The sequence below is a fragment of the Cornus florida genome, unplaced genomic scaffold, assembly GCF_030987335.1.
Source record: "Cornus florida cultivar Cherokee Brave unplaced genomic scaffold, ASM3098733v1 CherokeeBrave_3.0.0_Hap2_Chr11, whole genome shotgun sequence".
NCBI classification, from domain to species: Eukaryota; Viridiplantae; Streptophyta; class Magnoliopsida; order Cornales; family Cornaceae; genus Cornus; species Cornus florida.
In genome coordinates, this window is record NW_026775581.1 from 135368273 (window position 1) to 135440361 (window position 72089).

At 35.4% G+C, this 72089-nt stretch overlaps 4 protein-coding genes and 1 non-coding gene across 6 annotated transcripts; 1 reads left to right on the top strand and 4 right to left on the bottom strand.

The window, feature by feature from the left end:
* Window positions 1-15972: 15972 nt before the first annotated feature.
* Window positions 15973-20272, top strand: LOC132285233 (uncharacterized). 2 transcript variants are annotated; one of them, XM_059787403.1, is made up of 6 exons: window positions 15973-16232; window positions 16317-16599; window positions 16695-18010; window positions 18833-19252; window positions 19502-19728; window positions 19832-20272. In XM_059787403.1, exons 2-6 carry the CDS (start codon window positions 16490-16492, stop codon window positions 20084-20086), a joined length of 2328 nt encoding a protein of 775 aa, XP_059643386.1. In that variant the 5' UTR covers window positions 15973-16232; window positions 16317-16489; the 3' UTR covers window positions 20087-20272. The 2 variants fall into 2 exon arrangements, with proteins under 2 accessions (XP_059643386.1, XP_059643387.1); XM_059787404.1 differs by having other exon boundaries at window positions 15973-16171.
* Window positions 20273-20962: 690 nt separating this feature from the next.
* Window positions 20963-21043, bottom strand: TRNAL-CAG (transfer RNA leucine (anticodon CAG)). Its single transcript has one exon. It is a non-coding gene; the product is annotated as a tRNA-Leu (tRNA).
* Window positions 21044-24982: 3939 nt separating this feature from the next.
* Window positions 24983-27340, bottom strand: LOC132285074 (protein FEZ-like). Its single transcript, XM_059787240.1, has 3 exons — window positions 26810-27340; window positions 26023-26324; window positions 24983-25917 (listed from the first exon to the last, which is right to left on the bottom strand). Exons 1-3 carry the CDS (start codon window positions 26988-26990, stop codon window positions 25213-25215), a joined length of 1188 nt encoding a protein of 395 aa, XP_059643223.1. The 5' UTR covers window positions 26991-27340; the 3' UTR covers window positions 24983-25212.
* Window positions 27341-34661: 7321 nt separating this feature from the next.
* On the bottom strand, window positions 34662-41036 carry LOC132282501 (cullin-3A-like). Its single transcript, XM_059784206.1, has 2 exons — window positions 40503-41036; window positions 34662-36802 (listed from the first exon to the last, which is right to left on the bottom strand). The coding sequence occupies exons 1-2, from the start codon at window positions 40661-40663 to the stop codon at window positions 34762-34764; spliced, it is 2202 nt and encodes a 733-aa protein (XP_059640189.1). The 5' UTR covers window positions 40664-41036; the 3' UTR covers window positions 34662-34761.
* Window positions 41037-59694: 18658 nt separating this feature from the next.
* On the bottom strand, window positions 59695-63168 carry LOC132282209 (structural maintenance of chromosomes protein 1-like). The gene is made up of 5 exons (XM_059783820.1): window positions 63028-63168; window positions 62389-62475; window positions 61722-61943; window positions 61151-61345; window positions 59695-60045 (listed from the first exon to the last, which is right to left on the bottom strand). Exons 1-5 carry the CDS (start codon window positions 63166-63168, stop codon window positions 59752-59754), a joined length of 939 nt encoding a protein of 312 aa, XP_059639803.1. The 3' UTR covers window positions 59695-59751.
* Window positions 63169-72089: the final 8921 nt, after the last annotated feature.

Sequence of the window (72089 nt, forward strand, 5' to 3'; positions counted from 1 at the left end):
GTTGGTTGTGGCGACTCCATCAAGGAAACCAACAATATCTCCCTTTTTTATTATTATCTCCGTTCCAGTATAATTGTTCACTTCGTAATTTATGACTCATTGTATTATTATTATTTTGAAAGAAACATTTTTCTTATTTCATAAATGCACTCCATTTCTTATTTTTTTTTCATTTTTAGTCTCTTTATTAGACCAAATGACGAGTGGTCCTCTATGCAGATTCTTTAACCTGTGAAGTTAGGAAGATTATGTCATTTCAACAAGAAGAATGTGCTCAGGATTGAAAAACTCATATCTCTGGTAAGAACCTAATGCAAATAGAAGCGTTTACTGGTTGAGACATAGTTCCTATTATAATTTTCAGAAGAAAAAAAGTTACATGCGATGAGGATATTTTGATCATAAGCTCGCACTGATATGACCCTTGTGCTAAACACTTTCTTTATTGAAACACGTTGTAATGGGTTAGGGATTTGATTTGTCTGATCGGTTGGTCAATTAAACATCAACCTTCGCAATAGCACGAATCATTGTAAAATAGGGCTATTGGTCGGGTAAGTCGAACCACTGGGACTGCGCTAGTCTAAGGCAACCTAAGTGTCTAGAGTCATTCTTAGGATGATGAAGGGGTATAGAGTGTTTGTTTGTCACTAAAGATAGGAATGTAAAGATGCATAAATTAAGAACTTGCAAGAATTTAAAAGAGATAAAATGTGGGTAAAAGAGACTAGGGAAGTAACTTCACCACCTACAATATAAACATGCTAGAATATGATTCATTCGGGGAAAAACAACATAAATATGTGGCTATGATAAGTAGTTACTCATGGTTACTACATTACCTTCAAAGGATTTATGGAATCAATAGGCAAGAACAATTTATCAAAGATTTTACATGCTCAATTACCTAAACTAAAGTGTAATTTAAGACATGTTCACTAAGCTAGAAATTGTCAAACCATCAATCACATGATAAGAGCACATGAAGCTAAGAATTAAGAATAAGCCATCAAAGGAAGAACCTAAGCTATGGCCTATCAAATCTCTCAGCAACATGCCATTAAAACCATTCCAAAAATCTCATCTTCATTGTCACCATGAAAATGTAAACCATACAACCATGAAAACATACATTCTAAGACAAGAAAGTACGTCCAACATGATCATTAAATCAAAATCAATTCATTACATCAAGTAAGAATTCTAGATTATGGAATCACCACAAAAATACATTATTTTTCCCAAACTAGAATCAAAAGTAAAGCATGCTTACAATAAGGGGTTCCATTACCTCCCTAGAGGAGGAGTTAGTTACATATGGGAGCCTTAGAATGAAGAAGAACCATGGATCCTCCTTCCATTTTCGAGCTCCCCTTTCTTGCTCCAAGAACTCTCCTTTTTTTGCTCTATCCTCCTCCCCTATCTTCTCAAAATGAAGCTTAATAATGTGTGGCCTCCCTTCTCTTCTTTTGTATAGGTAAGGCCTCTCTCTCACTTCCAAAAACATCCACAACCACCTCATAAAGAAGTAAGTAGAAATGAGGAAACCAATGCTCAAGTGGCTGCCAAACTGAGAATTCCCGAAGCAATTCTGCCTGAATTTCGAGCACTCGAAGCAAGGCCTCGAGCACTCGAAATTGGAGCAGATTGCTTCATGCTTGCTTTGCTTCGCTCGGACCTACTTTGGTAAAATGGCTATAACTTTGTACTCCGAACTCCGAATGAAAAACCGTTTGAAGATTTGGAAAGCTGATTCAGAGCTCTAAAAACTTTATGTTTTGGTGGAGATCCAATTCTCAAGTCTGGTTGGTCGAAATTGAAGAACAAGGCAGACTTTCATTGCTGCCAGGCAGTTCTGAGCACCTCTAATAAGAAGATCATAACTCTCTGCTCCAAACTCCGAATGATGAACCGCTTGAAGATTTGGAAAGCTGATTTAGAGCTCTAAATCTTTCATGTTATGAGGGAAGTCCAGTTCTCGAGTTTGGTAGGTCAAAATGGCGAACAAAGTTCGGGCTTCACTGCTGCCAGAATTTCAGAATTGGCACCTTGATATTCAAAAACTCTGCAAAACACCCTTCTTACTCCTTTATTGCAATTGAACCTGAAAATGCACAAAAACATACAAATGAAAGTAATCTACATAATTAAACGAACAATGGACTTAACTAATGCAATTAAGGGCGCTTGAATATGCAATATTCGGCGCTTATCATTGTCCCATCCATTTTTGCGGGTGATTCATATCAATATGTGTTGTAACTTTATAATCATTTATCATTTTCTTGGATCAATTTTGATGCAACTTTTAACTCTCAATCCAAGAAGTGCAGAGGAGGAATAGTGATCCGTAACTCATAGGGGTGTTTGCTTCGTATCTCCTGTGTCTTTCATCAACATGTATGTTCTCTACTCACTTCTCAATGGGATCGATCTTCACAATGTCATAATCAAAGGTGACTCTGATTACTAATTCATCTCATTACTTCGGAACAAGCCTATGCTTGTTTTTATGCATTCCTACAGAGATATCTTCCTCAGCTGGGTTCCTCAAAATTGCAATTCAGCAACTTATGAAAGGAGCAAGTTAGTTTTATCTTCCAAAGCTCCAAACATGGAATGGAGAGATGTTCTTTCCTTGTTATGAATGCTCTAGTGTTGACTCATTTTCTTCTCTTTGTTTCTTCTTTTCCTTTGTTATGTTAAATGTTAAGGGTGAAATCCTCGCGGTCCGATATGACACCGTTTTCCTGCAAGAAAGAAAGGAGAAGATCGATGAACCACCACACCAAGAGCTCTCCGACGATCAAATTAGTCACCGGAGGTCTAAAAGGAAGACAGGATTTAATAATAGTTTTTTCGTCGTACCTTATTTCCGAGTCGTCTTCCTATTTATCGTTACTTCCCTTATTCTTGATTAGGGAATATCATAATCCTTATCCCATGGAAATCTTATCCTTAATAAGATTTGTCATTATCCCATGGAATTTATCCAATGGAAATCGTTATCCTTGATAACGAAATATTATCTTTCGAAAGTAGAAGAGATTTGAGGGTTGGTCAACACTTAGTTGCCTCTATTGTTAGGTCAAGATATGTTAGGTTTATTTTTTCTTATCAATTGCCCCCATTCCCAAGCTTGCTCGTCTAGCTTTGCGAATGTGTGTGTGTGTATGTGTGTGTGTGTGTGTGTGTGTGTATATATATATATATATATATATATATATATATTTTACCCCCAACACTATTCCCAAGGGAACAGTGTCCGCGGGTACTGTTCATTGAACAGTAACAATTATTATTATTATTATTTTGCCCCCCACACTGTTCCCGAGGAACAGTGCCTGCGGGTATTGTTCATTAAACAGTAAAGTTTTTTTTTTTTTTCACCCCTGGCACTGTTCATTAAATTGTAAATTATTTATTTATTTATTTGCCCCCGGCACTGTTCCCTCAGGTACTATTCATTGAACAATAGATTTTTTATTTTTTATTTTTTTTCCCACCATTGGGTAATCTTCCCTTGGGTACTATTTTTAGTATCTTTGGGTAATCTTTTTAGTATCCTTGGGTACTCTTCCCTTGGGTACTATTTTTAGTACCCTTGGATACTCTTTCCATGGTACTATTTTTGGTACCCTTGGGTAATCTTCCCTTGGTAAGGGAATAAATTGTACGAGCTTCACTCAAGTCGTCACTCCTTCAATAAATGAATTAAATTTTACGAGCTTTACTCAACTCGTCCTTTTAGTAAGAAATTTTTATTTACTATCCCTTATAGTAAGGGAATAGTGATTATGGGATTCATTCAACCTGGATCCTTATAATACATGACACTCATTTACTATCCCTTATAGTATGGGGATCTGGATTACGGGATTCACTCAGTCCGGGTCTTTATAATACAGTACACTTATTTATTATCCCTTATAGTACGGGGATATAGATTACGAAATTCACTCAACCCGAGTCCTTGTAATACAGGACACTCATTTACTATCCCTTATAGTACGGGGATATGGATTACGAGATTCATTCAGCCCGGGTCCTTGTAATACAGGATATTTATTTACTATCCCTTATAGTACGGGGATATGGATTACGGGATTTACTCAGCCCGAGTGTAATACCCCTAATTTTAAAAAAGACTTAATTGGAATTTAATTATTGTATTTTAGGTGCTTATGTGGATATGTGTTTATGTGAGTTCATATTGTTTGTTTAATTGTTAATTGTTTAAATTGGTAATTGATTTCTTTGTGGTTATTGAATTATATGCTTATGTGGATCTTCGTTAATGGGTCAAATTAATTTGTTTGTTTAACTGGCATTGTCTGTTTAATTGAAATTATAAAATAGGTGACTTAAATTGAATGGTTAAATAGATTTACTCAATTAAGATGCTTAATTTATTAAGGATGGGATTAGATGGTATGGAGTAAATGGGTACGGTTAATACCCATGGATGTGTATATATGTATATATGGGTATATATGTATATGTGAATTAATAATAATTATTAACAAGTGAATTATATTTTTATTCATTATATAGGGTGTAATATAATTCTAGGGTTTTGTATATGCTCATGGGTTAGCCGACTTAGGGTAGCTTTATTTTATTTTTCTTTTCCGTCTTCCCTAATAATTGAAATTAGGTTTTCTTTAAGCCTATATAAATATTACATTAGACGTCAGGATTACTATCCCTTATAGTACGGGGATCTGGATTTCGGGATTCATTCAGCCCGGGTTCTTGTAATACAGGACACTTATTTACTATCCCTTATAGTACGGGGATATTGCATGAATAAAGATAATTGACCAAGAATCAAGGCAACTGAAAGAATTTCATTAAAGACCACCATTGCCTCAAGGCTTATTGAAAACAAGATAACATGTGAGGGAGCTACTTTCCATTTAAAATGATTAACTGAGATATCCCCAGTCTTTATTGTGAATGACTTGATAAGCCTAATTCCAGCTATGAGACAATTTTTAGTCGGTATACTCATCTGAGTCCTTCTCATGATATGTGCTATCTCTTTGGCTGAAGAACGATCTCTTATATCTGGTATCATTTTCGTCCCTGGCGAGAGGGGCTGGCCTCTTTTTGTCCTCTCATTCCTTCCGTGCACTCATGGTGTCTTTAGCGTTGATGTGTTTTTGCGCTTTGATCAACACCTCTACCATGCTAGTGGGAGGCTCTTTTGATAAGGAGAACAAGAATCTGGAGGTTTGGAGTCCTCCTATTAAAGCAGTCAGAGCTACCTTGTCGTTCACCTCTTCTACCTGTAACATCTCTGTGTTGAATCGGGTGATGTATTCTCGGATCGACTCTTCATTTTGTTGCTCCACGGTAAACAGGTAGGTAGCTAGCCTCCTATGCCTTTGAACTGCAATGAAGTGGCTCACAAACTGCTTACTCAGTTCTTCGAAGGTGTTGATGGTTCCCGACTTCAGCTTGTTGAACCAAACTCTTGCTGATCCCTTAAGTGTAGTGGGAAAAACTCGGCACGTGATTTCATCTGGCACAGCGTGTAAATGCATAAGAGCTTAAAAGGTTTCCAGGTGATCGAGGGGATCTTTGGTCCCATCGAAGCTTTCGAACGAGGGGCATCCTGAACTTGCTAGGCAGTGTGCATTTCATAACGGCGGGGCTGAACGGTAAGTTGGTCCTTTGTATCAGGTCATCTATGGCGACAGGACCTTTCTCTTTCATAGCCTGCATTACATCTTCCATTTTTCCCTTGAGATCCTCGATCTGCATGTCGAAATAGGTAACTTTCTTTGTCTTTTCCTTAAGACAGAAAGCTGTGCCTTCAAGAGGTCGGGAATTCCGTGGGAGAGATAGGTGGACCACCTCTCTATGTCAATTTCCCACCTGGCTTTGTTCCACTTCGATCTCATTTTGGGGAGGATGATTATCCTGTTATTCAAGATTCCCATTACCTCTGTTTGGATTTGAGAGATCTTGTCGTGGCAAACTTTGTTGAACCGGTGGAACAAGATGTTGTAGGAGCGTTGCATTTTGCTGGATCAACTGGTCCATTCCCTAACTCAGAGTTTGGACCTGTAGTTCCAACGCTGCAAGCCGTTCTTGGTCGTTTGGGACGTCTAGGTTCTCACCCAACTCTTCCCCTTGACCAGATCATTGCAACGGTATTCCTTCGGTAACCATACCGGACCGCAAACGTATATACCCAACTGAACAATATATAAGGAAATCGTAGTTTCCCACAGACAGCGCCAACTGTTGAGGGTGAAATCCACGCGGTCCAATACAACACCATTTTCCTGCAAGAAAGAGAGGAGAAGATCGATGAACCTTGACGACACTAGTGTGGTGCCTGCCAAAAGCTTTCCGACGATCAAGTTAGTTACCAGAGGTCTAAAAGGAAGACATGGATTTAATAATAGTTTTTTTATCGTACCTTATTCCCGAGTCGTCTTCCTATTTATCATCACTTCCCTTATTCTTGATAAGGGAATATCATAATCCTTATCCCATGGAAATCTTATCTTTGATAAGATTTGTCATTATCCCATGAAATTTATCTAATGGAAATCGTTATCCTTGATAACGAAATATTATCTTTCGAAAGTAAAAGAGATTTGTTTCGAAAGTAAAAGAGATTTGGCGGCTGGTCAATACTTAGGTGCCTTTATCGTTAGGTCAAGATAGGTTAGGTTTATTTTTTCCTATTATTAAAAATTAAATAATAATGATAATAATAGTAAGTATCGATCTTGCCTCTAAAAGGAGAGACATTGCATTGCTGTTTAATTCTTATTGTTCCTTTGTTTTTTTGAATTTAAAATAACATAATTGTTTTTAAAAACCATTTATTCCATAATGTTTCAAAAACTAATGAATTTGTTATACGAGGGCTCAAGGGTCAATCACTAAGGTTTGTGATACACATGTATAGAAGTAACACCCTCGAGAAGCAAATATGTACCAAAGCATTGATTCACTTCACCCATTGTGGTTAGTAAATTTGCCTAATAATAATCAAATGATTCACCTATACATGTTAGTAGAAGCAATTTATTTTTTCTCATTCTCTCGCTTATTTCACTTCCTCGCATCTCAAACTTCCAATTCACAATTTTTAAAGTTGTTGTTACAAATGTGACTCTTATCCCTCTCTTCTTTATATAAGTTACTTATATGATTGAACATATTATAATCAATGGTTAAAATTTAGTCACTGGAATTCTTCAATTAAATATATAAAGTATCTACTCTTCTAGTATTTTCTCAAATCTACCAATTTCTAAAAACTATTCCTCTTATTTAATCTAAAATAAGAACAGAAAAATACAATATGTATGGTTGAATTTTTAATGAGGAATTTTTTTTAAATATATATATATATATATACACCGAAACATATTCAAATCGATTTTTGTTTTATATGCTGAATTTGTAACGTTGTTTAAACAAAAAAGATAAAAAAGAAAAACCCAATTATATCCGTATATTTAAGAACAAGTATTTTTCCATCATATATTAGTATCGTTTATTTAGGGATGATACACCGTATGTTAGTTTTTAATAACTTTATTACAAGAGCTGAGAACATTATTCAGTAAATTTGTATTTAATTTGTACTTATCAGAGTTGGTATTTAATAACTTTAATACAAGAGCTAGGAACATTATACAGTAAATTTGTATTTAATTTGTACTTACTAGAGTCAAATTAAATTACATTCATATACTCCAATTTAGTATAAATAAGGCCAAAAAGGAACCAATGACAAATATATTCTCGGGAAAAAATTGAATCTGCTTTACAGATTGAGTAGTTAATGATAGAGGGCAATTAAATGTGAAGAACAATACCTCAGATTAATGCTCACGGACATTATATATTTTTACTGGGATTTTTATTATTTTTTTTATCATTATTTTTTATGGGTTTATTCTTTATTTTACTAAAGTGATTAATCCGATTTTCTTTGTATTAATTTGATTCTCCGTTCTTTATTGGTCGACTTTGGTCAAATGATGAGAGGAAATCAGGTGGGACCCACCCGTTCAGGCTATAGATTTATCCTCAAATTAAAAGAAAATTAATAGAGATATAGTATATAATATTATTTAACTTGAGAAAAAATTTATAACGTGTACAGATGGTGGGATTCACCAGTACAAAATGACCAGTCCTGTCAATTAAGTCAATGAATAATAATTATTGATAGTAAGGGTTAAAAAGAGAACTCATGTGGTTTTCTACAACAGCAGCAATGCTATCGTGCTGATCTGCTATGAATTTCAGGCCCAAGCAAATTGTAACATGGTCCGATTTCTAAAGACGTAGATGATACTTCTAAGATGTGGTCCAAAGTTGTAGATGTGGTCTATAATAGTTGTGTTGGAGTCTATTCTTTGGTTTAGAGTTTAGGGTCAGTTTGGTGCAATAGAAAAGGGAGAAAACTGAAGGAAAGGTGATGGAGGGGGATTAAAAATTTGTAGGAAAGAGAAAGGTTTGGATGGTTAATACAAGGCTTGAACAGTGTTTTGCTTATCCTCCCAAAAATGAAAGGAAAGTGAATGGGAGGTTGATATATTATCTGTGATACCAACTTTACCTTCAAGATTACATATACATATAAGTTAGCAGTTACAGAGAGAGTGAGAGACGGCGGGCAAGCGACTAAAGCTTGCAATGGCAAACCCGAATTGGAACAGCGGTAATGGAAACTGAAAGATATGGGTTTTGATTTTCTGAACAATCTGAAATGATATACCAATACGGGTTTTGAACTTTTGATTCTTGCAGACAGATAGATAAACTGAAATATATGGGTTTTGAACTTCTGATTCTTGTAGTGCAAAGAAATAGAGAGAGAGAGAGGGGGCAAGTAGAATGAGATAAGAGATGGAGGCGAGATTGGGGAGGCTGAAATGATTTGCCCTATTTTTTTTTAATTTAATTTTTTTTCTTGTGGCCCATCATCTATGGGCCTGGTATAGGAAACAATATATATATATATATATCTTTTAAAATATAAAAGGGTATAATAGTCAATTTTTTAAAATAATTCTCTTTTCTTTCTTTCCCTTTCTTTTTCCAAACATGATTATTATCCTTCCTTTTCTTTTCCTTCATTCATTAACCAAACACAATAAGAGGTTAAAATTATCCTTCCATTTCCTCTCTTTCATAATTAATGTTATCCTTTCCCTTCAAACCTACCATACCAAACATAACCTTAGACAATGTGTGATCAAAAGTACAAAGTCTGATTTCTAATGGGCTGTATTTCACTAATACAGTTCATAGCAGGACTGCAGGAGTTTACCCTAAAAGTTGACCAAAGCCCAAGGCATGATTTTTTGGGTTGGGCTTAAACTGGTAATGGTCTAATCTAAAAATACTTTTCGTATTCACTGCTATTTCATAAATACACACTACTTTATTTATTTTTATTTTATTTTTGCATTTTTATTAGACCATATGACAAGAGTGTCCTCCATGCCTATCCTCTTATAGTTACGAATGATAATGTTTTCATTTAAAATTTGAGCCACAAAGTAGAATGTAGATATTGTCTCTTTATTGAAAGAGTTGTGACAAAGCTGAGTTGTATTTTCTTCTTTTTTTTATAACACGTGTATCAGTTTCACAATACATGTATTATTAAATCATGAATGCGGTTTAAAAGCGAAATTTCAAGAACTTACCTTCCGAATCCTTGCCAACGTTGTGCTATGCCTTTGAAAACATTTGAATGCCATATCATTCTAAAAATAATCTGTAACATCTGCATATATCTTAGTATTGTTGAATATTAGGATATGGCCTTGAGAGGGAAATGAAACTAAGATGGATGCATCAATAGGAATGTTAGAATCAAACCCTAACAGAAGCGTCTATTCCCTTTTAATTTTCAGGAAAAAAAAGTTACATGTGTAGGCTCTGTTTGTTTAGATGTAAAATATTTTTCGAAAACTAATTTTATATTTTCTATCGTAAAATAGTTACCAAGAAAAAAAATATTAAAACTTAACAAAAATAATTTATCTTTCAAATTTCAACAAGTTATTTTACGCATTCAATCTGATGAACTTAACTTCAACCTCGACCTATACCTTTGCCGAGCACCGAATAAGTAAAAATATATATATATTTACTTGGAAAGAAAATCTTTTTTGAATAAAATATTTTACGTGAAAACAAAAGTAGCCGTAATGAGGGTTTTTTGTTTTATTTATTTATATATATATATATTTTTATCTCAAATGCATGTATTCAATTATTAAATAAAAGAAATGATATGATTAATTTAGGGTAATTTACACAGACCTCCTTTATGGTTTGCCCTAATTATAGGGACCACCCTTACTGTTTCGAAAATTACGTGGACCTCCCCTAAAAATGAAAATAATCTACATGGATCTCTCTTATGTGTGACGGATCGTTAAATACACTAACGGACCTGTCAAAATTATTGAAATACCCTCTCCTTGACATCTAAAATTATTAAATTACCCATAAGTTATTGAGTAAGCATGGCATTAGTTTGTCTTCTCCAAAAACGCGGCACTAGCAAGCCCTTCTCAAAGTTAGGGTTTACATATAAATCCAAGAAACTATAAATTAATAAACCAAATCAAAGTTACCAAAATCACAATTACCAAAATCAAAATCACAAATCCAAGAAACTTGAAATTAATAACTCAAATCAAAGTTACCAAAATCACAATTACCAAAATCAAAATCAAAATCATCACCAAAACCAGTGCCTTCCAACGGAAAATTTTGATAATTAAATCAAAATTACCAAAATTAAAATCAAAATCATCACCAAAACCAGTGTTTTCCAAAGGAAAATTCTGATAATTCTAATCAGAAGCCAAGAAACTGGACGACGGCATTACCATTTGATTTGCAGCCGCTTGATTCATGATCAAATTATTTGCTTCCATTGCCATCTGATCCGCAGTAGCTTGATTCATGATATAATTATTATTCATCTGATCCGCCGTCGCTTGTCTTCTCCAGAAGACTCGGCGCCTCCGCCAGAGATCGGTGTCGACTCTGCAAGTTTCGAGTTGGATTCGGCTACGAAGTCGAAATCGTTCGTCGGGACGGAGGGCTATGTGGCACCGGAGATCATACTAGGGAAGGGCCACGACTTCGCCGTGGACTGATGAAGTCGCCGGAGCTCACCACCGTTGAAGGACTTGAACGGTTATATATGTATATTATATATATATATATATATATATAGACAAGGGTGTTTTACGAATTTTAGAAAAAATAGTAGATGATGTCATTAATTTTCGTTGTTGACTGGCGTTGACTGTAACGAAAGGGAGGTCCGTGTAGGATATTTTTAAAAGTAGAGGAGGTCCGCGTAATTTCTGAAATAGTAAGGGTGGTCCTTGTAATTATGACAAACTATAAGGGCTAGTTTGGTATGATAGAATGGAATAAAAAAAAAAAAATAGAATGAATTTTTTTCCATTCTCGTGTTTGGTGCCAATTTTAAAGTTAGAATCATCATTCCCCACTATTATTGGAGAATGACTATTCCATCAAAATCATTTCATCTTTCAACAAAAGGAAAGACTATTTTATTCCATTCCCCACCTCCATTCTAATTTCATTTCAATTCATTACATCACATCAAACTAATAGTAAAAAAAGTTTGTGTAAATTACTCATTAATTTATAATATTGATTCAAGGTTCAGTGTACAAGCTCACCCCTTTTATCAGCAGACACTTGCAATCCTCAACAGATTCTCAAACTCAAAAGGTCAGATGGCTTTAAGAAAATTCAAAAATTTAAAGTTTTATTTGCAATGAATAAAATATATTCCCAAACACAATGTCCCAATTACAACCTTCCCCCTCCCATTTGAGGGCCAAGGCCCAGAGGTTGGGATATAGTTTTATGGTAGTATTCGGCGAGAAACTCCTCTACTCGCAAAGTTTGTTAAAGTATTCGTTCAAATTGGCTTGTTTCTTTTAAAGGAAAAAATGACTTAATTAGTCTTTAAAATCATTTACTCCATAATATCTCAAAACGTAATCTCACATCCCAGTTTTTAAAAAATATTTATGTCATTTATTTTATTAGAAAAGTCAAGTTGAATAATGCTCGAATACTTTTATAAAATATCACACATAAACACATGTTTGTATATATACATGTATATGTATGCAGGTATGTTTTTAGTATTGATTATTGGGGGCAATGATGGGCTTAAGGAATGGTCTCACTTTGGAACGATCGTAAGTCAAGTTTCTACATTATGATTTTTCCATGGAAGCCTCTAAAAGAGTCGTTCATGGCTTGCTTTATCTCTAGACTTTTTTTTTTTTCGGAATTTAAAGAATAGACTTTGGGGTTGGTTGTCTTGTAACCAAAAGGTCAATAACTTTTACCTACGTTCATATATATATATATATATACACACACACAATACACACTATATAAAAATAATATTGAATCAAAATGGTAGCACGGGCCTTATGTCCACATCTCATCATGTAACAAAATATGGTTAAAAAAGCAAGAGACATTGAGAGCCACAAGAAAACTCCAAACGCAAAAACTCTCATAAAACGCGTGGACCTCTCCCATTACTTAGTCACCACCTATTTTACTGCCAACCACGGGAATCTTGTCGTGTGTATTTAATAGGTTAATGAAGTTTGAAAGTGAGACTAAAGACTAATTTGGTGTGTTAAAATGAATTGGAATGAAATAAGAATAAAGGTAGAAATAAAATGAGAATAAGATGGAATGGTCATTTCTTTTGTTTGAAGGTCGAATGATTTTGATGGAATGACTATTCTCTAAAAATAGTAAAAAATAATTATTTTAACTTTAAAATTGACATAAAACACGAGAATTGAAAAAAAAAAAAATTATCCCATTCTACTTTTTTTTATTCAATTCTACTGCACCAAACTAATCTTAAGAACTTATCTTCCAAATTCCTTCTAACGCGCTTTGTCCTGACGGCTTCTCTCTCCATAATAGATAGCCTTTTGGGACTAGAAATTTTTCGGGGTATATTTAATTAATGCATTATTTTTTAAAAAAAAATTTGTAATAATATACATATAATTAAGTTTAAATTTTTTAAAACTTCAAAGGCAACCAGAGCATCATAAAATATTTTGTTTGAATTTTGTAAGTAAACAAGTATTTTAAGGCAACTGAATAAAGATGTACAACTATTATTTTGAATTTAGTGAGTGGAAAATATTTTGGAACAATTCAAAAAGAAAAGATGGACAACTAAATTAGAACGGAGAGAGTATTAATTTTGGTAGATGATACTAGCGCTCCTACCGTAACTCCACTTTCATTATCTCTTAAAAATAATTCGAAAAAAAATCCCAAAATTCATAATTGTTAATTCCTACATTTCTCAATACCACTATTACCCTTCACTAAGTTAGCAGTCCTCTTGAAATTCACGTTCCTTAATCAAATTCTCTCTCTCTCATTCTCTATCTAAATCTACGAATCAATGACCCCAACAAATATGAATCATTCTCTTACAATATTGAGATTATATGTAAATTATTTTAGTACTTGATACAAATTAATGATAATCTTCTTATTGCCCCCAACAACTAATTTTATAAATTCTTAATTTGGGGAGAGAAATCACACTTACACAATACTTGACAGAGAAAAAAAGAGATCTCAACTACAGCACAATTTGAGAATAAATTATAGATATTTTTCTTTCTTTTGTTTTCTTACTCTTCTTCTCTTTTTCTTTTTTCTTTTATGAAGTCGGAAATTCTTCAATAATGCTTTTTATAAATTGATGTTGGGGATGGAAATAGATGCTTTAGAGCACATTATCTCAATTTTTTTGTAAGACAATTTCTAACCCCAATTCTGATTCCATTTGAATTCTTAGAACGACCTAATCTAAAACATATCTAATACTTGTTAGGTCTTTTTTTCTTTTTAGCTTTTTTGTAATGTGATAAACTTGGTAAAACCAATCAATTTGGGTAATTGATTTCAGGTATGTAGAGAATGCGAGTGAGAAGTTAAGGTAACGTGAGAGAATATAATGAAATAAAGTTCAATAAAACTCCTAACCATAATAAAGAAGGGTAATAATGGCATTAAAAATGTGCTTTAATTTTTCTTATTTATAGCCTGCCATATTATTTCATAAACTTGGGCCACATATTCAATAAATTTTTAAATACTTTGTAAAAATATAATTAATAAGTATGTAATATTAAAATACAATAAATAAAAAGAAAAGCTTAAGGGATACAAATGGTATGAGCACTAATGGTTGTTCCTTAGCTGTTTTCATATATCGTATTGGGATGAAACAGTCGGTATGAGCACTAATGGGAACTTGTATCATATTCGAGTTTCATAAGTTGATAGCGATAGGATTAATGTGACCCCAAATATATTCCACGAATCTATTTGTTTGAAATCCACGTCGTATATAATAAATTCTCTGATCTCAATTTACTTCCGTTACCTTTCTACGAATATTAATATTCTTTTTCATCATCTTTTAAAACTAAAACAAATTTTATTTCTCAAATTATAGATATACTGGCCTTCAAGTCATGCAAAATAAGTTATCAAAAGTGTTTTTTTATTTTTATTTTTTGATATTCAAAACATAATTTCAACGCTGCATCATTTTTCTTATGCTACCTAACACAGGTAGTAGAAAGCCAGGGAAGGTAAAATTGCACCTTGAAGACATTAATATGTGTGTGTGTGTATATATATATAGGTTATGTTCAAACATTTTGTCAGGTTTAATTTTTATTTGCTACACTTTTCACAAACTAACAACTAATTAAAATATTAAATTTTAATTACCGAAAAATAAAACGACTAAATGAATTTCATATCTTGTGTGGTTTAAAAAAGGCTTAATTAATTTATGGATGAGATCTAGTAGTCATCAACACTAAGGTTTACAACTTTACATTAACAGGAATAACAAGTTTGCTTAGCTTTCGGGGATAAAAACAATAACTAGTTTCCTTTTAGGAGTGAATATATATATCTACTTTCTTTTTTTGGAAAGTAGATTTATGCAATTTACTTTCAAAATCCCAACAAATCTCAGAATTAGACATGACGTATTAAATTTCATTACTCCCAGTCCCACCACAAATAAATTTATAAGCGTGCAAGATCATCCATCTCTTTGTAATATTAACTATCATCATGACTTTTGCAACAAAACAATGTAATAATAATAATAACTCCAGTAATCATACCAAAAAACAACTTCCTTTTCTCTCTGGGAAGTTTACCAAAAAAGGAACTTGTTTACTCACTACCTTATTTTTTAATTTTATTTTTTTATTGTTGTAATGATGCCAGACACCAATTTTTTATTTTTTATCTCGTAGTAATAAGGTTACTAAAATAAAATAAAATAATAATAATACATTATCGTTTAATTGAAATTATGTTCATATTTAATGATATCTATTTTATTCATAACAGTCAATCGTCATTGTATTTTCATTGTTCGTCAAATTTTTAGACTCTAAATAAATAATTTATTTATTTTTTAATTAGAAAAACTCAAATATGCTTAAGAATTTATATTCATCCAAATTTTAAAAGACTTAAAATCTTTATTATAAAAATTAAAAATTACATATTCCCTTTCTCCCAAATTTTTTTTTTTTTCACTATGAATCTCACTATGATTCAACGGTGCCACAGTGAAAAGAATAGGCCATTTAGAGGTTGTAATGAATGCCAAAACGAGCCGACATTATATCGGCTCGGTCCCACTGTTCTATGTCCAAACCAGTCGTACCTGAAAATTCCCACAACCAATAAAATATCAAACCGACTGAAACTTTCTTACTTGAGGGGCAAAATTGAAAAATAAAATAAAAACTGACGTAAAACGGTAAAAGTACAATATATTTAGCCCCCAAGAAAGACGTAAACTTTCAATTTAACACCCTTCTCATTTTCTCTCTCTCTCTCCACAAAATTGTGCAGAGACAGCAATAACAGACCCCTCAACTGATAATTTTTTTCAAGCCCGTGTGGAAACATGTGTGTGTTTTTGTGTGTGTGATATATATAAATATATACTATACATAACAGACCTGAGAAAACCATGGTTCTAAGCAACCAAAAGATTAGCTCAAAGCCTAGTTGCTGACCGGTAACTATCTGCCCTTAAATCTTGCTTTCAAATCTCATACCCTGAACGTCTTTCCGATTAGGTCAGATTTCAAAATCTTCTGAATCGGATTTCCTTGCAAAATCTATGGACGTTTGACATCAATTTTTTTCGTTCTTGTTTACAGGTGCGTTGTCCCATTCTTCCTCTGGAAAAATTCAAAGCAGATTTGAGTTCTCTGAACCGCTTCCCTCTCCGCTTCCTCTGTTTTTGCTTCAAACAGACTTTTTCAGAGTGATTAAATTGATGGGTTCACCAAAGAAGTTGTTAATGTTCATGCCCTGTTTGGATTTCTGAATAATGGGTTCTGCCAACCACTTTCTCTACCAAAAATTGCTTCTCTTTTTCACAACTTTCTGCTTCTCTGTCTTGCTTCCTCTGTTTGGTTTCATCACAACATATATCTTTAGGTATTGAATGTTTTCTCTTTTGTTCATTCTTTTTGAATTTCTTTTTATTTGTTTATTTATTTTTAATTGATTGATTTTATTTTGTTTGATTATAGATTCAAAAGAAAAGACATTTGTGTAAAGACCAATTCAAACTATTCGCTGGTTACTTCAGAAGTGGACAATCAAGATGGTTCTAATTGTACTTTTCCAGAGACAGAGTCGTCCAAACCAGAGTTGGAAGCCAAACGAGACGTGCTTGATTTTTCGGATTCAGAGACCGATGGATTTGTCGAAAAAGAGAAACCCAATTTCTCTTTCAGCTTCAAATTTCCCACTTTCGAAGAATTTAGCAGAAACAATGGAGGAAATTTATCTTCTCTTATCTCCGAAGAAGAAGTCCCCACCACCAGTACTAATAAGTACGAGTTCATGTCTGTGAAGGGTTTTAGCGGAGTAATTAAAGAACCAGAGATTTTAAGCTTTACGGTAAAAGAACTCAATACTGGTACTAATGGTGGTTTTTTGGGTGATAAAGATAGTGTTCATGATGGGGATTTTTCGGTGAACGATTTTACTCAACTTAATTCTGATGCAGAAGGTGTTCATGAAGAATTACCTCGGAATTCAATTAATGGTGTATGTAGCGAAGAGAAAATTGAGGCAATGACAGTGAAAGAAGAGAAGGAAGAAGAGTTAAATGCAGAGAGCGAGTTGCAGGGTGATGATGATCTTTCCGATGAACTTCAGTTTCACTCTGAAAAGAATTCAATTGCTACGAATTCTGACTCAGACTCAGTAGGTTTGAATCATTTGCATTTGATTATGAGTCGTTTTGTTGATTCATGTAGTGATGGGTTTTTATCAGATGGAGATTTTGGAGGAGAATTTGAACTTGATGATTTGATGGGCATGGATGGTGAGAAGTTAGAATCACATGAAGAATTCTCAGCGAGTTCACGACACGAATCAGATGACTCTGATGAAGAAGATAGTGATATACGGGAAGAGCTAAGGCAATTAGAAGAGGCTAATTTGGAATATTCAGAGAAATTTAACTCCGAATTTCTGTCTGAGAAAGATTTTCATGAAGACTTGGACAAATCCAAAAATGAAAAATCTGAAGAGCCCAATTCAAAGAGTTTATCAGCCTTGGATTCTGAGGATTCAAACAAGTTAGAAACACTGTGGGAACATCAAGAATTGATTGAGCAGTTAAAGATGGAGCTTAAAAAGGTCAGAGCCACAGGGCTTCCCACAATCCTAGAAGAATCCGAGTCTCCGAAAATAATGGAAGATCTAAAGCCATGGAAGATTGATGAGAAGTTTCAGCATGAAGATCCTATGGACGAGCTTCACAAGTTCTACAAGAGCTACAGAGAGAGGATGCGGAAATTTGATATCTTGAATTATCAGAAAATGTATGCAATAGGTCAGTTACTTGATTTTTCCCCTTCCATTACTATTATTATTTTTAATTTAGATATCTTCAAGAATAATTTTGAACATCATTGTTTTTTGTAACCTTTTTTAATCAGTAGACATGAATAACACAACCTACCTTTCATAATTGTGATGTTAGGGAAAGGGACCACTAAATCTGGTTAGTTGGGTTTAGCACAAACACAAAAAACATGAACATGTTCAGTTCCTAAGCATTAGAATGATGGTAAAGTATTTGTGAATGAGAGCGTGAAAAGACTTCTTCATAGAGAGCGCGCGCGCGCACACACACACATGACAAACTCTAATGTGTGGTCTTTTTCATGCTGGTTTGCTTTTCTACAATTATGCAATCAACATAATACAGTAATGAGAAAAATGTTTCCCTCTTCCCTAATTTTAAAATTCTAGTATTTTGTAGGTTCACATCCATTACAAATAATGCCATCCAGCCTAAACTCTTTTACTTCTTTATCCACCCTTACATTGAAACATTATTATATTAATGAATGGCTTTACCTAACTACTATAATTGTTTTCTTGTCTGAAAACAATCTACCGTAGATTAAGTGGCCCACACAATCCTTTTTGGTCAATGGACGACTCTCGTGTACAATGTTTCATTAAGAATAGTAGTATAGCACACAATTTGACCAAATTCATACCATATTTTTCAAGCATTTAATATCAATCCATTCTGTATGACTTTTGGGATATGATTAAGGTATAAATGGCCTATATGATTATATTTAATTTAATTTTTTTAATTTATTTGACCCTCTTGTGTAACGTGTTTCATGACCATCCATAGGTTTTCTGCAGCTGAAAGATCCACTTCAATCAATTTCAAGGGAGAAATCTGCAGCCTCATCAATCACATTGACAACGCTTTTCTCACAAAATTCTAGTCAGTGCAAACGCAAGAAGTCTGAAACCGACCCTACAACGAACTTCATTAGAGAATTGCGGAGTGATTTGGAAGTGGTATATGTTGGGCAGATGTGCCTTTCTTGGGAAATCCTACACTGGCAATATGGGAAGGCCTTGGAGCTATGGGAATCCGACCCGCGTGGAATACGTTTATATAATGAAGTTGCTGGAGAGTTTCAACAGTATCAGGTGCTAACACAAAGATTCATTGAGGATGAACCTTTTCAAGGGCCTAGAGTCCAAAATTATGTCAAGAGTCGATGCGTTCTTCGTAATCTTCTTCAAGTTCCTGTTATAAGAGGTGAGTGTCTCTAAAACCCAAAAAAGGGATGAAAAACGGAATCCTCTTTTTTACTTATTCAGGGATAATCATGAGTCCATGGCCTACAATTGGGTGCTTGTTAACTTGCACAATCATCTTTGAGCTTGGTAGGCCATACACACTAAGACCAACCACTGTTGCTTTTCTTAAGTTTCTTTTTCATTTTTACTTTTAATGCTAATTTGTTCATATCTAAGACAAGAAGACTAAAGCCTAATCTGTCTGCAGAGGACTCTTCGAAAGATAGAAAGAAGGCAAGAAGAAGAGAAGGAGGTGAATATGCCATTACAAATGACTTGCTATTGGAGATCATGGAAGAATCAATACGAATATTTTGGCGCTTTGTTAAAGCTGATAAGGATTGCACAAATGTGATTCGAAGAGCAGTTGAGGTTGAACTTCAAGACCCTGCAGACACTGAGATTTTGATGGAGGTCCGAAAAAATCTTCAAAAGGTTAGCTTTTAACACTTGATAGATAGGATTATAAGTTTTCCGTTTGATGAAAGCATGGTATGCTCATTTTTTTCTTTCTTTTTATTGACTTGGATGAATGCAGAAGGAGAAGAAGCTTAAAGACCTTTTAAGGAGTGGAAATTGCATATTAAGGAAGTTCCGAAAGTGTCAAGAAGACGAATCAGATCACGTTCTCTATTTCTTCTCTCAAGTGGATATGAAATTAGTGACAAGGGTACTAAACATGTCTAGAATAACAACAGAACAACTAGTTTGGTGTCGCAATAAATTAAACAAGATTAGTTTTGTAAGTAGGAAGATTCAGGTAGAACCCTCATTTTTGCTCTTTCCATGTTAATATAATGTAGTATCGCTGTGTCACTGTTGTATCATGTCATTGAACACATTGATAATGTTATATGAGTAGAGAAAATAGATCCATTTTAGAAAAATTCCAAGTCTTTTGTGTGCCTCTCAATTTGATATATAATTTAGCAGCTGATTTACATGGTTCAGACTTCAGATTCAAGTCAATTTGATATTTACAAGCAAGGGGCAATATGAAAGAAATTTTACATTGGCATTATAGCATAAAATGCAAGTCACAAGCAATTTCTACATAATTGCTTTGAATATTAGTTTTGTAATTAAGCATTGATTTATGAAAATATATTTGTGGATGGACTAGTGATGCATTGGGAAGTCCAATCTTTGAATTTTGAGGCCCCACAACGACCTTCCAGATACTCGTTTTCGGGTTCGTGTTTCTTCTCCGGAGTTAATATTATTGGTTGTTGACTTGTGTGACATCCTAATGGCAAACACACTATTTCCACATTAGTATCTATTTCTTTATTATCATCAGTATTATAATTTTTATGAAAAATGATAGCTATAGAAGTTGGATCTAAACCCTAAACCCTATTTCGAAGATGGTTTCTCCCCGAAGTATATTATATCATGCGTAGTCCACGAAGTCACCTTTTTTTAATAAAATAATTTTATAATTTAGATAAAATAATGAAAATTTGTTAAGAATGGGTTAATAATAAAATTGGTTTCCATGTGTAGTCCCCGAAGTCACCTTTTTTTAAAAAAATAAAATAATTAAAAAAATTAGATAAAATAATAAAAATTTGTCAAGAATGGGTTAATAATAATTAAAAATAAAATAAAAAATTGTCAAGAGTGGGTTAATAATAATTTTTTAAAAATTAGAAAAATAATAAAATTTTGTCAAGAATGGGATTCGAACCCATGCCCTTTCGGACCAGTACCTGAAACTGGCGCCTTAGACCAACTCGGCCATCTTGACATTTTTGGCTTTTTTTACTGTTCTTTTTAATTATATATCAAAATATGACCCATTCGTTTGTTTATTCACAAACCATGCGCGAGCTTTAAGAAAAAATGAAAATTTGTTACTTACATCATCATGCATTCACCTCTTGAAGTCCTATTTTTTATTTTTTACCCACATCTACTTTTAATTTTAAGAGGGCTTGAAACCTCCATACCTTGTATCATCTTAAGATGTAAAGAAGTATTACTAAACTACCTTCATTGATTTCAAATTAGAATGATGTGCGCTTAATTTCATAGAGTACTCACACTTATTCTACCAAAATAATAATAAAATAGGTCAACATTTCATTTCAACCTTTATTTTATCATTATTATTTCTGTTTATTTAAGCCTTTGGAATAGTTTTTGAAAATTATATTTGTTGTGAAATTTAGAGCCCCCTTGTAGAGTTCACCATAAGTGATGATGTGTCACAATCCGATGATGTGTCATAATAGTCCGCTGCGAACTCCGCCAAAAGTAATATGTCACAGTAAAGTCCATCATAAAAGTAATATGTCACGGTAAGGTCCATCATAAGTGATAATGTGTCACAACCCCTCAAGTATTGCAATAGTCACATGTTACAATAAATGCAGTATTCAACAAATTTTGTCCAATTTAAATTAGGTAAATTTCACTTACCTCCTATTAGATTTGTCAACATCCCACATTTACCCTTCATGTTTCATAATTTTACTTACCTCCCTTATATTTCCATTTACCTCCCTATCAGTGGCCATAAGGTCAATTTTGCCCTTCTAGTGCCTGAAATTATAAACATTTTATGGGTAAAATGGTAAAATAATACACTATAAGGGTTGTAAATGAAATTATAAAATATGGAGGGATTTATGTGAAATATTGACAAACTTTATGGAAGGTAAGTGAAATTTATACATTAAAATAACACACTATAAAAGCATCCCCAACGCCTTCCTTCCAATTCATTATACACTTTAACTAAAGTGTAGAGCCACGTCTACACTTATTTTGGAGACTTAGAAGTTATTATTGTGCACTCATTTTTTCATTCTACACTTTATTATATTATTATTTAAAAATAAAAAAAAATTTTTTTTTTTTCCCAACGGTTTTATTCTCAACAACTATAATGCTAACGATTATAGCTGTTTGCTTCGATTATATTACATATATAAAAGAAAAGTGTATTACATAACTTTCTACAAATAAAATAAAACAATATAACTCAGGAAAAAAAGAAAAAAAATAATAAATTAATACGTCCGCACGTGTGATAATACAATGGGGTATTACCTATATGATGATATTTATCCCAAGTGGCCAACTTTGATTTAGACCATTCCGCACCAAACAACTAGCAAAGAGAAATTGTTTGCTAAAAAATAAGAAGCTGTTGGGAAAGATGTTGAACAAGCGTTTGGCGTGTTGCAGATCATGTGGGCTATAACGTAAGGACCTGTGCATTATTGGGATAAAGAAAATCTAAACAAGATAATGAGAACAATATCATATTGCATAATATAATATGATCATTGAAGTTGAGCGCAGACACATTTTGCAATGGACACCTTCGCCGGATGAGCCAATATCTCTCCCACAATACATTCGAAACTCGACAATGTTGGCGGCACACATTTCCAGTCGCTTTAGAAGAATTCCCAATAGAACGGATAATGCCGATCTCTGGAAACATCTAATGGAACATTTGCGAAATCAATTTGGTGATGAAGATGTTTAAATTTGGTATAATCGAATAAAATGTAATTTTTATATTATTATGCAAATTAATTAAATCATTATTGAAGATACATGAAGTTCTCCCTCTCAAATTAGAAAGAACAATTCCACACTTCAAAACTTTTCTCCTCCATTTTTCCCTCTGTTTTTAGTTTATTTATAAACTCTTACAGACCTTCTAGATATTTTCCAACTAACTTCTTGAACTGGGCTGTTCTATTGGGCCTTCCTTCATTATGGGCTCAGTTGCTTCCGTTCAGAACTAGGCTTTTTTCTTAATTTTATCACCCTGGGCTCAATTAGTAAAGACTCGGTTCATAACAATGGTCTTTGTCCGGCCCGCTCATAACCTCCTGGATCATACCCGGCCTAAGTCATTTTCGGCATCCTCAATTACATGATGAAAATGTTTAAAGAAAAAAAAAAAAAAGATATTTAAATTTATTGTAATCGAATAAAATATATTTTTAATATTATTATGCAAATTAATTAAATTATTATGTAATTAATTAATTAATTAATTAAATTGATAAGTCAAAAAGTAGGAATCTTTTATTTAAATAATTAATTAAATATTTATGCAAATTAAATGACTCTTTTTATTTATTTAGGAAAAATAACTCTTTTTTAATTAATTAAATTATGACTCTTTTTACATTAATTATTAATACAATACACATAAAAAAAACATAAGCAATATTTAAATAAATACATACAACAATTATTCTACACACCATCATATAATATAATTTTTGCATTTTATATTATTAATCACACACAAAGACCGACATTGTCAGGCGTACTCAATTCTCCATATGTGTAGTATCAAGTGTATAATATGTAGTGGGGCTCTAAGAGTGTGGAATGTGCACACCAAATACTTTGCTTCTCCACAACACCAGATATTATCCAAAGATGATTTGTACTGAGATGCTCTAAGAATAGTAAATAAAATTATAAAACATAGAAACATCCAAGTGAAATATTAATTAATTTCAGAGAAGATAAGTAAAATTTATCCATTTAAACTGTAAATCAATCCTCAAAGATTGTCAATATCCCACATTATGAATTCCATACTAATATAGTTTAAATTATATGTATATGCTAGTAGGGTTTCCTTCTTTCAAATAAAGAATATAATTCTTATTCCAATTTTCCAACCTATTTGTAATCTATAACTTCTCCGCAATGGCTCGAGACTCGGAGAGTTCAAAACCTCCCCCACCCCGACCCCAAAAAAAATAAAATTGTACTCCAATATTTAACCTAACCAATATATATATATATTCCCAACTTCATAATTACAACCCAAAAGCCAGCAATCAAAGAAATTATGTTATTGACATTCAGATCATCATCACTTCAACTAAATCTTTATGAATACTCTACCTTTTTTATGTTTATCCACCCCGCATAACGCAGCGCACTTATTGCGTTCGACAAAATTACTCAATGGAATGTGGTCACACTTGTTTAAAACAAAGCTCTTCCATTAATGGAAATTGCCATATGGCTATATTATTCCATTTGAGTCAGTTGCTGACTTTCATACTGACCAAACAACAAAAGGGTTTGACTACATTTATAGATGTCCTTCACATTGGAGGTGGGTTTGGATCATTTGGCTTGCTTTGGTCAGCCATTTATATAGTTTGTCTGAGTTGTTAAGCAAGGCTGCAAGGGTGGTGGTATATACTACCTATATTCTTGGGAAGTTATGAGAAATGACGTGTAATAGAAAAGATTGGAGAGAGAGAGAATTCATGTAGCCGACTCCCAAGAATGATGATGATTGTGTAGATTCATTATCAATATCTATCCAAGTAAATTTTATTTTGACATTTAATTTTTTTTAATTCAGTAGATTGCTGGTCCAGGCTTGGCTTTGCAAAATGTATCTTTGTGAAAGTTTTTGTGTATGGTATTTCATTTTCACCAAAATATTTATTCACTTGTAAGTTGTAGAAGTGTGATTACTTTTTCTGCCTCTTGTCTGATTTGGATTGTATTATTTGTCTTATTTGTAGTTTTAATCTTAATTCATCGAATTTAAACTTCATCAAAGCAGAATGAATTATCAAAATTCTTAGACTTCTGGTTTGGTATCTGTTTATTGCAAATATGGAAGATGACCCCCTCCCTCGAAAGAAAAAAAAAAGGGGGGGGGGGGGGGGGGGGGGGGGGGGGGGTGGAAACCCAAAGAAAGAAGGAAAATATAGTAGTATTTAGCAAATCACGCAATTGGGAATATATAAGAACTGTACATTAAAATTCTAAACAGGCCTTCCATGAAAAAAAAAAAAAAAAAAAAAAAAAAAAACAATCTAAAAGACTGAACATAACATTTTATACTAATATGAGCTCCAACTTACTCAACCCAAAGCTAAAATTGAAGCACTTTGCCTACATATCAGTTCAAGTATAACATTTGTTCGTCGAATAAGCAGCAGATGTCTCACTAGGACAAGGGGGAGAATCCCATTCCATATTAGGTTTCCATGCATCTGGCTGACTTGAAGGCAAACTGAAAGGAAATCCAATTGATTGGACATTTCCCCACTGATCATTAGCATGGGTTTCACTAGGATTCTTCTTCCTTAAGCTCTCGTCCTCTCCAATGCCTAAACTCCCTTGCATATCTTGAAGTGACCTGATTGAGGAACTGTTGAAGTGCTGTTGTGGTCCCTCAAAGTTAATACTATTGGGGGTTTTATTAACATCCCCCATTAAGGCAGGGGACAGGTTGAAAAGCATAGAAGAGGCATCAACTGTACACCTTTCAAGAGGTGAAAATATGAATCCATTGGGAAAATCTCCATCTGGAATAGGAAAAAGGGACGGTCTACAAATTGTTGGATTCATGGGTCTGCACGAGGGGATATCTAGAACAGAAAAACTAGCACTAGATGCCTGCTGTAGGTCATTATTGGAGCATAACTGCATGGATGATCCGGTTTCAGTTGTGCAAGAAATGTTTTCTGAACTAAATTGAGCAGAGTATGCACTTTGGGTATATATATCGGATGTTGTGGCTTCTTGTGGAGATACCCAAGAATGAGATAGAGCTCTCTGTGCCATGGCGTTAGCTTTCTTGAATATTCTACAAATTGCCCATGAATCCTGTGGAGCAAATGAGGAAATTATGAGTTATTTATCTATGATATGGTGTAGACGAGTGAAAAAAAAAGGATGAAAAACAAGAAAGAAAAATCCTTGTAGACTTACATTTGCTGAAAAGCTTTTATCTAAGAGCTTCTTGGGTGGTGCTGAATCAGAGATAGAAGGTAGTCGGAACTCGTGCATCATCCAGTCAGTTTTGATCCCTTTGGCAGCTCTGCCTCTGTAGAACACTAGGGATTTCTTCAAACCGATGCACTTGGCGCCATCAGAGGAATATATTGGCCGGTCCGTTCCTGTGGCTTTCCAGAACCCAGCTCCTGTGACACGGTTTGGCCGTGCACTGTTTCTGTATTTACGGTCCCTTGGGCAGTAGAAATACCACTCCTTCTCCCCGGTGGACACCAGCTCTGTTGAGATTTTGAGAGGAAAAGGAAGGAACTCGTATTAGTAGGGATCTTGAAGCTAAGCATACTTGGGAAGTAGTTGAATAAAGGATTACAACTTCTGAAGGTTGTGGTCCTTCAAACTTTCAGCTAATAATCAGAGAGAAAACGATTGCAGTGTCCCAAAAGTGAATATAACTATTTCAATATATTAAAACTGACCAATTGCAATTTGGAAGTAGTGGTTAAATTTTGTTCATTTTCAGAAACATGACAATTGAATCCTCCAAATAGGGAGAAGTTTTTGCCAATTCAACACCTTCCATGATATTTTTAGATGTAGTACTCTATTAGAAGCGAAGGTAAGAAAACTCCTCTGGTTAGGCGGCTAAAACAAACTGAAAAAGTGAAGACAAATTATAATTATTTATATAAACTAGCTCCATCACTTACATTTAATTTTAATGGGGGGGAGGGAAGAGTCATACATTGGAAATAAGTTATCTTACTTGGAAGATCCCATGGATCGTATTTGTAGATATCCACTTGCTTAATCAGCTCAATGGGAAGAGATTTTTGTTGAATCTTCCTCTTCAGGTAGAACCCAACAAGCTCCTGGTCTGTAGGATGAAATCGAAATCCTGGCAACATAAAGTCATCAAGCTTCTCAGCATCATTCTTCTCATTCATGTTCTCTTCCTTCCTCTAAACCTCCCCTTACAAACCAAACTTTAGAAAGGCGCGGAGGTGTGAAATACACTGAAAATTATTTGAACTGAACTTCAGAAGTATGTGTTATGGTCAATCTGAAACTAAAGCCAGTTTTATACTAAAAACAAGAAGCTTTAGGAAAACCAAACTAAACCCCCTGGTGAAAATCTAGAAAACTATTAATGCTACAATGAAACAGCTTAAGCCGCGAAGAAATTCAATGGCATCAACTCAAAGAGGCGAACTTCACAGTAAAATCACTTGGTTCAAATTCATTACGTGCTTTGTGAGGAGAAGTCTGCCTCAGAAGAAGCTTCAGTGACAGAGAGCGTATATATTTCTGCGAAAATGAGTCACATAAGAAGCTTAAAGCTGAGGTGTCTCTTAAAAGGAGCCACAAAGGAAGGAACCCAAGTCAAGGCCAACGACTCCTAATGAAGCTCACTTCCCTTTGCGAACCCATTTGGGCTTTTGGTTTAAAACCAAATTAATGATCGCAAGACTACAAACTCAGCAGCTTATAGGGATTTTCAAATCAAATTTTTTGTGTCCACACTTGTCATGCTCTTATTATGTACGCTTCTCCTTATTTTTTCTTCTAATCAAGACAAAATGACAAACCTATCTTCTAACGGCTACAGTAAAATAATGTTTATCTGAATTGTTTTTTGCTAACTATTCATAGAACCATTTCCAAATACAATATCTCAAAATTTATATTCAATCGAGGGATTCTCTGCAAATTCCTCTGATACCCCTTTGAGTTAAAACATATTTTGATTTCCTTGGATCCAAAAATGAAACCTTCTATTCCATTTGTCATAGAGTTTCCATTCCCTCATTTACTCTGCCAAGATAAGAACACGTGGCCTGTAAGAATACGGGGTAATTTTGGATCTTCTGGAGATTCCTTAAACAAGTGAAAAAAAGAATTGACGTGGAAGGGCCTACTGACCCTCATGAGATTATAGTAAATAATCATTTGACACTTGACAACCAGAACCTCTCTTTCAGGGCTGCTTTAATAAACTGTTGCCGTTTAAATAATTGAATTTTTGGTTCTGACCAGGCTGTTAGGAAGTTAGTTGCAATGCACAGTTTCACTCTACTTATAAAATTAATGAAGCTATTCATAGTCATGTGTTTTATATTCAATGCTTCGAGACAATAAGACTATTCAAATTTAGTTTCACATGGAAAAAAAAGTAATTTCTTTTTTACATTTCATCTTTTTAGTATCATGAGTAAATAGATTTTAATCTTTGGAAGGTAATTTTAAGGTCTACATGCTTGACTTAACATGCTGTATCTCTGATTGTATTATATATATATATATTCATGCTTACCTATGTTTCAAACAGACGATTTCCCAGCACCTTCCTTTGGCAGCCTATATTTGAAGAAAATTATTCATAGTCATGTGCTTTATTTTCAATGCTTCGAGACAATAAGACTTCAAATTTAGTTTCACATGGAAAATATATAGTTTCTTTTTTATCATGAGTAACTAGATTTTAATGTTTGGAAGGTAATTTTAAGGTCTACCTGCTTGACTTACCATGCTGTATCTCTGATTGTATTATATATATATATATATATTCATGCTTACCTATGTTTCAAACAGATTTCCCAGCACCTTCCTTTGGCAGCCTATATTTGAAGAAAATGAGTTAATTTTGCAATTAAAGTTGATTGAAAATTGTATTTGTGTTGTTAGGCAAACAGTTTTAAGTAGGAGAGTGTTGGTTCTATAATGCACCTTCACAGGGTAAACTGCCACAGTTCACCTAAATGTAAGAAACCAATCGTTCAAATAGTTGCGTTCATTGTTTGACTGCAATGTCATACTGACATCATAAATAACTTATCAAAATTAACAAAAACTTTGTAATATAGGGAATTGAAAATATCTCATATATATGATTATTATTTTTTATTATTATTTTTTCTTTATCTGGGCAATAATACACCTTTTGGCTTTTTACACTTTTACCCATATAAAAACTTCAATTCTCTTTCGATTTGAGAAGTTGAAGAAATAACTTTTTGTGGTGTATTTTTCATTTGGTAACTTTGAATCTTTGATTGTATATTAGGATTTATAAAATTGGAGTGTATATATGTTTTTCTTTTTCTTTTTATTTTACCTCATTCTTTCCAGGAAAATAAAAGTTAAATTGGCCTAAGTATTACAGAATATATTGCAATTCAAATTTATTACAGGTTTGATTGTTTATTTGTCCACGCCTTTGATTATCTTTATAAATCAAAAGACTCAAGTACATATATATTAACAATGATGATGATGTCGGGTTTCTTAAAATATCCTATAATCAACACATACAGTCCGTTTCATATTAGGTAATTATCATTATTATTAGTCTAGTTTGTTTTTTTGGAATTCAGAGTTCCTCATTTTCAATTTTTTGGTAACTCCAAAGCCCAGTTTTAAGAAGCCGCGATTCTTCGAGAAAATAGGAACTAAGAACATGGTTTTTTTTTTTAAAATGCCAGCTTGCCCATGTTAATATTTAATTTGGCACATGCAATTCATGTGACTTTCAATGTCTAGAGAACTGAGTCCATCAATTATATTAGCAAAAAGATCACTTGCTTACTTCTTAATTTATTTTCTTCTAACTATTGATTAAATTTGGTAACCATGTAGAAGCAATGAACCATGAATAAACAGAGCAGAAAAATCTTTGACTCAAATACCCAAATGGGAGAGACTCCAAATTTAGTGAAATTCCGAAAATTTAGCCCTCGTTTGGAACCCTTGCCCTAGGGTTTTCAAACCATGCGTGCAACCCCAGTTGAAAAATGGGTCAATTTCTTCAAACCAAAGCTTCCCTACCATGTTCCCAATGAAAGTAATTTCACATTTTAATTGTGGACTATAACCAAGCTTATAATAATTTTAATAGTCCCTTAACTTTTATCATAATAATTTTCTGAATTGGTCCAACTGAATTCATTGGACTTAGATTCATGCTACTTTAAATTCTATGTAAAAAGTCTAATCACCTATTTTCTTGATTGCATATTACGATTTCACAATCCAAATTTGTCATTTATTAGAGTGCACTCTAATGGGCAAAGCTTTAAAAGTGAATGTTAATAACATAGGACTAAGGTGTCAACAACATTAAGAAATTGATTTACATATTATTGATGATAATAATGTCGAGTTTTATAGAGCACTTCATAATTTATTATCAGATATATACAGTCTCCTATCCTACATGTCATTAAGCTATTCCGTGAATTCCTTCGTTTGATTCACAAATACTATTTATTAGTGAAACTTGAGAGTTATCTGATTGAAAGCAACCTTAATTCATTATTTGGTTACTTTTATAATCCTACCAATAAACTAGGTTGTTTGCATGTTAAGTTATATTTAAACCCCATCTTTTAGTCAGTACAATGTGAGGCTACCAGAGATCTCCGTGTAACCATCCTAGGCAAATAAATAATCTTAGATATCAATCAAGGTTGGCTCATAATCCAGAATTTGAACGCTAGAAAAAATAATAATAATAATAAAAATTAAGTTCCAGAAATTTGTTTCTTTGTGTGGTAGCTATTGAAGGGTGCAAAGCATGATATGGATGAGAAATTGTATTTAATGAATAGATTATTTATTGGGTATGGGGTTAATTTCAATTCGATTATGATATTTAAGATTCCACTCTAGTGTTTAAGAACTGGAAGCAAAAGAGCAAACGACAACACAAAAAGAGACAAGTTTGGTGAATAAAATGATTTGATGAAATTTTAAAGTATATGACCAATGTCACAATTTCTCATGATCAATTAGTCTAATATAATTTGGTGGTCTGGTTTGTCTGAGACCCCATCAAGAGGTGACCCATGGATTAAATGGCTTAACCTTTTTTTTCTTTTTTTCTTGGTTTTTTTTTTGTCTTAACCAACTTTAGAAAACTATTCACCTAAAAAAAAAAAAGAAAAAAGAAAATTAATCAATTAATCATAAACCAGATTGATGGGATCTCCGAGACAAATGATTTCATCATCATAAGAATAATAATAATACCAATTCAAAACGACAAATGAATGGTTATGATTTTGGTACGTGAAGTACTATCCTACAAATATATGTTTTCTTGTACCTAATTGTATAATTAATAAAATTCTGAAATAATATCTGAAAGGGGGAGAGAATTGGAGTTAGGACCCAATGTTGAACGAAAAAAAAATTAGAACCCTAAAGTCTCAAATTTTCTTTTCCATGGAATAAGCAATTCTCTGTTGACTTTGTGGAACTTTCTGATCTTGTTTTTAAAGTTTTGTCTCTTCTTTATTAACTAGGACATCTTAGTTTATTCATAAAATCTAATTCTGAAAACATGTAAATTTTACTAAAAAATAAAATGGAACCACAATTTTGTCCTCAGTGTTTCAGGTAACTTTCTTATATACCTTTTCAAGTAATTTGTAGGTTTTTACACACCTAGTACAGAGATTGCTTAGTTTCCTTTTATTTATAGTTTGTTTGGTATTTAATGCTCCAATGGACACATCATTTTCGTGAATATAGTAGGCCTCAAACTGATTAGTGATGGCTTAGCATTTGTAGTAACCATTAACATTCTAATTATAAAGGACTTGATCCAATTTGAAGGAGTACTTGAGCTAACTTTCTCTCGTGTTACAAGCTTTAATGAAATGCTAAATTTAATCAGGAATATTTTAGTAATTTTATTATATGAAAGTTGCAGAGAGAAAGTGTTGGTTGTATTTGGCTGATAAGTCGTACATGTTATGCATGCGTACAAACTCGTATTGTGTGTGCACAGATCGAATGAGTCGCTCACCCAATATCTAATAGTAGGAGAGGGCATGTTTTTAACCCACACCCTTCGAATTATACCACTTAAAATTTGTCCCTGCAGAGGCAGGGCGGGTAATTTGCTAACTCTGATGTAAAAAAATGCCACCATTGTTAATGAGTCGTATGGTACTTGGTCTTGCGGGTCGCTAATCTGCACTTAGGAATGTACATTGCATTATTGTTTATTTGACATGGGATTGTTACCATTATTTCATATCACACGCCGACAATATATATATATATATATATATATATATATATATATATATATATATATTAGGAGTGGTAAATGGGTGGGTTGGCCGGGTTTTGGTTAGGTTAAAAATGGGCGCGTTAAATATGGGTCAAAACTCATTTTCAACTTGTTCAGCAAATGGGCGGGTTGAGCCGGATTTGGGCTGGGTTGAAAATATGAGGGTCAAATATGGGTCAAAACTCGTATTCAACCCGTCCAAAACGGGTTAAAATGGGCGGGTCAAAAATATATAGGATCAACCCTTTATGACATATGGACCCATTAATTATTATTATTTTTAAAAAATTTAATTTTAAAATTATTTTTTTAAGTTTTTAATTATTTAAATTTTTAATTTTTTTGATTTTTGATTTTTTAATTAGTCTTATTTTCCTGAAAGTTTTAAAATTCTATTTAATAACAAATAAAAAAATAATCTTAAACTCAGCAATATTTATTGACTCGTTTTAGAGAGAGAAGTGAAGAAAAGAAAAGAAATTAAAAAAAAAAAGAAACTTAGAGAGAGGGGACTGATGAGAGACAAATTTAAGAGAGGAGGATCGTGAGTGAGAATTTTAGAGAGAGAAATAAGTTGAGTGTAATATAGACTAGATGTGTATTGTGTGTTTACTATGTGATGGATGAAATATGGGTTGACCCTCAAATTAAGTGATTAAAAATTACCGAACCCATTTTTGACCCATTTTAAATATGGTTCACCCAAAACTATTAAAAAGCAAATGGATATGAACGGGTTGATAAATTGTGACCCATTTTGCCTCCCCTAACATACACAAGCATTTGTGGCCTCAATTTATTCATTAAGCATCTTGCAATTTTTAATTTTTAATTTTGCAGGTATCTGCCTGCAGTGAAATCTGTAATTCGATTGCGGCATAACATTTTCTGGTTTTAGTTCATTCTCTGAGCATCTTTCTAATTCTTTCAAGCAATGGGAATTTGGTACCTTCTTTGGGATATGGTGCACTAAAATCACTAATGCGATTGAGTGGTGTTTGTAAATCATGGTATGCTCTCACCCGATACCCCAGTTTCATCACCATGCACTTCAATCAAACTATATTGAATGGTTATAATGTTCATCTCCGGTCAAGCATTACAATAAAATTGCAGGAAAAATACATTTTATTTTTATTTCTAAAAGAATGAGGCTATAAATTTAAACTTTGAGTTTTAGACTCCAGAATATAAGGGTAAACATTTAATCCACCAATATGTGAGTCTGATTTGATCAGATCGAATTGTTAAACTTACAAGTGAGTAATGATGAATTCAATATTATGAAATTTGTACTTCACGAATCGGATTACGAATTGTGTGGTTAAAAATCCAATCCGTAATCCAATATGTGGGATTTATATATATATTCTAAGTATATATTAATTACTGATCTTTTAAATTAAAATTAATTAATAATCATTTAATGGACTCTAAAAATGCATTAGTTAATAATTATTTAAATATATAAATTAATATTTAAATTTTGAAATTTTATTTATTGGGCCATGATTAAAAAATAATAATATTGGACTATTTGGAAAAATCCTAAAATGTGGATCCAATTCATTCCGTTATTCCATAAATCCGATCCGATTCACCATCACACAAATTAAGAACCGATTCAAAATTTTTCAATCCACTGAGACATGGCCACCCTACTAGAACATATACATGTCATGGGTTCTGTAACATTATATTTAGGGTTTGCTAGCTTAAAATTTAATTCAGCTAATCAATCAAGTAATTAGCCTACTGTTAGAGTGCAATCCACAAAATAAAAAATGGGAGTAAAGAGATCACACTATATATGTATATAATCAGAAAGAAAAAGAATTATGAATAGAAGATAACAACTTCAGAGAGTCAAAAATTGAAAGAGAAATATAACCCCAAAAGAAGATACATGTAAACCCAAACAAAGAAATTAATAAAAATAAAAATATTCACAAATTTTAGGTCGCTGTGATTTCAGTTGGTCACACAAGTGTAGGGTGAGAGTTTGCGTGTGTTGGTACTTTGTACTCTATACTAATACTAGCATGCAATTCACGGTTCAACAAGAAATGTGTGCAATTCTCTCATATGCATTGAAAAGCTTTATAAATAATACTTGGCTTCAATAGCCCTCCTTGGAGCTAGAGAATGAAAGGACTGTAAAGAGAGGAGTTAAAAGTGAGAGTTGCAGGGAACTGAACGTCAAAAAATAGAGGGTTTTGTCCTTCCCAATTTGAGGTTCGGTTTCCTCCAACATCTCACCTATCACCTACTCTTTGTACCTATAAATAAAAGCTCAATATGCATGTGTTCAAGTCGTACATGAGAATTGGACAAGACCAAACAGATTGGCATTGCGCGAGTGTATTCTGTTTGATTTCCTCCAATATCTCACCTCCGACTTTCGAATTATGATCAGTAAGGAAGAGGGAGGGTTTGTCCTTTGCAATTTGAAGCTTAGTTTCCTCCAGCATCTCACCTACCAGGGGTGGAATGAAGCCAGAATGTATTGAACACACAGGCACCAAATGCATCGAACAAGTTTCCAGTAAAACCCACCGTGGACTGCAATAATTCAATAACAACATTCCAACTTACAATTCCATTAACCAACGCCAATAAAATGAGTGTATCACACAACTTCAAGCAAGGTATCGATATAACTTCCTATCCACATTGTCCCTCTCTAAGAACTCCCGCTCAATAAGGGACTCAATTCGTTTCTTTATTAAAACAGGGTTCGGCAGGAATCGTGACTGAAGCTGCTTTGTCACTTCAGTAACTATATTGTTGTGATCCAGCACCCGCCGAGACTTCATGATCCTTACAATGGCTGCTTCAATCTGGGGCTTCCTGTCCTCTTCCACCCTTTGCCGGGTCTCCTGCTTCTCAGGTTCCGACTCCTTTTGTGCAACGACAGTGCCTATTTTTACCTTGTAGAACTTGCTAGTGAACTGCTCGTTTACTAAAAATGTATCATTCTCAGCAATGTTCTTGCTCATGGGTTCTTTTCGCAGAACATTCTTCCCCTTAACACAGGCCAAACTCTGCAGACACCTCTTTAAGTCTGACACAGGTATCTCTGTTGCCTGCTCAATTTCTTTATAGCTCTGCCGATCAGCACTGTTGAACAACATAAGGATACACATCTGATATGTGGAAACATTCAGCTCATGCTTTTGGCCCTTTCCAAAGGTTGCTTTCAGATCAGCAGTGCCCATATTTGTTTGCCAGGTCAGTCTCCGCCCACTATGAGCCCCAAGATAATACATCCGGAATTTTTCACACAACCCCAGGATTTCAGGTGGAAGGTTGCAAGTGGCACTCAACTGAGTTGGCCAAGACCCTGTAGTAAGGACCTGAACATGAAGTGTGGGGTTCTCTGCCATCTCAGAACCCATGCTTGCATAGAATCCCTGCATTGTGTCCTGAGATGTCTTCATATCAGTGAACATGCCTTCTAATTTAGATGTAAATTGATATCCACATTCTGTTTTGAGCTTAACTATCAAACTTCTCTCAGCATCTTCAGAGACACTTTTCCCTGACAGAAGCCTCTTCGCCAAATGTTGCTTGTAATACTTTTCAAACACATCTTTCTCTTGGAGGTAACGGAAAAGAATCATCACCTTGTCTAGTACAGTCTCTACGTCCTCCTCACTGACACCTTTCAGTCCTTTCCTGAGCTTATCATCCACAAACAAGGAAATGTACTCTGGTGACCGAGGATTTAAATTTATAAAATATACAAATGAGGAATTCAAAGCATTCTGGAATGTCTTGTCATAGTTAAATGCCAAACTGATAATCTTATCATACTTATCCTTTTCATCCAAGAGCCGCTGCACAAAGTCTACCGGATCCTTTAACCTTTCAGGATCAGTAACTAACTGCTTACCTGTATCTCTAGTGTGAGAAGTCATGACATCTCTAATTATTGAGAGTCCATTACTGACCCTGCGAAACAAGTTGTACATCCTTCCTAAGTCCTCATACTTGTCATCCACAAGCATATTAACTAAGCCAGAGTTCTCCATATGCACTAATTGATGCATATGACTCTTGATCATCTCCTTCTCCACGACACTAGTGATCTTAGCTTCACTTTTTGCATCCAAATATTGCGAAACTCTCTCAATCTCTTCATTCAGACGCCTCTCAGTTTTCTTTAAATAATCCCCACAATCACAACACTCGATGAAATGCTGAGATTCACCACGGTAAAAGTCGGCTGAAACTTCAAGAAAAGGTTTCTCAAAGTCTTCTTGGTAAACAGAAAAACCCAAATCCATTAGCATTTTTATTATATTCCTCATCAAACCCCTGTTTATAACTTCACCAGTTCTTTCTCTCTGCACAATTTCAAGGAGTGTATCCTGAAGCCTTGTTTGGATTTTGATAGAGTGGATAACATTGTCCCTCCACAAGTTCAAGCCAAGCTCATGAACCGGGGTTTTGCGATTACATGGGATGAAAGTCCTGTCCATGTACATCAATATGTCCCTTATCATTTGCAGTGCCTTGTTGTGTTCTGCCCATTTCCTGTTCAGTTCTTCCAAAAACAAGCCTCCCTGAGCAGCCTCAATTGATTTTGCTATTTCTTTAAGATGTGATGTCATAGTTGACACAAGTCCAGAGTAGAGTTTGTCTCCAAATTTGTGCAAGACCATATTGTATGCATTCCTGAATGTACACCAGATACTAAAAAATCAGTAGGGAGATTAAAGATGCAAAAGAAATTGGCAGTAAGCTAGAAGGGTCTGACAGGCCTTTACAATTGCAACATCTCATATATGAAATACTTAAAATGGGATTCCAGGCAAATCACCATATAGATAAGAAACTGAACTGAGTAATAAAAACAGGCCTCGCGTCTTAAGTGAAATTGTTACAGGAGAAAAACTAGACTGGATACCAAAAGGACAATATCCTTTCCTCGGTCCTTCCATAATGACCTACCAAATGAAAAAATATATAATGACAAGCTTCTTCCATTATGTATAACTATCACCAACTCTAAGAACAAAAAAACAAGATTTCAAGGAACTCAAGAATTTCAACATGTAGCACTTATCAATTGGGACAAAGTAACGACCAGGCCTCCAACTTTATTAGGTGGGCTTCAATTCCTGGAATGCCCTAATGCTTGGAGGAAATGATGAGTTGGTGAGTTAAAAATCCATCAGACTTGCAGTTCTTGTGCCACCAGAATATGACTGTATCAAGAATTTAGAAAAATAAACAAAAATCCTTTGTCATCCCAACTAGACCAACAAAAGTGATGTTTCTTGGTTGCCCAGCACCACTACATAAACCAAGGCTGATCTCACTGTTCATTTACGACTAACACAAACACTCTGTGCACATCTTTACTTCAGCTGCCCAACCCTAATTCTCCAAGTAATATCCAACTCAAGCTCTCTCTGATCAACACAAATTATAAAAATGATCCCATTCTAAGTCCTGGTGTTATTAAAATTGTATCTCATTTATTCTAATTTGATCCCGCTTAACTTGAAACCTATGCATTCAAAGATGAGACATCTTGGACAGGCTTCACAAAGGAAACTAAACTAGAGTATAAGCTTTCCAGCATCCATAATAAATGGAAAAGAAAGATTACAATCGGGGATCATAACAAGGGAAGCATGTGCACTATGCTCTACACTGGTTCAATTCATTTACATACAAATCAAATCAAATGCCTTCAAGCAAACTCTTTATGTGTAATAAAAAATAAAAAATAAAACAAGCATCACCATAACAACTTGTGCCCAACCAGTGTCAGACCCAGCAAATTGTATGAGGGGGTGGCCTTGAACAAGAAGAATATATAGTGGGATATTATCAAAAATTAAGTGGTGGCATTTTTTAGATTTTAACAAAAAGTATAGGTAATTTTGTAAATAAAATAAATTTCAGTGGGCAGCTGCCCCCACTGGTCCCTTAATAGGTTCGTCCCTGTGGCCAACGTTACATCGCTAAGGGAATAGGATGGGTCCAAATTCAAGCCATCTACTTATCAGATTTTGAACATCGGAAATATTCCAGGTCATTCTAGATTGGTTAAATATAATTTCCCAGTTTGAAACATCTTACATGTGAAAATCAATATAGTCCGCCAAAAGGATGTAAAGAAGGCAAAAAATCAGACCTATGATTTAAGAGAAGATATGACTATATATTAGAGGTGAATGGCAAGTAACTAGGATATAAGTTTTGGTTGAGTTGATGTGCCATATATAACAATAAATGAAATTTTGAGTAATCTCCTTGCACTTTTTTTTTTCATAGTTGATACTCACACACACATGCCTCCATGGAGACTTGAACCATTGACTTCCCTTTGGGAGGTAAGGGTCTAATACCGCTAGGCCACTGGCCCGTTGGTAATCTCCTTGCACTTCATCAACGAAGAAAGAGTTTTTGGAAAAAAATAATGTTCAAGGACTCTTCATTAATTTGGAGAAAACAAGGAACCATCCGCATAACAATTCTATTCTCTTACATAATATGACATGTCTCAAAAACTCCAGGCATATTTACAAATATGAATTTCAAAACGGTCAATAACAGCCCAAAAGGACCAAAGATGTGAGAGAATTTCTGTATCTGTTAAGTAGAGAAATTTTGAATAAGATAGCTTGCTTTTCTTTTCTGTTGTTCTCTTATTCACATCCCTATATCTTAAGATGGCTTCAGAAATATTCAATATCTGGACAAGTACACAGAAGCTTCATCAAAAGGTAAAATCTTAAAAGCCCAAAAGGAGCCAGTTCCACCATCAGATCACAATTTTAACATCAACCTATATTGGAACCTAACAGTCCACTTCCTGAATCAAAAATAAATAAATAACGATAATAATAGATGAGTTTTTTTGTTCTAGTAGAATACTCTTGAGTCATTCGATGGAGGAGAAAGCACTTTAAATGGCATATGTAACTATTGGGCTGGAAACAAAGCTTGGTCTTTTTAGATAAAATATAGAACAAATTTTGCTCAAATATAAGCAAACTCATAAACATTCCCTAATGTGTATATACATAATTAGTGCATATGGCAATATACTAAAATAAATATGCGCTCACAAGACAATATGGAAATAGATACGGACAGAAAAATGTATCAACTTAAGTTACAAGCTATTGGACCAACCAACAAGAGCAGAGGTAAGAGAGCAGTTAAGAAAGAAGACACTATTACTGCTACTGTAAACATAGGGTAAGAAAAGAAGAACCGGTCACAAATACCAAATGCAAACAGGAAAAAATAAATAAATCGACCACTGATCCAATAAAATATCCAGCGATAACCAAACTCAAGGGATAGTAACCATGAACTGATCCCCCAACAAAATACCGGGACCCACCCCAAACATATGTTTAAATAAGATCATTTTTCTCTTTTCTTCTTATTTTATTTTTTACTTTTTTTTGGGAGGGTGTACTAATGTGTATATCATAAATGTTTAGAGGTTTCAATTTTATTATTAAAAAACTGCACCATATTGCATTACTTTATCTCGTAGGAAAGAAAATTAATATAAATGAAATGGAGAATCGCACAATTAGGACAATAAAGATTCAGTCTTAGACAAAAGAGGCATAACAATACACAGAATCCAACAAGACACATATCCAAACTAAAAGACCCCCACACCTCCTCAACGAAGATAGAAATGGGCTCTGAAAAATGATAACATATATGACGTTTGCTTCATCAAAATCACCTCTTCATTAGCCCAATTGGATACCCAACAATCCTCCTTTCTAGGCCCAAAGAGGTAAGAATAGTGTCATCTGACAAGCAATCAGGAATTCCACCCAATCCATCCATTTTACGGCTAAAACAACCACCATAATTTGGAGAAAACTAAGACAACATTGCAATACCATTATGATTTTTGGGAACACCACCGACATCTAATTGATTTGGACTCCACATGGTAAAACGAATCATAATTGATCAAATTCTCACTCCTGACAGATGAAAGCAGACTCATACTAAAATGTTCAGTTTTAGAAAGAGCTCAAGTTACTCAATGAACTGCATATCTGAATATGACCTAAAAAAAATATCCTTAAATTTTAAATTCTAAAGATTCAGTCACTTAAAGTCTTCAACAATAAATTATTCAATACTCAATTTTCATTTTAACAATCAGCATTTAGTAATAGATTTTGGTTTCAATAGTATAAATATGATTTGCTAATAATCCCAGAGACAGCCTCAAGCATTGATACGACAATAAAATGTAAAAGCAATAAAATTAAACATTAAAAAAAGCAAACTAAAAATCAAAACTGTAAAATTCTTGACAAAAATGAAAACAATAACAAGAGTAGTATAAGTAAATCCAAATAAAAAAAAAAAAGCAAACCTGTAAAGCTCTTCGAAACTAAGCCCACTTGCATTACGATTGTAAATTTCGCGAATCGCATGCTCCAAAACTTTCCAAGTCTTCTCTGCGTATTTCGGGTCCAACACCACCCGATGTCTATACGCTTCTATCTGAAAATTCCTCTTCTTCTGATTACTCATCCTCTCAATTCCAGATTATGACAACCTATGTATCCAATTATAACTCAAAGATCATAAATCTTTTGATGATTGGGGTTTCGATTCTTGAAATTTCAAGATGAGACCAGAGCCAAAGGTAACAGAAAATCAAATAATAAGGGTTTGAAATTAAGGGAATTGATGGAAGAAGATGTGAATTGACTGATATGTACAAGCATCATCAATCGAACCTATTGGAGTCTTTTGTTATTCGAGTTTCAATTCATGAAATTTAACAGAGCCTAAAGAAACAACAAGAAAAAATATAAAAATTTAGGGTTTGATATGAAGGCAATTGATGGAAGAAGATGTGAATTGAGTGAAACGTAAAAGGATCATCAATCAAAGACATTGGAGTGTTTTGTTTGCTTTTGTTTTCTTATTCATTTTTTTTTTTTTTTTTTTTTTTTTGGGAAAAGTGCAAACAACCCCCTAAACTATTATAAATCGACAATTTACCCCCTAGACTACAAAAATGAACAAGTTAATACCACAACTATCACAAATCGTACAAATTAATCCCTGAAACACAATTCCGGCCACTTTCCGGCCCACAAGGTCTGCACGTGACTGTATTTTTCTCTTAATTTCGAAATTGCCCTGCAATATTACCGTTGTAGCCCTTTGCCTATAAATTAACCCATTTCAACATTTTCCTTCTTCCATATCATCATTTGCCTTATTTTATCCTGCTTTTCCACTTTTACACCAAATACTCAGACTAATTTGAAAAACAAAGTTGAAGGTAAGATATACATGTATATATATATACATATATGTGTGGGTGTGTTTTTTGTTTTATATATATATATATATATAATGTCCTATATGTTACAAGGCAATACACCTCTGTATAATGTAGTATATTTTAGTCTTTAATTTTTGTTTTTTTTTTTTAAAGTTATATAGTGAGTATGAATTTATGAAGTTGTATAAATTGTTTATAGGCATATAGAGCCATCCATGACCTCAAGAAGTTTGAATAATGTACCATATCGTGGTAGAATGCATGAAGATTTGTATTGCTACTGTGGAGTAAAATCTCCTTTGAGAATAACAACAACTACTGCAAATTTAGGGCGAAGGTTCTATGGATGTGGAAGCTATCCAATACGGTCTTGTAGGTTCTTGAGATGGATAGATCGCCAACATAATGAAGATGAAAGAGAACTTAATTGGAGTAGAATGGAAAGAAAGGTAGTTATGAGGACAATATAATGTTTAAGAGCAGAAGCTGCGATGAGAAACTTGGATATGAACTTGGAAGTGGAACAACCTGTAGCAAGTAGAATAACTATAAACACTGTAATTACAAATTTCAATTTTTCATGTTAGGATTTATATCATGTGGTATTATGATGTTAATTGTGTGGTTAGTTAATAGAATGTAATGTAATAAATATAATTGGAAGTTATTATTATTTTTTCAACATGTGCACATTGCTAACAGTAGGACACTTTAACACGCAGACAAAATATATATGCACATTGTCAATTATTACACCAACCAAGCAACATAATAAAGTTCTCACTGCACCAACATAGCAACATTATAAAGTTCTCACTGTAACACAAGTACAATAATAAAACACAACTGCACCAAGTTTATAAGAATAATAAAAGTCACACAACTGCAATAAAATAACACAACTGCACAAACTTGTTATAATTAATAAACCATTATAGCATCAGCAATATAAACCATTGTACCATTACAGACATCAACCATTGTACAATCATAGACATCAACCATTGTACCATCACAGACATAAACCATACGAAAATACAAGAGGTGTGTGCTGCCATTTACAGCTAGCAAATCATACCAAAACACAGAAAAAACAAAACACAACAAAAGCTGTGTGCTGCCATTTACAGCTAACAAATCATACCAAAACACAGAAAAAACAAAACATCACAAAAGCTGTGTGTTGCCATCTACCAAAACACAGCAAAAACAGAACATTGGGATTAAAAGCTGTATGTTGCCATCTACCAAAAGTTGTATAATGTCATCTGCCAAAACATACCAAAACACAGCAAAAAACATCAGCTGCATACTCTAATGTCATACTTCTCACTGATAGCATGAGCCCTCAAGTCCACTCTGAACTTTTCTGCTGATTCATATTTTTTTCCCACTTCAAAGCCAATAACCCTTGGATTCTACCAGCCTCCATCATTATTCTCTTCCTCATCTTCATTTTCAAATGAGCCCTTTAAACTTTGAAACTCATCACTTGGAGCATATGTTGATTCAATGTCAGAAAAATTGTATTCCCTTTCATGCAGATCAAGGTCATCAAGATCCACCCCAGAATTGGCATGTTCATTGTTCTCAGCAACAGTAGGCTCCACCTGACCATCTTCATGTGCCATTTCATTTTCCATCTCAGCAATTGTAGCCTCCACCTCAGCAAATTAATGTTCCATGTCACCTTCCATCTCAACACCTTCCATCTCAGCATCATACCCACACTTTATCTCAATATCTTCTATTTTAGCATTATACCCATGCTCTATCTCACCATCTTCTATCTCAGCATCAATTAAACCTTGTTTCCCATCACCATTGTTCATTGACAACTCAACATTACCATTTGCCACCTTAGTAGCCCATTCTAGGATTTCATCTTCCCACTCAGCATGCTCTGATCCATCCCTCTCCCCATCAACCACTTCAATATTAGGTGAGATGATAAACATTTTAATTAAACTAAACCTCTAATGACAACTAATGCAGCCTAAAACATCTTCATCCTTTAATATTTGTTTAATCCCTTCATCACTACTCACCATTGGATTCCTATAATATAATTCACTCCCCATATCATCATACCTAAGCTTCTTCACCACACGATTCAGATCAAAAGAATTTAAGTAATCCAGATCTATATTATGAATCAAAATTACAGTGCTACCTGTATAATTAAGGGGTGTGCCCTTAAAAGATCCTCCATGGTGTACCTCCAAACTAACTAACCTAGACATGATCTATAACAAAAAATAAAATTAATTAATTAGAATTGCAATTAAAATTAACAAAACAGAAGACAATGACCTACCTATACAATAAACTATGTAGATGACAAATACAAAATAATGACAACAACTACAACACATGGACAAAAAGCAAAAGCCAAACCCCAAAAGCACAACACAATGACACACAGTGGGGTTAATACACTTTAAGAAACATAAAGGCAGTACCAAAAAAATCCAATTATTGTGCTGACAGTACCAAAAAAACCAATCCAAAAGAATTCATACATTAAAATGACCCATGTATATTATATAGACAAAAATATATGCACATGCTTGCAAATATCTCAATTATTGCAAATATCTCAATTACTCATGCATTATAAAAGTTTGATATCAATATTTTGGAAACCCTACCAACAATCACAATGTAAAACAAAGCCCATACGTATGCAAAAATATCTACTACAAACCCTTTATAGAAAAAATCTCAGAAACCCTAGAAATTTAGTCACACTTAGTATTCAGTAACCCTAACAAACAATAATATCAAAATAACATAAAAATAATACACAAAGTAGCGATTTTGAAACTAAAATCAACCTTTGGAATAGTAAGCACACTTACGATTCAACCCTCTTTCTTGTACGATCAATTCTAAGACTTCAAATTTCTTCAATCTTCAATACAAAACCACAGTCTTCATCGCACTTAGAAGCCCTAGATTTGCGACCTTGTAGCTTCTCTTCTCTAAGCACTGAATAGACAGGGTTACAACTTCAACACTTAGGCAACGTTTGGGAAAACTAAGTGCTTAGTATATCCATGAAGGGCATTCACGGTATTTCACTCTTATTATTTATTTTCGTATTTTTTCTCTTAATTACGATGGGTAGTTTTGTAAATCTATAATGAGGTCGGCCGAAAAGTGGCCGGAATTGCGTTTCAAGGGTTAATTTGATGATTTGGATAATTGTGGTACTGACTTATTCATTTTGTAGTTCAGGGGAGTAAATTGCCGATTTCTAATAATTTAGGGGGGTTGTTTGCACTTTTGCCTTTTATTTTCTTTTTTTTTTTTTTTGTTTTTTTTTTGTTTGGGTAAAGTACAAGACACCCCCTGAGGTTTGGGGTAAAGACAAACAAATGAAAGTTAGCCCATTTTTGGACAACCACACCCCCTTGTGAAATTTCTCATCCAAACAAAGCCTTAAAATATGTGAAAAGTCCATTTTACCCTTCCTTAATTTATTAATTTTAATTATAAAATATCAAAATATTTAAATGACCAAATTACCCTTTTCATCTCTATATATATATATATATATATATATATATATATATATATATATATATCTTGTTGTCCTTTTACCCTTTTAAACAAATATAGAAATCGGTTGCAAATCCATTTGAAATGGAAAGAGGATCCTCAGGTTAAAAATATAAGTGGTGAAATGAAAGAACGAAACATTGTTGTTTCGCCCAAATTTGGTTGCCTTAATCGGCCAGTACTATCCCAAATTGGTTGTCTTAACCAAATCCTTTGTTGTTCCGATGATTATGAAAAAAGTGGTCTAGTACTGAGGGCTGCAATATGATGTCCAGAGCAAAATATGAAATCAAGCCACAGACAAGTTTTCTAGATCAAACTTGCAAACAGAAACAGGAACCTTAACAGTTTCGCGACTAAAACTGGGGTTGGTATATCGACTAAATATATCTATATATATACACACACATATAACAATCACCACCACCCCTAACCCAGACCCGAAAGCTTCGGCCATGACACCACCTCCACACCTTCCAACCGCCGGCCGACGAACGGCTCACCATCTTCATCGGCAATTGATGTTTCGCTCGTTGCGGGGCTCTGTTATGGTCGATCCGTGGGTACAAATTTGATCGGGCTCCATTTTTTCATGGTTTTGCTGCGGGGAAGAATCCATCGCCTTTTTGAAGCCACCGTCTCACATCGCCGTCGATGTCTTGAAGTCGCCGTCTCACATCGTCGTCGTCGTGGGTTAGGTCAAGATTAGGCTCCAATTTTGAGCGCCATTGTGGGTTAGATCAATATCGGGCTCCAATTTTTGGCAATTTTGTCTTCCTTGCTCGTCATCGTGATGAATTGATAATGATGATGTTGAGGGATGATGTTGATATATGTGACTGCGTGATTTCTGGTGGTGGTGGTGGTGATATATATATGAGTATGTATATGTTGTGTGTCTATACAGACAATATACATATATATATTATAGTAGTTGTTTGAGTTAGGGTTTGAGAGAGAGGAAAGAGAAGAAGAGGGTAAGGATATTTAAGTCAATTGCATTTGTTAATTTTATATCAAAGGGTAATAAAGTCAATTTACTATTGTTGGGTGTCTTTGTCCATTTTATCAAACTTGAGGGGCTGTGAATGTCCAAAAATAAAATAACTTTCATTTATTTGTCCTTATGCCAAACTTCAGGGGGTGTTAGTGTACTTTACCCTTTTTGTTTTTGACCCTTTGTATATTTAATTATTGTTTATCAACCGAATCTATCTGGTAAAAGTAAAAGATGGACCGCACATCGTCGTCAACGTGGTGTATTATGAGATGCGGTTGATCACAAATGAGTTGAATCGAATCATAGTTGATCCTGGAATTTTTTTCAATCTGATTCATTTGAGTTGATCGCAGCGTTGATTTATACCTAAAACTGTCCATCCATGCGAAGTATGGGATAATACGCTGAAAATGGCTATTCAGGAACACAGTTTGCGGCAGTGCAATTGGCGCTCCATTTTTTACCCCTGCCACTCCGATCTATGTCTATGACCCTATATTGTCCTTAATAATTTACGAATTTTATATAAAATAAAATAAAACTGTACGGTTGAATAATATTTTTAACAAATTTCTTACTAAACTGCATCAGCACCTTCATTTAATTTTTTTTTTTTTATAAACTTCTTTTTTTAATTAGTAAACTTCATTTCATTTAACTGTACGGTTGAAAATTTTAATTTTGGTAAGTTATATTAAATCAACCATATATTATTAAATAAAACTTTGCTTCTTTTTTTTTTTTTTTTTTTTTTTTTCCCTAGAATTATGTTATAAGTGCCAAAAAAAAAAAGTTCTAGTTTCAAATTAATAAATATTAAAGGCTTGTATACGATATTGATAAAAGGATTAATTTTGAGAAGTAACCCTCTGGTCCCTCCCATTCGTATAAGCTATTATATTCATAGTCAGTACAAAAATAATAATTTAGAATACTCCATAAGATCGTTAATTTTAAGAATAAAGTAACTAATAATAAAATTTGGTTACCATATTAAAAAATCGATGAAAAAATTAAAATAATTCTAAGTATAGAATAATATATCAAGGGTCTTGTAATTTGGCATTTTTTTATCTTTCAAAAGAGAATATTGATGCGTTAAATGCTTGGAAGGACAAAACTAGCTGGTGAGTATATTTTTGTCCATCGACTTGTAACATTTTTCAGTAAATCTTTGTCGTTTATTTTTTTACCAAATAATCTCTTTTGACTTGTAGTCCTTTCTAATAAATCCTCCTTATCTAAAATTTTACCAAAGAACCCCCATCAACAATCTAAAGGGGTAAAATAGTTAATATTTGGACCAAAATTGTAATACCCCGTAATTTTAAAGAATGTATTTAAATTAATCTTGTGTTAGGTTAATTAATTTTATTTATTTGTGCATACTACATTATTATATTAAGTTCATTTAATTGTGCATGTAAATTAATTGTGTATGTTAAAATAGTAAATTTATTCATTTAATTATGCATGTATTATTAATAATAATTTCATTTGTTGGTTATGCTTAAATTAATCATTATTAGTTAATTAAAGTATTATATTTGTGTTATATAGTATTATGATGATATAATGTATTATTTTGTAATAATAATAATTATATTAGTTTAATAATAATAATAATAATAATAATATAATAATAATAATAATTATTATAAAAGTTTATTAATAATAATATTAGTAATAATAATAATAATATTTATAATAATAATAATAGTATTAAACCAAAGTCATGATGAAATTAGAGATTAGGATAGGATTGCATCAATGGTTATGGTTGGAATTAAAGCCATATAGGTAGGAATATGAGAAATGGGTGAGAAGTTATTATAAATTAGATATTTGTAATATTTATATTATATATTTTGTCTATAAATTAACTAGCTTGCCTTAGAAAAAAATAAAAGGGAGTTAGAAGCAAAGTATAAATTCTAGAGAGCTATTTTATAAGAGTGAAAGGAAAAGAGAAAGAGAAAGAAGCTTGGACCGGTGTAGGCAATTTTACCCGACTACGCGCAGACCGGCGGATTTATTTTAAATCCAAAAAGGCAAGTTATTATCTACTTTTCCCCTTTGAATTAATAAATTAATTGTTTAGCTTATTTTTATGCATAGAGCCAAGGTTTGGAGGTTAATAAATTATTAATTTTATTTTATTAAATTAATGGAATTTTAATTATATAGGATGGTATATATTTATTTAATGTCCTATGAAATTAATAATGGCTAAAAATAATTAAATAAGACTTTAGGGATTTTTCTAGAATTTTCTAGATTTTTCCGGGCATTTTCTGCAATTTCCGGCGACCTTCCGGCGAGTTTTCCGGTCGCCGGCAGTGGGGGAGACGACCGGAGTGATCCGGTGCGACGCGGCACACCATAGGAGGGTGTACGCGCGCATCCTGGCCATTAGTGGAGTCTGATTGATCCGGTGCATCGCGGTCCATGATACCGCGGTACACCCGGATCTGTGGGCGTTGGATGGAGGGAAGATAGGGTGAGATGATCCGGTGTGACGCAAGTACGGAATCCGGATGCAGCCAACCAACCAGGAAGTGACACATCAGCAAGGCACCCTTAGTGCGCGCGTGGGAGCGCGTGGCTGATGCCAGACGCGCGTGGAGGCGCGTGGGAGAGTGGGGAAGGTTGGGCTGCGCGTGGGGAGGCTCTGGGAGGCGCGTGAGGGCGCGTGTGGGGTCCCTACAGCTGCTGGAAATTACCAGAATACCCTTAGGGCCTGTTTTGTAAATTCCAGAACCTTAAACTTGGATTTTTAGGTACTGTGTTGGTAATTACGGGTTTAACGGGCCACGAAATTATTATTTTAACACCCGTTACTTATTCTTATGGCCGATTAATCTTTTCTAAGCATTTATTGGCTCGTTCGCAGTACGGATACTAATGTGATTTATTTAACGACATTGTTAAATATAAATAGTGTTATTATCGTATTTAATGGTATCAAACATTACTGTTAAATTAAATAAGGCCATGGTTTTAGTCAGATAAATTATCCATGATATCTTATAGGATGTTTATACTGTTAATTGATATATAAACCATGATTATTATGCTGTGTGCATTTCAGGAAATAAATGGACTGTTTAATTATGTCGCATTTATATTATATGGATGTGTTGCCATATAGAACCATATGAGCTGGCTAATAAGTTTAGACTCATTTATACCTTATGCATTCGTTGCGATAGACAGATGTGTGGCTGTCGGGGTATGTGGTTTAATATTATTGGCATGTGTTGCCTAATTGACATACTCGGTATATTTATTAATATTATTGGCATGTGTTGCCTAAATTGACATTCTCGGTACATTTATTAATATTGTTGGCATGTGTTGCCTAATTTATATGCTCAGTATATTCATCAGTACTTTGCGAGGTGTTATCACTGTGTAGTTCGTTATAGTCTGTGTTGTCAGTACCGTACACCATGTATAATAGCTGATTTCCCGGGTAGGGAAAGGCGACACTTGACCACCTAGTGTGAGTCTAAGTGATCACCGTCTATTCTGGTTGAGGTCATGTTATACATCGGATAGTTCCCGTAGGATGTATACAGATATAGTACTCATCCGATTCATAATGATTAATTTATTTGATTCTCTGATTTGGGTCATAGTAGAGAGGACTTGCTCGTGGGGTTGACCCACCATTGTTGTTATTTCAGGATACGGTCAGTATCCGTTTCAAGGCTGAGGTTAGCAGTGTGGGACCATCATCCGAACTCATCTACTCCTACGATCCAGTGCAGGGTAGAAGTTTTATGTAGTATTTCAGTTTCAGTTTTTATTTACTTTTGACGTTGAACTCTCAGGGTTATATTTAGGGATCCCTGACGTAGGATTTCCAAGTTGTAATGAAGTACTGTATTAAATAAAGGATGGATGGATGTTGTATTATTTAGTGTTCCTTTCCGGTCTAAATTCTTTTATTATCATCATTTTGTATTCCATGCTTGTATATTGCCAATTGTTTTTGATATCCCTCGTTTTTCGTGTATAAGCCTGATCAACTTATGCGTGGAAAATGTGGGGGTGTTACAGTTGGTATCAGAGCATTCCAGGTTCGAGTGTCTTAGGGATCTGTGATTACTATACTTCCGCGTTGTGTATTCTGATAATTAGAGCCTAAGTATTAGGGTTCTTTGTATTCTTTTAGTCGGTCCATTATAATGTACTGACGTTAGATTTTTTCTGAATTTAAAAGAAGGATGTCTCGGCGTGGGACAAGGAATGCGAACCGTCATCGCAGTATTTCCCCAACTCAAAATGAGAATCAGGAATTTTCTCCTCAAGTTGCTGACATCATTGCACGAGCTGTGGCAGCAGGAGTAGCATCTGCTCTACGAAGCCAGCAACCTCCTCCGATAGTACCTATTCCTGAACCAGTGGCACAGCCAATGTCATGGGACAAAGTTCGTCACTCGTTCATCCGGGGAAATCCACCGACATTTGCGGGGTCCACAGATGTCTTGTTAGCATATCAGTGGAAACAGGAGAGCGAGCGTCATCTTCGGATGGTAATCTGTACCGAAGTGCAGAAACAGATGCTGGCTACGTTTATGCTGATAGGCAATGCATTACAGTGGTGGGAGTCTATTACTACTGTCGATGAGAGGATCAGATTGACGTATGCTGAATTTCAGACTCGCTTTGACGACAAGTACTTTCCTATGTCAGTAAGATCAGCGATGAAGACCGAATTTCTGGATCTGCAACAGGAAGAGATGACTGTGGCTGAGTATGAACAGAAGTTCATAAATTTGTCATTATTTGCACCAGAGGAGGTCAATACGGAAGAAAAGAAGAGAGACCGCTTTGTGAAGGGGTTAATATGGCCGATTAAAGTGGTGATCTTAGGTAGTCCAGCATATACTACTTATATCCAGGTGGTTAATGCCGCCTTACAGCACTGCCAGATGAGGAGTGATTACCGGAAGTCCAAGGGAGATAAGCGGACTAACCGAGACTACCAGACAGTGGAGAAAGGAAGCAGCAGTGGTACCAGGTCCAATGATCGGGGCAGATTTCAAGGACATCAACCTTGGAAGAAAAACAAAGGAAACCCAGATGTGCAGAGGGATGGAGTCCCTAATCAGGGTAGACAAGGTGGGATACCTCAGACCGGACAGGAACAGTGGTCGGGAAGTCAACAGAGGAGGCAGACAGGTCCTTTTATGGGACGTTGTTATCACTGTAGAGAGATTGGGCATCCGGCCAAGACGTGTCCCAAAGCTAAGCAGGGACAGTATGGGCAGCCGAGGCCTAATCAGCCATTACCTCTACCGGCCCCACCGATGCCACGTGGGCAAGTTCAGAATTTTCCGGCACTTCCAGCACCACCATTTCCTCCGGGACAACCTCCACAGCAGTTGCATCATGGCAGAGTTTATAACTTCATGCCACATAATACGCAGGCTCCTCAGGCTATTGAGGGTATGTTTTCTATACATGGTAGAACTGCTCGTATACTGTTTGACACTGGTGCATCACATTCTTTTGTGTCTAGATCTTTTGTTATCTTATCTGGTATGACGACTCAGTTATGTGACCAACCTCTTAATATTTATACACCATTGGGAGTTGGCGCAATTTTACGAGAGTATAGCGGTGATATCCGTATAGATATGGGCCGGTTTCGATTTCTTGCAAATTTGTTAGTGTTAGATATGCATTCGTATGATGTTATACTTGGGATGGACTGGTTATCTCAGTACCATGCTCAGGTTAACTGTTACGAAAAGTCTATTGTCTTTTCCATACCAGGACAGGAGATGTATCTTCTTGTTGTACCACAACCTGATAGAGGGCCTAGCACTTATTTGTTCGTTCTTGAGGAGGACTCACAGGAAGCGACTGCGGTATCTCTTGACAGCATCCCGGTAGTACAGGAATTCCAGGATGTATTCCAGGAAATTCCAGGCTTGCCACCGAGTCGAGAGATAGATTTCGTTATTGATTTAGCTCCAGGCACTACGCCTATTGCTAAGGCGCCGTACCGAATGGCACCAGTAGAGATGCGAGAGTTGAAGGATCAAATTCAGCAGCTGCTCAGCCAGGGATTTATTCGTAGGAGTACTTCACCATGGGGAGCACCAGTATTGTTTGTAAAGAAGAAGGATGGATCTCTTCGTCTTTGTATTGATTACAGAGAACTGAACAAGGTCACTATTCGCAACAAGTACCCGTTGCCCAGAATTGATGACCTGTTTGATCAGTTGAAGGGAGCTACTTACTTCTCAAAGATCGATTTGAGGTCTGGTTATCATCAGCTACGAGTCAGAGAACAAGATGTTCCAAAGACAGCATTCCTCACAAGGTACGGATCTTATGAGTTTCGTGTTATGCCTTTCGGTTTAACGAACGCTCCAGCTGTCTTTATGGACTTGATGAATAGAGTATTCAGAGAATACTTAGATCAGTTTGTCATTGTTTTCATTGATGATATTCTGGTTTACTCTAAGTCGGAGAAGGACCATGCCAGACATTTACGCACAGTATTGCAGACACTTCGAGAACATCAGTTGTTTGCGAAGTTTGAGAAGTGTGAATTTTGGCAGAAAGAGGTCAAATTTCTGGGACATGTAGTGTCAGAAGAAGGGTTAGCAGTAGATCCAGCCAAGGTTGCGGCCGTTATGGAGTGGGGACAGCCTACCTCACCGACAGACATTCGCAGTTTTCTGGGATTGGCGGGGTATTATCGCCGGTTCATCCAGGGATTTTCCAAAATTGCGGGTCCACTTACTCATCTGACTAAGAAGAATGTACCATTTGTATGGGATGATTCTTGTCAGGCTGCTTTTGCTGAATTGAAGAGTAAGTTAACTTCTGCACCTGTCTTAGCCACACCTCAGAGTGGAATCGAGTATTTAGTATTTACCGACGCTTCTCTGAAGGGTTTGGGTTGTGTGTTGATGCAAGACGAGCGACCAGTTTCTTATGGGTCTAGGAAGCTTAAGCCTCATGAGCTTAATTACCCGACTCACGACCTAGAGCTCGCCGCAGTGGTTTTTGCCTTGCGTATTTGGAGACATTATCTTTTGGGGGAGACTTTTCGATTGTTTAGCGATCATAAGAGTCTACAGTATTTGTTCACACAGAGGGAACTGAATATGAGACAGCGCAGATGGTTGGAGTTCGTGAAAGACTATCATTTCTCTATTCAGTATCATCCAGGGAAGGCGAATGTTGTAGCAGACGCACTCAGCCGCCGACCCTATGTCAGCCTTTCAGCTTTGTTTACAACAGAGTGGGATGCTTTGAAGACTGTTGATGAGTTAGCAGACGCTTTTATGGCATGTGTGGTAGTAACTCCTTCTATCATTCATCAGGTCATTCAAGCGCAACTCTCAGATCAACAGTGTATTGATCGGGTTTCGGAGTTAGCCTCCGGAGATGTTCCTTTTTATTCTATAGGGACTGATGGAGGATTGAGGTACAAGGGACGTTTAATTGTGCCTTCAGCTGATAATTTGAGAAATGTTGTGATGAGAGAGACACACACTTCTCAGTTCTCTGTACATCCAGGGGGAGACAAGATGTATCAGGACATGAAACGCCAGTTTTGGTGGGCCGGCATGAAAAGAGATATAGCTATCTTTGTCTCTAAATGTAGCACCTGTCAGATGATTAAGATTGATCATCAGAGACCGCCAGGGTCGTTACAGCCACTTCCCATACCAGAGTGGAAATGGGAAAGTATTTCCATGGACTTCATAGAGGGATTACCTACTTCACAGCATAATCACAACTCTATTTGGGTCATTGTTGATAGATTGACCAAGTCCGCTCACTTTCTGCCTGTTCGGTCAAACTTTACGTCAGAACAGTATGCTAAGCTGTATATTGCAGAAATGGTGAAACTTCATGGTGTACCATTGTCCATCGTATCAGATAGAGATCCGAAGTTTGTATCAGGATTTTGGAGGAGCTTTCAGCAGGCTTTGGGTACAGAACTATATCTTAGCACTGCTTATCATCCTCAAACAGATGGACAGACTGAGCGAGTTAATCAGATTTTAGAAGACATGTTGCGGGCATGTGTTCTTGATTTTAAGGGCAATTGGGAGGAATATTTGCCGCTTTCAGAGTTTGCTTATAACAATAGTTATCAGAAAACTATTGGTATGGCACCATTTGAGGCTTTGTACGGTAGACCGTGTAGGTCTCCTGTCTGTTGGCTTGGAGTTGGTGAGAACAGCTTTTTGGGTCCTGAATTTATTAAGGACACGTCAGAAAAGATCGCTATCATTAGGGATCGGATGCGTACAGCTCAAAGCAGACAGAAAAGTTATGCTGACCGTCGAACTCGTGCTTTGGAGTTTAAGGTTGGTGATCAGGTTTTGCTTAAGGTTTCTCCTATGAAGGGAGTAATGCGGTTTGGGTCAAAGGGTAAGTTATCGCCTCGTTTTGTGGGTCCTTTTATGATTACAGATCGGATTGGGGCAGTAGCTTATCGTCTGGCTCTACCAGATAATCTTCATAGGGTACATAATGTTTTTCATGTATCTATGCTGCGAAAATTTCTACGGGACGAAGATCGATATCAACACATTGATGTGGGTGAGATTGAGTTGCAACCTGATGCAACCTATTTGGAACAACCTTACTGTATTCTCGATCGTAGGAATCAGATACTGCGCACGAAGACTATTCCATTAGTACGTGTACAGTGGAGTCATCATAGTGCTACAGAGTCTACTTGGGAACGGGAAGATATTATCCGTGCCAAGTATCCAGAACTTTTTACTACAGGTATGTAGTGAATTTCGGGGACGAAATTCCTTTATTAGGGGGGGAGAATGTAATACCCCGTAATTTTAAAGAATGTATTTAAATTAATCTTGTGTTAGGTTAATTAATTTTATTTATTTGTGCATACTACATTATTATATTAAGTTCATTTAATTGTGCATGTAAATTAATTGTGTATGTTAAAATAGTAAATTTATTCATTTAATTATGCATGTATTATTAATAATAATTTCATTTGTTGGTTATGCTTAAATTAATCATTATTAGTTAATTAAAGTATTATATTTGTGTTATATAGTATTATGATGATATAATGTATTATTTTGTAATAATAATAATTATATTAGTTTAATAATAATAATAATAATAATAATATAATAATAATAATAATTATTATAAAAGTTTATTAATAATAATATTAGTAATAATAATAATAATATTTATAATAATAATAATAGTATTAAACCAAAGTCATGATGAAATTAGAGATTAGGATAGGATTGCATCAATGGTTATGGTTGGAATTAAAGCCATATAGGTAGGAATATGAGAAATGGGTGAGAAGTTATTATAAATTAGATATTTGTAATATTTATATTATATATTTTGTCTATAAATTAACTAGCTTGCCTTAGAAAAAAATAAAAGGGAGTTAGAAGCAAAGTATAAATTCTAGAGAGCTATTTTATAAGAGTGAAAGGAAAAGAGAAAGAGAAAGAAGCTTGGACCGGTGTAGGCAATTTTACCCGACTACGCGCAGACCGGCGGATTTATTTTAAATCCAAAAAGGCAAGTTATTATCTACTTTTCCCCTTTGAATTAATAAATTAATTGTTTAGCTTATTTTTATGCATAGAGCCAAGGTTTGGAGGTTAATAAATTATTAATTTTATTTTATTAAATTAATGGAATTTTAATTATATAGGATGGTATATATTTATTTAATGTCCTATGAAATTAATAATGGCTAAAAATAATTAAATAAGACTTTAGGGATTTTTCTAGAATTTTCTAGATTTTTCCGGGCATTTTCTGCAATTTCCGGCGACCTTCCGGCGAGTTTTCCGGTCGCCGGCAGTGGGGGAGACGACCGGAGTGATCCGGTGCGACGCGGCACACCATAGGAGGGTGTACGCGCGCATCCTGGCCATTAGTGGAGTCTGATTGATCCGGTGCATCGCGGTCCATGATACCGCGGTACACCCGGATCTGTGGGCGTTGGATGGAGGGAAGATAGGGTGAGATGATCCGGTGTGACGCAAGTACGGAATCCGGATGCAGCCAACCAACCAGGAAGTGACACATCAGCAAGGCACCCTTAGTGCGCGCGTGGGAGCGCGTGGCTGATGCCAGACGCGCGTGGAGGCGCGTGGGAGAGTGGGGAAGGTTGGGCTGCGCGTGGGGAGGCTCTGGGAGGCGCGTGAGGGCGCGTGTGGGGTCCCTACAGCTGCTGGAAATTACCAGAATACCCTTAGGGCCTGTTTTGTAAATTCCAGAACCTTAAACTTGGATTTTTAGGTACTGTGTTGGTAATTACGGGTTTAACGGGCCACGAAATTATTATTTTAACACCCGTTACTTATTCTTATGGCCGATTAATCTTTTCTAAGCATTTATTGGCTCGTTCGCAGTACGGATACTAATGTGATTTATTTAACGACATTGTTAAATATAAATAGTGTTATTATCGTATTTAATGGTATCAAACATTACTGTTAAATTAAATAAGGCCATGGTTTTAGTCAGATAAATTATCCATGATATCTTATAGGATGTTTATACTGTTAATTGATATATAAACCATGATTATTATGCTGTGTGCATTTCAGGAAATAAATGGACTGTTTAATTATGTCGCATTTATATTATATGGATGTGTTGCCATATAGAACCATATGAGCTGGCTAATAAGTTTAGACTCATTTATACCTTATGCATTCGTTGCGATAGACAGATGTGTGGCTGTCGGGGTATGTGGTTTAATATTATTGGCATGTGTTGCCTAATTGACATACTCGGTATATTTATTAATATTATTGGCATGTGTTGCCTAAATTGACATTCTCGGTACATTTATTAATATTGTTGGCATGTGTTGCCTAATTTATATGCTCAGTATATTCATCAGTACTTTGCGAGGTGTTATCACTGTGTAGTTCGTTATAGTCTGTGTTGTCAGTACCGTACACCATGTATAATAGCTGATTTCCCGGGTAGGGAAAGGCGACACTTGACCACCTAGTGTGAGTCTAAGTGATCACCGTCTATTCTGGTTGAGGTCATGTTATACATCGGATAGTTCCCGTAGGATGTATACAGATATAGTACTCATCCGATTCATAATGATTAATTTATTTGATTCTCTGATTTGGGTCATAGTAGAGAGGACTTGCTCGTGGGGTTGACCCACCATTGTTGTTATTTCAGGATACGGTCAGTATCCGTTTCAAGGCTGAGGTTAGCAGTGTGGGACCATCATCCGAACTCATCTACTCCTACGATCCAGTGCAGGGTAGAAGTTTTATGTAGTATTTCAGTTTCAGTTTTTATTTACTTTTGACGTTGAACTCTCAGGGTTATATTTAGGGATCCCTGACGTAGGATTTCCAAGTTGTAATGAAGTACTGTATTAAATAAAGGATGGATGGATGTTGTATTATTTAGTGTTCCTTTCCGGTCTAAATTCTTTTATTATCATCATTTTGTATTCCATGCTTGTATATTGCCAATTGTTTTTGATATCCCTCGTTTTTCGTGTATAAGCCTGATCAACTTATGCGTGGAAAATGTGGGGGTGTTACAAAAATACCCTTTTATTTAAATCTTAATATTTTTAAAATTCAAAAATTCATATATCACAAGCCGTACATCCAAATATTGTCAATAATATATGCACATAAAGCTAATAAAACAAGGATTTTTTTTTTTTTTTTAACTAAACTTCATAACCAGAGAGAAATAAACAATCTAAAAATCTACTGTACAAATCTTATTTTATTTTATTTTTTATAAAATACTCAAATTATTTGTATGAAAATTTTCAGAATTATTCATTTTTATATGGATCATAACATATAAAAAAATTAGCCCCAATAGAGACCAAATATTCTTTTTTATTTTTTTAAAAATGGTGAGTCTATAAAAGAATGAAAATATTTTGACGCAAAATATAATATCTCATGAAATTGATATCTGTTGGGGCTAAATTTTTTATACATGAAATTGATATTGTTGGGGCTAAATTTTTTTTATATATTTGGCTTCATATGTAAATGAATAATTTTAAAAATTTTCTTACAAATATCTCAAGTATTTTATTTTTAAAAATAAAATAAAATTGTTAGAGTAGATTTTTAAATTACCCATTTCTCTTTGGTTATGAAGACTTGTTGTACAAATCTTATATTTCTGAAATTCTTATTTCATAAGCTTTCCGTGCATGTATTATTTACCATTTTTAAATGTACGGTTTGTGAGATATGAATTTTTAAAGTTCGAGAGAATTAAGATTTAAATAAAAGGGCATTTTGATCCAAATATCAACTCTTTTATCCCTTCCAGATAGTTGAGGGGGTTCTTTGGTAAAAAATTAGACAAGAGGGATTTATTGAAAAAAAAGTTACAAGTCAAGGGGGTTCTTTGATAAAAAATAGATAAAGGGATTTATCGAAAAATGATACAAGTGGAGGAGGATTTTCTATACTTTGACCTAAAAAAATTATTATAAAAGAATATCAAACAATACATTTCTTCTTGAAGAACCTTGGCCGTAACAAAATTCGGAATTGTTCCACGAGTGACGTTAACAGAAGTTCTTTATATATGTATCTGTCAAATATATATATATATATATATATATATATATACATACATACATACGTACACGTATTTGAATTCTCCTAATATATTTTTGGACCTACGTGTTTTATTTTTTTGGAAAGGTCACAACAATTGCTCGGCTGGGCCGAGATGGACTCAATTGTATGGGAAAGTTTATCAATGTAGTATTTTGCTGTAAATGGCCCATATGTTTGTTCTGACCCAATGGCCTGGTAAATTTTTTTTTTTGGGCCGCTGTACAATTTTTCATACGAATACTGTTATCACAAGGTTTCATCATGCATTTTATATTTTTGTCATGATCATATATAAACGTTGAGGATCTAAGCATTTGAAAGAAGATTATATAATCAATTTTCGTACTAAAATTTATTTACATTAGATAACATGAATCAGTCCAGATTTTACACACAAATTTATTTTTTATCATACCAAATTGCACAATTAACTTTAACCGACTTGAATAATTTTATTCTATGATATTTTGATACAGTGAAATTACTTTAATATTGACAACGTAATGATATAAGTTAGTGCATTATTCTTTACCTAAAGTAAACTAATTGAAATAATAGGTCATGAAAAATATCATAAGAGACCTCATAATAACATTACCCTTTTCATATTAGCTTTACCCTTTTCTTATTAATAGCTTAAGGTTGTGGGGAAAAGGCAAAAAAAAAAAATCAAACGCACCTATTAGGCCTACATAATTTAAGATTTTACTAGCACAGTTATGTGACCGAGTACACGGTTGCGAATGGTCATTGGTCCTAATAACTGTTCTTGACTTTTGCTGCTAATAGTTTAATATAATTTCTTTACATATAAAATGGGTTTAATGACAATAATAATTTCTTCACATATAAATAGAAAACACTTTTCCTTTTTTAGGGTAGTGCAGGTTTAGGATGCCATGTATATAAGAGAACAATACGAGTAATTTGACATATATATATATATATATATATATATATATATAGCCATGATGATGAATTGTTTATGCCTAATGGGAAAGTTCTGTACTTAAGTTTCACAAAACAAGTAACTACAACAGAACAAAGATAAAACGCAACAAGCAACATATTTTACTCGAGCAAGATTGTGATTTCAGCATACCACCAATGGACCAACTGTGAATGGTCAGATATTGTCAAGGATGTTACAATGGAGTCTACAGATGTGAAAATATACAATTTTCTTACCATGTACCATCTGTGCCGCTCCATCCCAGCTCTTCATGCCCATCAACTGCATCCCAGAGGGAACTAAGTTAGGCAGATTCATCACATTCTGGGGCAGAAGCAGATGTGGTTGGTTTAGGATGGTGGCAGCAACTCGCCGGGGCAGAAGCAGCAAAAGGGGGATGGCAAACCGAGTGCAATGAGCCATTGGAAAGCGATTCCCAAAAGCGTTTTGGCTTTGCACCACTCCAATCTGGGGAAGAAAGATGCGGTGGGCTGGCATGGGAAGAAGGTATAGGGCTTGGAAAGGATGACTATGTTGGACTTGGTTGGACTGATGAACATCCCTGTGTTAGAAGATCAAACTGAAGTTTAGGCATGAATCATGAAGGCTCTTTTCTTACATAATTTATAGTAACAAGTATATTTAACATATTTTCAAGAACCAACAGAGAGCAAGAGAGATGACACATAAAATTGCTATGCTTATCAAAAGTACCTAAACTCCTCCGCTGTCCCCCTTCATATTCTCATATCACTATCCAGTATTGGTCCTGCCTATGCAGGGTGCCGGGGGTAGACTAGAGATTTTGACAATATTTTGCACGGAGTGACTAATATCATACTCATATACCCATCCTCACACTATTAACTTTCAGCACAAACATTTACCATTGCATCAACCAATGCCCCCTCTTATGTTATCAAGGAAAGATAGTTACACAACCAACATCCATTGGACAGCCAAATAATTCTTCAATTATTAAAAAATACGCACTTTAAAAGTCCTCAATGCTGTCTCCATTATACACCCTATAAGGAGAATAGAACTGAACTCGTGAAACTTGAACCAATAAAAATAAAATGATAGCCTGATGAAAGCATAAAGGCTTATTGGATACAGTTAAAAATTCAAAAGGGAAAGGCAGGAAAACATGCATACATTTTAAATCATTTTTAAAAGAACTGATAAAACATAATTTTTTAATTTTTTATTACAATAAGCAAAGTATAGCGAAAATGATATCACATAAAACTGTACGTCACTAAATGAAACTCAAAAAATTAAAATATAAACAGTGATATTGCATCTTAAAATAACAATATATAATCACTAATAAGAGGAATAGACTCTGGAAAGAACATGGTAACGATTAACATAGAGCCTAAGCCCGTGACAGCAAAGTCCAGTGAAGGACTGGATTCCTCTCTAAATAAAGAGTGGAATCCATGACAATTCCCAAGGTTGACAAAGTCGAGCCAAATAAATGACCACAAATTCACCTTTACATGTTGATAACTATCACTAAAAATGTAACCAAACCGAAAAACATATAATAAAACAGTATGGATCATACCAGTTGTTTCTTCCGCTTTCTCTCCAGAAGTATGGTTCTTTCTTTCTGATATAAAGGTGCAGATTTTTCTTCAGCTCTGGATTTTTGTTCTTCCAGATCCCCATACTCTCTCTTGAGTTCATCGGACCCAGAGATTTGTTCAAGAAGTGCTGTAAGTAGTCTGGGATTTTTAGACACAATTGATTTCACATTACCCTACACCACAAAGTTTATCAATTATTAGGAATTAACTTAAACAACCCAGAACTCCAATTAAGAATATTCTGAACTTCAATCCCAGAACTCCAATTAAGAATATTCAGAACTTCAATCCATAAAGGCAGAAGCAATTTAATTATGATTTCAAATTGCTATCGCAGAAGACTCAAATCCCTGCCACATTATAAGACTTCATGCCTATAAGCCGCCAATGCCCAGCCATCTAGTGCTGTAATGTGGAGCATATTTAAAGCATATAACCTTATAAAAAAAACTGCATAAATGTACAAATGCATATAAATCTGTGTATGGACATAGATAGGGAAACTGTACAATCCAATAGTTGATACTCATTGTATGTTAATGATCATACCCGTTGTTTTTGCAAGCAAATATGCTTTCCGGCCTCTTCCTTTTGTTCCTTTTTCCACTTTCTCTCGAGAACTATGGTTCTTTCTGTCTCATATACAGGTGTGGATTTTTCTTCACCTCCGGCTTTTTGTTCTACCAGTTCCCCGTACTCTCTCTTGAGTTCATCGGACCCAGAGATTTGTTCAAGAAGTGCTGTAAGTAGTCTCGGATTTTTAGACACAATCTATTTCACATTACCCTACACGACAAAGTTTATCAATTATTAGGAATTAACTTAAAAAATCCAGAACTCCAATTAAGAATATTCAGAACTTCAATCCATTAAAGCAGAAGCAATTAATAATGATTTCAAATTGTTATCGTAGAGGATGTAGACTCAAATCCCTGCCACATTATAAGACTCCATGCCTATAAGCCGCCAATGCCCAGCCATCTAATGTGCTGTAATGTGGGACGTATTTAAAGCATAAAACCTTATACATAAAAAATAAATAAATAAATAAATAAATGTACAAATCCTTATAAATCTGTAAATCTGTGTATGGACAAAGGGAAATTGCCCAATCCAATATTTTCAAAGTTGATACTCATTGTATGCCAATTTAGGCTTGGAAAATGTACTTAAAAACAAACAAACAGAAAAACGTAACAAAACATTATGATTATACCCGTTGTTTTTGAAGGCAAAGATGCTTTTCAGCCTCTTCCTTTTGTTCTTTTTTCCGCTTTCTCTCGAGAACTATGGTTCTTTCTGCCTGATATACAGGTGCAACAAAAGAAAAATACTCAACCAAGACAACCAAAAATAGGCACTTTAAAAGCCCTAAACTTGAACCATTAAGAAAAATATCAGAAGCCTAATGCATTGCCTCGTATCAATAATTTGAAAACACTAAAAGGCCTGGACTATTGGATACAGGCAGGAAAACATGCATACATTTTAAACCATTTTTAAAAGAATGGATAAAACATACTATAATTATTTGTTACAATAAATTATTCATTAAAAAAAATTAAAGTTCTTCTCTCTATCTTTTTATATTATTAATGGAACTTAATTCTCCAATGAAATAAATTATGGAGAACTTGATAAAACATACCATGTTTTTTCCCATTTTCAATCAAACACATAATTCTCCAATGAAAAAATATATATTTTGACATAAGTAAAGAAAAAAGTGAGAGAAATTAAAGCAAACCCTGATGATGGCGAAGGGGGAAAGATTGGGCTCGCCATACAACACTTATTGCCAATGAAGTATTCCTCCTCAAGATGCGAATCCTCTGCTATTAGGTTGATAACCGGCCTCTGCATATTCGAAATTGCTGCAGTTATTCAATCGCCGGACCTTGGCCACCGATCTCGGAGACTCGATCATTTCTTCCGACGATCCCTCGCTTTCTTGGTCCGTCTCGACCTCCTTCAACTTACTCCGATCAACCTCCATATACTATAGTTGAGTAGACTCGGTTCTTCCAAAATCAACTTCCTTTTCTTGATTAGAAAAGATCGTATGAAGAAAGCATAACCAGAACTCAATCTCTCTTCTATGGTTGAGTAATTGCGATATTATATCTAATGTAGTGTATAGTCGACTGTCACGTGATTGGGCCTAATATGATAGGGTTTATTTGCTTTCGTTTCTTAGGGCTTCTGCGCCCTCGGCCCTTCTGCGACTCACTGAGTCTTGATTATTGGCCCTTTCTTTGGTAGGTCCAATTTAATGTACATCTTACTTGCTTATTGAATTTTTTTAGTACTTGTTATTCAATGAAAAAAAAAAAAGAAAAAGTCAGAACTGATATAATTTTTACTATTTTTTTCTTTGGTGACCAAAAAAAAAAAAAAAAATTGATCTTTAGAGACCTTAAACTCCAAAATAGACAAATAGCAAACTTAAAAATTATTACTAAATGGTGACCAAATGAGGGTAATTTAGTAAAAAATACTTGTTAAATAATTTAACAACCAGAGTCCCTCTACCACCCCAAACAAGAAGAAATGATGCAGGCATCCCCAACAAGAACAAAACAACACCTATTAAAAGCAAAATAAAAAATAAAAAAATAAAAATAAAATGTGTTTCTTTACTTCCAAAAAAGGCATATCACTCCATCAACCATTGTCGGGCCATTATCAATTCTTCGTCTGTTTCTTCTTCCTATTGATTTGTTTCATTATCGAAAGTAAATATATCACTGATGCTTCACATATGGGTAACAAGGGTTACATATTTTAAGTCTGTTTGTATAAATAATATATATAGAGAGAGAATCTGAAATTACATCCAAATGAGCTTTATCCAAAACAAAATCTTGAAAATTATCTTTCCATAAATATGTATTTTTTTCTTTCAAAGCGTGACCAACAACTATGCCAAACCAAAACTAGCTTGATGATGAAGCCATTCACAAATGTCTCTACCAAAAAGCTAATTAAAAGAGATGAAAACCCATCAAATATCACATCAATCGCAATTACAATTCCATTGTAGCCTTAGTAAATAACCTAATCCATAGCCTTCCGAAGCACCAAACCTTCACTCACTACAGGATCTAAAATGAAAAAAAGAACCCGCATTATCATTTTGTTTTTTGAAATGATAGAAGGGATAATTATGCTTCTATATTTTTATTTTTTTTGGTAAAAGGAGAAGCAAAAGATGCACCTTATATTATGTCAACCATAAAACCATTATTTCTATATATATATATATATATATATATATATATATATATATATATATATATGTATGTATATTATTCCTTAGATTTTATTATAATTTGTACTATTAAAATCCAAACTCTATTTAAGAATCTGGATTTCTTCAAAGTCATTTGAATTAGATAATTTCTTGTTAATGTTAAGACAAGAAAATGGGTAGATAATCACAAAAACAGATTTGTTAGACCAATTTAGACCCCAAGTGAACAATATTGGAAGAAGGGATTGCATGTCTATTGTCTATTGAAAGGGAGAAAAATATATTTAGAAGCTGATCAAGTTTCTAAACAGACAGATTAACAGGAAAATTGAATAGAAACAACAATGCATTATGGAGGGCCATCCAAAGAATTTACTCCGTATAAAATAAATAAATAAATAAAATATAAAAACCATGTCTGAATCGTCTGATCAAAGTTGAATGCCACAGACGAAAACATATTATTGCAAGTCATATATCCTAAAAAAAAATTAGAAAAAAAGAAATTGGAGACTCCAAAAAATTGACAATTCCACTCAAAATATTCCATCATCGTAAGCAAAACATACATTAAGGAGGCCCAACCAAAGTAGAGAAAAAAAATTAAAAAAAAAAAAAAAACTGAAGACTGTTGAAATTAACATAACCAAATAAAATTCATTCAAAGGAGAACATATTTTTGCAAGCCACAGCACAGCACAGGTACAATTCAAGATATGACCCATATTATGGTACATGGTATTAGACACTCGTGTAGGTGCAAAATTTCGCTCAACCAATAATGATTGAGAAAAATAAAACAACTCACTCAAAAAACAATAAAAATAAATAAGAGCAGTGTATAGAGAAGCGTAAATTGTTTGATCCTTGATTGGAGGTCTTAGCCTCTATTTATATACAAAAGATTGCAAAATTATGGTAGGACTCGCGTTGCTTGCCCTCCAATTCTTTCTATATAACCATTCTTTGCTAATAGAGTTCTTTCCATTGTTGAATTTTCCATACATAGAACTTGCCTTGTACAGAACTTCCTATCCGAATTTTCCTTCTACAGTAAATTCTTCAAATGGTAGGATTTGTGCATTCTTGGGCTGAGTATATTTTGATATCTGGGCTGACGACAAGCTGGGCTGATGGCTTCTTGATTCGGCCTTGATGGAATGGTCTTGGGCTGTAAATACCCTCAACTTGGGCTTGAGCATGATGGGCCTTATATGTCCTTGGCCTGTAGATATGGGAAATGGTGACATGTGCGCTTTTTATTGGAGGGAGTTTTTTTCCCTCCACAACACCCAAAATAAAAAAACCTACCATCGTATAGAAATTTAACCTTAAAAAGAATTAGAAAAAAATCCAACATAATATTTGTAGTACGTAGAGAACCAACCTTGATAGAGTACTCCTATACCGGCCAATTATGTCCCTCACTGCGAATCTAATCTGCCTATGCAAATAACCGAACTTGCTGCTGTCCCATCGCCGGACCTTCTTCGATATCGGAGATTGCATGTCTTTAGACGAATTGAATAGCAGCAATTCCGGATATGTGCATAACCACATTATTAATTAAGATCAAGGACCATTGTTGTCCCTTTAATTTAGGGAGTCCGTCATCTGAAACACTTGGGGTATGTATTGAGCCTTGTTGGTATGTGTGTGTGTATATATATTGAATATGTGATAAAGATAATCTTTTGGCTTGGAGACCATTAACTCCACAAACCATAACTTGGTTTTTACGCTATTTGAGTCCTCCTACCAGATTAATAGCTCATGTGAAGCAACGGTTAATGAAATAATAATGTGGGTTATATCAATCTGAAATTCTGAATAATCTTATCAAAATATCTCACAACAAAATGTGGATATATATATATATATATATATATATATATATATATATATATATATATATTTATTACGAGCGATTAAAAGATATGGTATATGATATATGTTGGTATATATATACTTATATATTATATATATGGTGTGTGTATAGATCGAGTGGCGGGCTTAATACGCGATTGGCTAAGGTGCATGTAACCTTGTCTCACTGTGATGTGATGATAGATAATCTTTGGCTTGGAGACCACGTACTCCACAAACCATAACTTAGGTTTTACGCTATTCGAGTCCTCCTACAGATTAATGGCTCATGTCAAGCAATGGTTAATGAGATAATAACGTCGGTCATATCAATAAGAATTATCGTACTTTATCAAAATATCTCACAACTTTAAAAACCACCAAACTTTTATAAGATTGACTCTTTTAATACTTTTTCTACACTTTCAAATATATTTTAAAGGTAAATCAACATATTTTTAATAAGTTTTAAATATTAATATATATTTTAAATAATAATATTATAGTATATTTGAGGAGGCCCGAAGTGACATGGGCCGGATATGACCCGCAAACACAACATCCGGTCCGTGCAGATGGGTCAAGCCCATAGAGAGACACTGACATATGGGCCGAACGCGAATAGCCCATCAAAGATGACCAAAAACTCACAGAGGAACGGGCCCAGATCTAACAGTCCATTAATGTTTGTAAGTATCTATAAATAGGAGAGGTAATGGATAGAGGAGGGGGGATATTTTTTTTTGTTGAAATGTAAGAGTTCTAGAGAGAGAAAGAAAAAAGGAATTTCTTGCATCTTCAATTGGCGCCGTCTGTGGGAAACGTTGAGGATTGATTGATCATTGATCAATATCGCGTGGATTCAGACCAATTGGTGGAAACGAAACTCGATCTTTGGGAGTTGGATCCAGATCTGAGCGATTGTGACCTACTCTGGAGGAATTTTAGTTCCTGTTGCTTTGGCGGAAGTGGCTTCAGATCTACGCAACAACGAGTTGTTCGAATCTGACAGATTTAGAATTCGGACAATTCAGATCTCGTCAACCGCAAGCATAATTCGGAGAATTCGAAACCAGATCTGAAAAATTCGCACTCACGAAGCTCAGATCTACTCACAAACTTGAGATTAATGCCTTTACTCCATTCAGGAATAATGATAGGTGAAAGTTCCAAACCGATAGAGGCTGTCCAGCAAACGAAGCTTGAGGAGTTGATGAACTTGATCGAAGCTCTCAAAAAAGAGAATGCAGAATTGAAAGCTGGAATGCAACATCAGCAAATACCCGCGGCTTCACGTCCACTTCCGGCCGGTGAAGGAGGTGATCAATCTAACATCGCACATCAAGGCGAGCAAGCCGAGAACAATCAGTCAGCTCTCCACCGTGATGAAAGGAGGATGGACGATTTGCCGCTAAATGTTCGTCGAGTCGAGGATCACGAAGGATCGACTCACGTTGATCCGCGACATGAGCAAATCAGACAGAACGAAGCCATGACCTTCGATCCGCATCGGGAAAGGTTCAACCGAGAGGAAGTGATAGAGGTTGATCGCCACCGAGTTGTGTCGCCTTGGCAAAGAGAGCTCATAGAGGAACGGTCGTACGATCCGTCCTACCGGCCCTCCATGGTTACAATCACTCATCGCGGTTCGGAGAGCAGAACCGTAGCTCACAGAGCTACCGCTGGGCTCCAGAGAGAGAATGAAGCACTCCGATCCGCGGCTCAGACGGTTGATTCACCATTCACTGACGAGATCCTGAATGCCCCGCATCCAAGCAAGTTTGCTATGCCAGTCTTTATTCTGTTTGACAGAACAACCGATCCGATCGATCATGTGTACCATATCCAGTTGAAGATGGCCCTGAATACGGAAAATGACTCTTTAATGTGCAAATGTTTCCCTACAAGCCTAGCTGGACCGGTGTTCAGCTGGTTCAAGAACTTGCCTAGGAGCTCTATTGGTGGCTTCCGAAACCTGTGCGATCGGTTCATAAGCCAGTACTATGGGAACAAGCGTCCGCCGAAGGACATCTCAAGCCTATTCACAATGAGACAGCACAAAGATGAACGTCTCCAGGCTTTTCTCACCAGGTTTAATCTCACTAAGAGTATGGTGATCGAATGCCACCCTTCTACAGCGGTTCAAGCCTTCAAGTTAGCCATGACACGTGGCACTCCGTTCCATACCAGTCTGGTAGTGAACACGCCGACGACTTTGGATGAGCTCAATGAAAGAGCCGATGGCTTTGTGCGCCTAGAAGAAGAAGAGGCAGCCAATGCTCGGACAGCGTCGGTCGTGTCGACCGAGGAAAAGTCCAAGGCAAAGATCAGGCAGAAGCAGGCTCAGCCGCAACGTCAGACCTCCTGTAAGGCAGAAAAGAGGTCCAGGGAGGAAGAGCTGATCACTCCGCTGAAGGTCACTCTGGCGAGGCTATATCAGGAGAACAAAGATAAGTTTCATCCACCACTGCCAATTAGGCAACCCCTCGAACAGAGGGATCAGACTAAACATTGTGCTTTCCATTCCGATTTCGGTCATCAAACTAACGAATGCAGGAATTTGAGAAGGCAAGTGGAGATGTTGATAGCTAGAGGGGAGTTCGCGAGTTATGTTCAAGGCTCAGCGATAGAGCAGAATCGACCGATGTAGCAAGTAAAAAGGAGTCATAAACAAAGCTCCCACAATTCACAACCAGTTCGTATAATCAATGCTATCCACGGTCTACCCGAGCCCAGCGAAGATTCAGATGAGCTACTCCGAGCGCGCCTATGGCAGGCGCAAATGAAGAAAAGGGTCAGCAGTGTGAATACTCTGCACCAACAGATCACATCGATACAGATAAAGTTCGACAGGACAGACCTGCAGCGTGTTCAAGTCCCCCATGAAGACCCGTTGGTAGTCAGCTTGACAGTGGCGGACTGCCTGGTGCGCAGAGTTCTGATCGATCCCGGAAGCAGTGCGAATGTCATGCCGAGGGACACATTTGATCGGCTCGAGATTAAACCAGAGAGGCTCAAACCCACTGGAAATCCCCTGTTAGGATTCGATGGCAAGAGGGTGGAGCCCGTCGGAATGGTGGAAGTAGAAGTTCAAGCTGCAGAACGAGCTCTTATGGAAACTTTTGTGGTTGTGGAGATTCACCCCTGGTACAATCTCCTGATGGGAAGAGGATGGATTCACAGAGTCCAAGGTGTACCCTCAACTCTGCATCAGATCATGAGGTGCCTCGGACCCGATGGAAATAAGGTGATAGACATTCGTGGGGATCAGGTTGCAGCCAAAGAGTGTTATTCCGTCACACTAAAATATGCTGGGAAAAGGAAGGCGCCCGTCCGTTCGGCGAGCCCCAGATAGCAATTACAGGAACCTCCGCCCAAGCAGAATAGGGTGGAGGAGTCAGTTGACTTGACCGAAGAGCCCCTTCTAGATGTGCAGATCGATCAGTCCAGGCCAGAGCGAACTACCAGAGTAGGAGTAAGACTGACCAGGGAAGAGCAGTAAGAGCTAATTGACTTCTTGTCTCACAATGCCGATGTATTTGCATGGAGTCACCTAGACATGCCTGGAATTAATCCCTCCGTATCCTATCATTCCTTGAATGTCAATCCCAATTTCAAACCAATAAAACAGAAGTAACGAAGATTTGCTCCAGAACGTAACCAAATCATAGCCGAGGAAGTTGATAGGCTGCTTGATGCGGGATTCATCAGAGAAGTGCACTACCCTGATTGGCTGTCCAACGTCGTTGTCGTGCAGAAGAAGAATGGGAAATGGCGAGTATGCATTGATTTCACCAATTTGAACAAAGCCTGTCCGAAGGATAGCTTCCCGCTGCCAAAGATTGATCAAATGGTGGATGCCACCACCGGGTATGAGCGTTTAACCTTTCTGGACGCTTATTCAGGTTATAATCAGATCCCTATGGACCCGGCAGATGAAGAAAAAACTTCTTTTGTAACCGAGCGAGGGACATACTGCTACAAAGTTATGCCTTTCGGACTAAAGAACGCGGGAGCAACTTATCAAAGACTTGTTAGCAAAATTTTCAAGGATCAAATAGGAAAGATTGTGGAAGCCTATATTGATGATATGGTGGTAAAGAGTAGGAAGAAGGATGATCATCTGAAACATCTGCAAGATGTATTTGATGTGCTGAAGCGATATGGGATGAGGCTCAATCCAACCAAGTGCTCGTTCGATGTGAGTTCCGGTCAGTTTTTGGGACACGTGGTCAACCGCAGAGGCATCGAAGTTAGCCCCACTCAAGCAGAGGCTTTGATTAAGAATGCCGAGCCAAAGACGATCAGAGAAGTGCAAGCCCTCACAGGACGAATAGCTGCATTAAGTCGATTCATTTCTAAGTTGTCAGATCGTTGCAAGCCGTTCTTTGACACGATTCGGAGTCATAGAAGACAGGTCTGGGGAGATGAGCAACGACAAGCACTGACCCATTTGAAGGAATATATGCAGAATCCACCAGTCCTGTCAGCCCCGGATCCAGAAGAAAAGTTATTTCTATATCTTGGAGTATCTGGTGTTGCGACAAGTGCCGTTCTGATTCGTTGCAAGGAAGGGGTGCAACACCCGGTATTTTATGTCAGTAAAACAATGACCGAGGCAGAACGAAGATACTCGAAGGCCGAGCGGGTGATACTTTCACTTGTAAACGCAAAAAGAAAGTTGAGGCATTATTTCGAATCCCATCCTATAGCTGTTCTAACAACTTTTCCAATCAGAGTGCTTATGCACAAGCCAGAACTCTCGGGCAGGATGACAAAGTGGGCCATAGAGTTAAGTTCATTTGACGTAACGTATGAGCCGAGAACAGCTGTCAAAGGACAAGCGGTAGCCGATTTCCTGCTAGAATGTGACTCTGAGGATACGGAAGAAGACCTTAGATGCGGCTCTTGGAAACTTTATGTGGATGGCTCCTCTAACCAGATGGGGGCAGGAATTGGGGTTAAACTGCAAACCCCAGAGGGTACCTCTTTGAGTCAAGCACTCAGACTTGAGTTCCGAGCCACCAATAATGAAGCGGAATACGAGGCGTTGCTGAATGGGTTAAAGTTGGCCAGAGAGCTACAGGTCAGAAGTTTGACTGTTTATAGTGACTCACAGTTGATTGTTCGGCAGGTAAATGGTGAGTACGCGACCAAGGATGACACGATGGAGGCATATCGTTCTGCCGTTCTGCATAAAGCCAAGGACTTTGCAAAGATTGAGTTCATACAGTTACCGAGGGAACAGAACGTAGATGCGGACCGGTTAGCATGTAGTGCTTCGAGTTCTGGCGAGACATTGGCGAGGGTGATTCCAATAGGAATATTGACCCAGCCATCTATTTTTGAAGAACCTTTGGACTTTAACCCTTAGCAAGTCAATGTCATACCGTATAAACTGAGTTGGATTGACCCCATCACCACTTATATTCGAGATGGCGTCTTACCTATGCAAAGGGATGAAGCTAGGAAAATCAAAAAGAATGCTGCAAAATACGCCATCGTGCATAACCAGCTGTACAGAAGGTCCTACTCTGGCCCATACTTGAAGTGTGTCACCCCCACAGAGTCGCAGCAGGTGTTGCGAGCTATTCATGAAGGCATATGTGGCAATCATTCTGGGGGAAGATCGTTAGCGCATAAAGCAATGACACAAGGGTATTTCTGGCCGAACATGTCAAGAGATGCGGAGGAGTTCTCTCGAAAGTGCGATAAATGCCAACGATATGGACCATTGATCCACCAACCACCTGAGGAATTGCACGTAATGGCCTCGCCATGGCCTTTCGCGCAATGGG

What these genes read in the sequence shown, in the direction of transcription:
- LOC132285233 (XM_059787403.1), top strand. Translation starts at nt 16,490, where the DNA reads ATGGGTTCTGCCAACCACTTTCTCTACCAAAAATTGCTTCTCTTTTTC. An exon ending in ATCACAACATATATCTTTAG is followed by an intron (nt 16,600 to 16,694) that starts GTATTGAATGTT and finishes GTTTGATTATAG; the next exon opens with ATTCAAAAGAAAAGACATTT. An exon ending in TCCGAAAAAATCTTCAAAAG is followed by an intron (nt 19,729 to 19,831) that starts GTTAGCTTTTAA and finishes GGATGAATGCAG; the next exon opens with AAGGAGAAGAAGCTTAAAGA.
- LOC132285074 (XM_059787240.1), bottom strand. Translation starts at nt 26,990, where the DNA reads ATGAATGAGAAGAATGATGCTGAGAAGCTTGATGACTTTATGTTGCCA. An exon ending in CGATCCATGGGATCTTCCAA is followed by an intron (nt 26,325 to 26,809) that starts GTAAGATAACTT and finishes AAATCTCAACAG; the next exon opens with AGCTGGTGTCCACCGGGGAG. An exon ending in ATAAAAGCTTTTCAGCAAAT is followed by an intron (nt 25,918 to 26,022) that starts GTAAGTCTACAA and finishes TTTGCTCCACAG; the next exon opens with GATTCATGGGCAATTTGTAG.
- LOC132282501 (XM_059784206.1), bottom strand. Translation starts at nt 40,663, where the DNA reads ATGAGTAATCAGAAGAAGAGGAATTTTCAGATAGAAGCGTATAGACAT. An exon ending in AGTTTCGAAGAGCTTTACAG is followed by an intron (nt 36,803 to 40,502) that starts GTTTGCTTTTTT and finishes GTGTACATTCAG; the next exon opens with GAATGCATACAATATGGTCT.
- LOC132282209 (XM_059783820.1), bottom strand. Translation starts at nt 63,168, where the DNA reads ATGGAGGTTGATCGGAGTAAGTTGAAGGAGGTCGAGACGGACCAAGAA. An exon ending in GCAATTTCGAATATGCAGAG is followed by an intron (nt 62,476 to 63,027) that starts GCCGGTTATCAA and finishes CCTGTATATCAG; the next exon opens with GCAGAAAGAACCATAGTTCT. An exon ending in TTTGCTTGCAAAAACAACGG is followed by an intron (nt 61,346 to 61,721) that starts GTATGATCATTA and finishes TTTGTGGTGTAG; the next exon opens with GGTAATGTGAAATCAATTGT.